Source organism: Macaca fascicularis, chromosome 18, assembly GCF_037993035.2.
Source record: "Macaca fascicularis isolate 582-1 chromosome 18, T2T-MFA8v1.1".
Taxonomy (NCBI): Eukaryota; Metazoa; Chordata; class Mammalia; order Primates; family Cercopithecidae; genus Macaca; species Macaca fascicularis.
This window is the reverse complement of record NC_088392.1, coordinates 72,000,248-72,064,110: the sequence shown is the minus strand read 5'-3', so window position 1 is coordinate 72,064,110 and position 63,863 is coordinate 72,000,248. Positions and strand designations below refer to the sequence as shown.

Sequence of the window (63,863 nt, the reverse complement as noted above, 5' to 3'; positions counted from 1 at the left end):
TTGAAAATGAGGGCGGGGCATGGTGGCTGGCCGGGCGCGGTGGCTCAAGCCTGTAATCCCAGCACTTTGGGAGGCCGAGACGGACGGATCACGAGGTCAGGAGGTCGAGACCATCCTGGCTAACACAGTGAAACCTCGTCTCTACTAAAAAATACAAAAAAAAAAAAAAAAAAAACCTAGCCGGGCGCGGTGGCGGGCGCCTGTAGTCCTAGCTACTCAGGAGGCTGAGGCAGGAGAATGGCGTGAACCCAGGAGGCGGAGCTTGCAGTGAGCCGAGATCGCGCCACTGCACTCCAGCCTGGGCGACAGAGCAAGACTCTGTCTCAAAAAAAAAAAAAAAAAAAAAAAACCTAGCCGGGCGAGGTGGTGGGTGCCTGTAGTCCCAGCTACTCTGGAGGCTGAGGAAGGAGAATGGCGTAAATCCAGGAGACGGAGCTTTCAGTGAGCTGAGATCCGGCCACTGCACTCCAGCCTGGGCAACAGAGTGAGACTCCATTTCAAAAAAAAAAAAGAAAAGAAAATGAGGACATAGGAGGAAAGGGAAAGAAGGGGCTAGCCAAAGTCCTTTCCTTTCCATCTTTTCACCCAGGCCTTTAGCAGGTGATTGGGGCCTGGCTCTTTCTTTTACTTTCCCCTTCACCCTGCCTTCATTTTAGAGATCCTCAGTGTAAAACCTAGAGAACGTAGCAGTCTGAAGTAAGATGTGTGTTGAGAAATGCTAGGTGGCTCATACCTGTAATCCCAGCACACTGGGAACCGAGGTGGGAGGATCACCTGAGCCCAGGAGTTCAAGACCAGCCTGGGCAACATAGCAAGACCCCATCTCTGCAAAAATTACAAAAAATTAGTGGGGCTTGATGGAGCATGCATATGGTCCTAGCTACTCAAGAGGCTGAGGCAGGAGGATCACTTGAGTCCAAGAGTTCAAGGCTGCAGTGAGATATGGTGGCACCACTGCACTAGGCAACAGAGCAAGACCCCATCTCATAAGAAAAGAAGTGAAGAGGCTCTGCACAATTGCTCACACCAGTAATCCTAGCACTTTGGGAGGCCGAGGTGGGCAGATACATTGAAGTCAGGAGTTCAAGACCAGCCTGGCCAGATGGCAAAACTCCATCTGTACTAAAAGTACAAAATTAGCCAGGCTTGGTGGCACACATCTGTAATCCCAGCTACTCAGGAGGTTGAGGCAGGAGAATCACTTGAACCCAGGAGACAGAGGTTGCAGTGAGCCCACATTGCACCACTGCACTCCAGCTTGGATGACAGAGCAAGACTCCATCTCAAAAAAAAAAAAAGTAAAGAAAAAAAATCTTAGTTACTTCTATGTAGTGTTTCCCCTGTTCTAGGAAAAATAAAACATGTATCTATGCATAAGCAATGAAACAGAAAGTGTGTAATTTAGGTGATTCCACATCTAAGTTAAATGTGCCTATCTTTCCACTGAAAACTGCTATTGCACAATGTAAAGCCAAGTGGTAAAAATTCATGTGAATAATCTTAAATTGTAGTTTTTCTCTAGTTAAAACAATTTTAAACACCAAACAGAAAACACCAAGACAAATTGGCAGAGAGGAAAAAGACATTTGAGTACCTTTAATGCTACTGTTTTTTGTGTTGTTGGAAGGGGCTATATATGTGTACTTTGCCCTGGGCCCTGCGAATTCCAGAGCTGGCCCAGGGCTGAGCTTAGACACTTGCATTGGAAAACCACTGCCAGAAGATTCAGGTGCACAACCAGAGCTGGGGATCTTGGGTCTATTTCAAAGGCTTCAGAGTCCTCTACTCCTACCTGCCCGCTTCACTGCACACCTGGCCCCTCTCCAACTTTGCCTAAGGCAGTCCTGAACTCAAAGTATTCTGCCTTGCATAGCTGTAGCTCTCTCTCAAATAAGACTTACCCTATGTGTTTAATTTTTATTTTTTTATTTTTATTTTTTTGAGACAGAATCGCTCTGTTGCCCAGGCTGGAATGCAGTGGCACAATCTCAGCTCATTGCAACCTCCACCTCCCAGGTTCAAGCAATTCTCCTGCCTCAGCCTCCCAAGTAGCTGGGATTACAGGCACGCATCACCACACACAGCTAATTTTTGTATTTTTAGTAGAGACGGGCTTTCACCATGTTGGCCAGCCTGGTCTCGAACTCCTAGCCTCAAGTGATCTGCCCACCTCAGCTTCCCAAAGTGCTGGGATTACAGATGTGAACCACCACGCCTGGACAAATGTACTTAATATTAAAGCCTACACTTGCCCAGCTGCTCTGAAACGACAGCTCAGTTTTAAAAGCACTACGTCCTGACGGCAGGTGTTACACGTTTTTATTCCTTGAAGTAACAGGCTCTTTTCTCTCGGTTTCCAAATGCTCCTTGACTTCTCAACTAAGTGTACATTGACACAATCACAGTCACTTTCCTAATCAACTCCTAATCACAGTGGTGCGATCTCAGCTTACTGTAACCTCCACCTCCCAAGTTCAAGCGATTCTTCTGCCTCAGCCTCCCGAGTAGCTGGGATTACAGGCATAGGCCACCAGGCATAGGCCACCATGCTCGGCTCATTTTTGTATGTTTAGTAGAGATGGGGTTTCACCATGTTGGCAAGGCTGGTCTCAAACTCCTGGCATCAAGTAATCCATCCGTCTTGGCCTCCCAAAGTGCTGGGATGGCAGGCATGAGCCAAGCCACCGTGCCTGGCTGACTGTCCTTTTCTCTGGACAGAAATGTCATCCCAAAAGTTTCAAATCACCCTATTGATGGTTTCGCCCAAAGAAACCAATCATTTCATCATTCTGAGATCCCCTCTACTGAACCTTTTTATTTGCATTTTCTTCTATGGCAAACCTTTCACCTAGGCTTAGGATGAGAGGTATCTTACAGAACTTTCACTGATTTCAAATAGCCTACACTGTTACTAGATCTGTATGTATTATTTATGTCCTTAGAAAGTTAGAGCTTTCAGAGGGCTAAGATATCATCTAATCCAACTCTATGCTTTACTGGTAAGAAAACTAGCTCAAAGAAGTTAGTTTGCTCCTAGCCACCCAGCTAGTATTATGCTGGCCTAGTGCTATACTTAGGTCTTCCGGAGCTAAGTTCAGTTCTCTTCCTTCTGTATCAGGGGGCAGCTTCGTTTACTGCATATCAAAATCACAAAAAGCTGATTGAGACTTCTTCAGAGTGTTCTACTTGCGTGAGCCCAGAGGGAGAAGGAGAAAGCAAATTGGAGGCTCTGGGTGGTCAGCCCTTTAGTAATTAAGAACTGGTGTTGGGCTGGGCATGGTGGCTCATGTCTGTAATCCCAGCACTTTGGAAGGCTGAGGCGGGCGGATCACAAGGTCAGGGGTTTGAGACCAGCCTGGCCAACATGGTGAAACCCTGTCTCTACTAAAGATACAAAAAATTAGCCAGGCGTGGTGGCACATGCCTGTAATCCCAGCTACTCGGGAGGCTGAGGCAGGAGAATCACTTGAACCCGGGAGGCGGAAGTTGCAGTGAGCTGAGATTGCGCCATTGCATTCCAGCCTGGGTGACAGGGCAAGACTCCATCTCAAAAAAAAAAAAAAAAAAAAAAAAAAAAAAAAAAGGCCTGGTGTTATTTTTAGTGTTGTAGGAATGATGCCAGTGGTGAAAAAAAAAAAGCACACTGCTTAGTTTCAGGGATGATGATGACCTCATCATCTCTATAACAGCCACCACCATCCCCAGCCTACAGCCCTCGCCTGAAGCCCTCACACTACTTCCTTGTATAACATCATAGGAGAGAAGTAAAGACAGGATTTGCTGCTGCTGTTTTAAGAAACTGGACAAATGCAGACTAGAGGTGCTGGAAATAGGCAAGGCCAGGACCCAGCAGGACCAGCTCAGAGGCGGACTTGGGGACAGTCATCTCCCAGGCAGCAGGTGGAAACCAGAGTCAGAACCTGAGCCAGGTAGATTTGCTCATCTAAGAGCCAACAATAACATGCATTTGTAGATCAATCAGCTTTGCTCTAAAACTCTAAAGTTTCTACATTGTTACTTCATTTAATCCTCAACAACCTTGAAATTTAGGTATTTGTTTTTTATACAATGAGAGATGAAGAAACCCAGGTTTAGAGATGTCGAATGACTTGAGCAGCTACAGAGGTTCAGTTCTCTTTCCCCTGTTTCCCTAGTGATGTTTTTGTTTGTTTTTTTCTTGAGACGAAGTCTCACTGTTGTGCAGGCTGGAGTGCCGTGGCACAATCTCAGCTCACTGCAACCTCCGCCTCCCAGCTACAAGTGATTCTCGTGCCTCAGCCTCCTACTCATGCGTAGCTGGGACTACAGGCATGTGCTACCATACCTGGCTAATTTTTGTATTTTTAGTAGAGACAGGGTTTCGCTATGTTGGCCAGGCTGGTCTTCAGCTCCTGACCTCAAGTAATCCACCGGCATCAACCTCCCAAAGTGCTGGGATTACAGGTGTCAGTCACCGCACCTGGCTACCCAGTGGTTCTAAAATATCTCCCAATGCAATGTAAAAAATACATCAATTTTTAAAAATTCCAAATGTGGGAGTGTGACTCTGGAGGAGAGTTAAGGGAAATGTGCCTGGAAAGGGAAATAAAGCCCAAGGGCAAATATGAACCTGTTATTGAGAGTAAAAAGGATGAGAGGCCAAGGGCAGTGGCTCATGCCTATAATCCCAGCACTTTGGGAGGCTGAGGCGGGAGGATTGATTGAGCCCAGGAGTCTGAGACTAGCCTTGGCAATATAGAGAGACCCTGTCTGTACAACATTTTTTTTTTTTGAGATGGAGTTTTGTTTTTGTCACCCAGGCTAGAGTGCCATGGTGCAATCTTGATTCACTGCAACCTCTGCCTCCCAAGTTCAAGCGATTCTCCTGCCTCAGCCTCCCGAGTAGCTGAGATTACAGGTACGCACCACCACGCCTGGCTGATTTCGTATTTTTAGTAGAGATGGGGTTTCTCCATGTTGGTCAGACTGGTCTTGAACTCCCGACCTCAGGTGATCCCCACGCCTCAGCCTCCCAAAGTGCTGAGATTACAAGGGTGAGCCATTGCACCCAGCCTGTACAATTTTATTTACTTATTTATTTATTTATTTGCCAAGCGTGGTGGTGTGCACCTGTAGTCCCAGCTACTCAGGAGGATGAGGTGGGAGGATCACTTGAACCTGGGATGGTGAGGCTGCTGTGAACTATGATTGTTCAACTTGGACAACAAGTGAAACCTTGTCTTAAAAAAAAAAAAAAAAAAAAGGATAAGAGCTCAATTTTCCAAAAAAATATCCATGCTATCTGACCTACCACCCTGGCTTAGTAAAGGGTATTGCCATTATGTTTCTAGCTCAGAGTTCGCAATCCACTGCCACAGCCCCAGTTACTATCACCCAAACCTGTCATCCAAGTGTCGTCTTCATGGACAGAATATGTTGCATTTAGCAGCCGCATTATGATAATAGAGTTCCCCGCAACGGAACTATTGTTACTTCCAGCATTAGACGCATACACATCACTGGAAACGATGTTACATATACCTGCATACACATCACTGGAAACGAGCCTGAGTCCAGATTCTCCTTTTGCAGAGAGATTTGATAGGCCCTGGATGTGGATGCGGGGCTTCACATCCTGATACCCGGCATGATCATCCATAATGCACAATGTGGAAAATGCCCTTCAAGGAAACCGGGCTGTTGTGTGTGAACCTAGTGAGCAGGCATAGAAACAGGAAGGCTGAGATTAGAGCCTGCTCTATAGCGTTTTGATGTTTCCCCAGGCGCTGCTGAGGCTCTGAGAGCTGATCAAAGGTACCTCTGCAGGCTCAAATTAACACAGAGTTGGTGAATCAGGCCAGCACCTGCCTGCAAATGGCAGCATATTTCACCAAATCAAGTTAATCTTTTCATCAAGGCAGGAGGTAGCAATCCTTTCATAAAACTTTCACAAGTTAGGTTTATTCCTGTTATACCTTAACTTTCTGAAGGAAAAGCAATGAAAGGCCTGTTGAATTTTCCTCCCTTGGAGGTACGTATTTGTTTTAAAGCTGATCTTTACCTCATGGTGTATACCATTGAAGACCTCCAGCCCTAAAGAACTTGCCTTGTTTCGAAAATGGTGGAGGTTTTGGGGTTGAAAGAGAAGAACGGGAAGGCATTGTCATAAATCTTCACTTTCCTTTTAATGCAGGTGGGATTTATAACTTCAAGTATTTGTATAAGAGCAGTGCCTCACCTCTATTTGGGGAAATATAGCTAAAAAGCCACAATTTTTGCAGAGAGAAAACAGAAAGGCACAGCACAGAGTAAACTATAGCCACTAGGATAGATCGAAAGATTCTAACGGAGTTCAAATAAAAAACAGAAACTTACTTTAAAAAAAAAAAAAAAAAAGATACTAGCCTAAGGCTGCAGGCTCAGAAAACTGATACCTACAAAGGGAAATGAAATGCATTGAATAATAGATTAAGTGTTAAGTTAATACTTACGCAGAGACGCTTCAAAACAGATTTCTTGCCTTGGAGGAGTTCATTATTTCAGGCATTGGCTAGTCATAAGACTTAGGAAACCAAGAGGATGTGTCAGATCCTGCAAGTCTCTCCAAGAAGCAGATGTGGTCACAAGGAAATGGAATGGGGGAGGGGAGGGAGGAATTTGAGAGAGCAGAAAAATAAGTTGAGATATTTGGAAAATAGAGCTTGCATATGATCATCTGACAAAAAAACCCCCAAATTTTTATTGAACAATATAATAAAAATGGAGACAGTTCCAAGTTGTTTCATTTCGGGGATAGGGTGTGGAAAGAGTGTGAGCTCACAGAATCACCCCATGAGTGTGGGCCCCATTACAGCTGGTAACCACAGACAAGCTGAACTTTGTAGAGTCTCAGTTTTCTCAGCTACACAATGGGAATAACACATCCCATTAGGGTTGTGAGGACTAAATATGTATATATGGTATTCAATAAATACAATAATAATAAATAATAATTTAATATAAGGTGTTTGATAAATATATCTTTTCCTTCTCAAATTATCCAACACTTTCTTTTTTATTATTATTATTATTATACTTTAAGTTCTAGGGTACATGTGCATAGCATGCAGGTTTGTTACATATGTATACTTGTGCCATGTTGGTGTGCTGATCTAACACTTTCTTTCACTCAATACTGGGTTTACAGATGATACTGGAAAATAACACTATAATGGAAAGGGCTATTTTTATTTATCTATTTGTTTTTGAGATGGAGTCTCATTCTTGCCCAGGCCGGAGTGCAGTGGCATGATCTCCTCTCACTGCAACCTCCACCTCCCAAGTCCAGGCGATCCTCCTGCTTCAGCCTCCCAAGTAACTGGGATTACAGGCATGCACCACCGTGCCCTGCTAATTTTTGTATTTTTAGTAGAGACGAGGTTTCACCATGTTGGCCAGGCTGGTCTCGAACTCCTGGCCTCAAGTGATCTGCCCACCTTGGCCTCTCAAAGCACTGCATGAGCCATCATGCCTGGCTGGGATATTTTTTTGTTTGAAGTTCTTTTTTTTTATTTTATTTATTTATTTATTTATTTTTTTTTGAGACGGAGTCTCGCTCTGTAGCCCGGGCTGGAGTGCAGTGGCCGGATCTCAGCTCACTGCAAGCTCCGCCTCCCAGGTTTACGCCATTCTCCTGCCTCAGCCTCCCGAGTAGCTGGGACTACAGGCGCCCACCACCTCGCCCGGCTAGTTTTTTGTATTTTTTAGTAGAGACGGGGTTTCATGGTGTTCGCCAGGATGGTCTCGATCTCCTGACCTCGTGATCCACCCGTCTCGGCCTCCCAAAGTGCTGGGATTACAGGCTTGAGCCACCGCGCCCGGCCTGAAGTTTCTTATTTTTAGTTTTTCAATTAACAAAAGTATATATTTATGGTATACAACATGATGTTTTGATATATGTATACATTGTGAAATGACTGAATCAAGCTGTCAGAGAATTTAAAATAAATGATGTTCTAGATTGTATAGATTTTTTGTACAAGCAGGCTAGGGGAAAAAATGTTTTTTGTTTTCTTTCGAGACAGGGCCTTGCTCTGTTGCCCAGGTTGGAGTGCAGTGGTGCAACCATGGCTCACTGCAGCCTCAAACTCCTGGGCTCAAGCAATGCTCCTGCCTCAGCCTCCCAAGTAGTTGGGACTAAAGGTGCACGCCACCATGCCTGGCTAACTTTTTATTTTTTTGTAGACAAGATCTTGCTATGCTGCCCAGACCAGGAAGCCCCCATGCTTAGCTGGGAAAAGATGTTGACTAATGTCATACACGTTGGCTTTTCACAGAATCATTCAAGTAAATCAAATTTCAAAATGAAAATCAGGCTAGGCACAGTGGCTCACACTTGTAATCCCAGAACTTTGGGAAGCCGAGGCAGAAGGATTGCTTGAGCTCAGGAGTTTGGGACCAGCCTGAGCAACACAGCAAGACGTCATCTCTATAAAATTTTAAAAGCTAGGCCTGGTGGAGCTCACCTGTAGTCCTAGGTACTCAGGAGGCTGAGGCAGGAGGATCATTTGAGCCCAGGAGCTCAAGATTGCAATGAGCTATGACCATGTCACTGCATTAAAGCCTGGGTGACACAGCAAGATCCTGTCTCAAAACAATAACCACCACCACCAAAAAATCCCTGAAAATCACTGGGAAGAAATTAAAAGCAACAAAACATTAATAATCAGACTTGGTAACAAGTCAACAAGTTGTTTTGACTTGTTAAACAGGATAATTTTTTAAAAGAGGCATATGTAAAAATTTAATGTGTACCTTTTGTTGTGTTTCAACCTATTTACAGTCTCTGAAAGCCCTATCCTCATATTACAATTTATATGGAGAGAACTTATGCCTTTAGAGTATTAAAATATGTTAGCAAAAATTTGAGACAAGATAGGACAATTGAATTTGTCCTAAGATCATAAGTTAAAATGATCTGATCAAATAAGAATATGTTCAAGTTTCAGTAATTTTCTTTATAAAGAAAATAGTTTGGAGGCTGGGCACAGTGGTTCACTCCTATAATCCAACACTTTGGGAAGCCAAGGTGGGTGGATCATTTGAGATCAGGAGTTCAAGACCCGCCTAGCCAACATGGTGAAACCCTGTGTCTACTAAAAATACAAAAAAACAGCAGGGCATGGTGGCACATGCCTGTAATTTCAGCTACTTGGGAGGCTGACAGAGGAGAATCGCTTGAACCTGGAAGGCAGAGGTTGCAGTGAGCCGAGATCAAGCTACTGTACTCCAGCTTGGGTGACAGAATGAGACCCTGTCTCAAGAAGAAAAAAAAAAATAGTTTGGAATATTTTTTAAAAACAAAACAAGCTGACACTTCCTAGAGTAACAGTTTATCTTCTGAAATCCCTCCATGGTATTTTCCTTACCTGTATGTTAAATGTTTGTCTATAAACATGTCCCTTCTAAACCTGAGTAAATTTCCATCATTGGATTTGGTTTCCTTTGTAAGTCACCCACAGTGTGCTTCAAAGGTTGCACATTCTATTGATGTCTATAACACATTTCATTCAAAAACCCCGTTTCCTTGATATTTAGTTAAATCCCTGTACTACTTATTATTTTTATTCATTGATTTCTCATGCTTCCCTTCTTTGCCAGCTGTGCTATTGTAACCATTAACCCTAAGTTACTGCTCTTCTTTCAGCCACAAAGCGTTTATTGAACGTCTCTCTTTTCAGCCTCTGAATCATAAAACTCAGCCCAGAACATAGCCGTTTTTAATTAGAGGTCACGATTTTTGGAGGTTAAGACTTGACACATTCTCCTGTTAATGAGCTTAATGAGACCTAAAACTGATCTCTAAACATTGGTTTTTGCTCTCTGGCCAGTTTCCAGAGATAAATTTTACTTTTTGATTTAGTACAAATGAATATTTTGTATTCCCTGCAGTGTTTTGGGGTCTATCACTCAGAGGCTTAGCTTTACATATAGTATGAGTTATGTGTATATAGTCCCAAATATCAAATTTATGCTAAACTCTAATTGAACAAGCTGACCTGGGTGACAAAATAATTCTACAGCAAATTACATTTCTGTAAGACAAATTACATTTCTGTAAGACTCTAATTTTCAGTCCTTCTGGCCAAACAAAAAGACTACAAAAACAATTTTGTTTTGTTTTTAGGTCTGGAAAAAGAATGGTCAACTCCCTTCTGGATAAGGAGAGAAACAATGGCTGATTTAAAGAATTATTTAAGGCAATGGTTCTCAATCTTGTCTATGCTTTGGAATGACTAAGAGATCTAAAAATTCCCAACTCGAGGCCACAGTATTTTTATTTTATTTTATTTTATTTTATTTTATTTTATTTTATTTTATTTTATTTTTTAGCTTTCTAGGTGATTCCATTGGTGTCCAGTTAAGTTTGAGAACCACTGATTTGGAGTTTCAAAGTAACTATAGTAAAATTCTAGTTTCTAGTAATAGTGGATTTTTTTTTTTCCTTTTTCAGACTAATTCCCTCCGGGTAACAATCATAAAGTGTGAATGAACAAAAAGTTAAACAAACAAAAAGCTAGTTGAAGGCTTGAAGAGTAACCAAAAGCAAAAACTGGAGGGTCATCTCCCCCTAAAAGAGAACTTCAAGACGTACAAGTTTGTACCTTTATGGCTGAAGGCAGTTCTCATTCTTCAGAAGGTTACGGGTGGCAGAAAGCTGCAACTTCAGTGGCTTGAGATGTCAAGGACAGAAATGGGGTGGGTAGAGCAGAGCAAAAGTTAAGAAAGTTAGGAGAATAATTCCGGAAAGAGGGGAACTGAAGAAGGAGCAAATCTCAACCTCTGAATAGAAATTTTGTTCAAATCCCTAGTTGGTTTGTGCAGCACGGGAGACGCCAGTGGCCCAACTTAAAGGCAGCAGCCGGAAGCTGAAAACTAATCAGAGACTTCAGCTGTGATTCATTACACGATAGTTTGAAGTTTCAGTTCAGGTGAACGAGCTGCTTGAGGACAAAAGTTAACGGTTCAGAGGAATGTAGCTGAATCCATAGTCTTTATTGCTGTACCATCCATATTGTCCAGCATATAATAAAAAATCACTGGACGAGTGAAAAAGAAAAAAGTGACCCCCATACAGAAGTGAAATACAGTCAATGGAAACTGATTCTGATTGGGACATGTTACAATTAGCAAACAAGTATTTAAGGCAGCTATTATAAATGCTTATAAGGATATATATTCATAATTAGTAATGAGCAATCTCAGAAGAGAATTAGGAATGCTAAAGAACCAAATGGAAATTTTTTCCATGTGGAAAAATAATAATGAAAGTCCACTGGATGAGTTCATCAGCAGACTGAAGACAGAAGAGTTAGTGAATTGCAAATAAATTATACAAATTATTCAATCTAAAACAGAAACAAGACTAAAGGAAAAAAAAAGCTTCAGAGACATGTAGGACAACCTCAAGTGATCTAATGTAAATTTGATCTAGGAGACAGGAAAGCAAGAAATAAATTGAAAAAATGGCCAAAATTTCCCCAAGTTTGATTTTAAAATAAATAAAAATAAAAACATAGATTTACAGATCCAAAAGCTCAATGAACCCCCAGCTAAATAAGTACAAACAAACTATATGTAGGCACATTTTAGTGAAACTGCTAAAATTCAAAAATAAGACAGCCAGAGAAAGACATTATACATATGAGACTAATGATACAAAACAAATGACAGCTGATGTCTCATCAGAAACAATGGAGGTCAAAAGACAATAAATGCCTTTACGTGCTGTAAGAAACAAAGGTATCAACCCAGAATTCCCCATCAGTGAAATGATCCTTCCAAAATTAAAGTGAAATAAAGCCATTTTCCATGAGCTCATTTTCAAAGCGTTTCAATGAGCCTAAATTTGTCACAAGCAGTCCTGGACTACAACTCTCAAAGAAATCATTCAAGCTAAAAAGGAAAGACCTTAGATGTCACTCAAATCTATAGGAGACAATGAAGAACATCAGAAATGGTCAATGTTTGGCAAATATAAAAGATACATACATTCTTTTTTCTCTTAATCATTTGAATGATGCTCGTTTTAAGTGAAAATGATAGCATCGTACTGTTGTGTTTATCATGTATGTAGCTGTAAATGTATGTGAAAAACGAAGGAAGAGAGGAGAGGGAGGGTGAATGGAACTATACTGTTGCAAGGTTCTGTATTTTATATGAAGCTGTATCATATTAACCCTAAGTGGATTGCAGTAGGTTAAACATGTATGTTGTAATACCCTAGAAGAACCATTTTAAAAATATGGTGTATAGTTTATAAACCAATAGAAAAAACAGAAAACTCTACTTGTACCCCCTAAATCTATAAAAATAGACCGGGCTTGGTGGCTCATGCCTGTAATCCCAGCACTTTGAGAGTCTGAGGAGGGCAATTCACTTGAGGTCAGGAGTTCAAGACCAACCTGGGCAACATGGTGAAATCCCATCTCTACTAAAAATACAAAAAAAGTAGCCGGGCATGGTGGTGCACGCCTGTAATCTCAGCTACTTGGGAGGCTGGGTCACAAGAATCCCTTGAACTCAGGAGGCGGAGGTTGCAGTGAGCGAAGATCACGCCACTGCACTCCAGCCTGGGTGATAGAGCAAGATCCTGTCTCAAAAAAAAAAAAAAAAAAAAAAAAAGAACACTTTTTTAAAAAGAAAAATTGAAACAAAATCAGAGAAAAAGACATTATATATATGAGAATTATAGATATCTTAATATGATATATAATATACAACAATAAATGATATATAATATGTGATATGATATATATGAGAATAAAAACATTCAACCTGAAAGAAGGCAGGAAAAGAGGAGCAAAGAAAAAAGCCAAATGGTAAACTCAGTCTAAACATATCAATAATTACAGTAAATGTAAATTGACAAATGTTAAGTAAAAGGCAGAGATCACTAGACTAAATAAAAAAGCCAGACCCAAACTACACGCGATGGGATGAACTTCAAAAACACAAATAGGTGAAAAGTAAACAAATTAAAAAGATATATTGCACCATGGAAATTATAAGCATAAAAATCATTCCTATTTGGCTTTGATATGAACAGCTTTTTACATGTATCTTTTCAATTAAATGTACCTGTTTTTAGATAATGGATTACATTCATTCAACATCAGCTATTATCAACCATGATCTGTAACAACCTTAATAGGGGAAAAATGAAGTAAAACATAGGGAATTTAAGGTGACTTCGTTTTTCTTTTAAATGAGTCATATGGCTCCTTTCCTTCCCCTTCCAGTATGAGTGATGAAACACCGTTTAACAGGGCAAGCCTTTTAGGACTTGCTCATTTCCCTCACCTATGCTAAAGCAAAATGTTCAGCCTTTGATCTAGCTGTTGGAGCAAGTAATGATTCTTGATCACCTTTGCGTCATTCATTTTTATTAATGTTTATTTTGTTCCTTGTATTTACTTTACTAGTACTTTTTGGGTTTTTTCTATTTCTGTGACTCTCTGAGGTGGGGCCAGACCACTCTAAGCTGATGTGCCCCACCAAAGCTGCACCCCACAGGCTAGAGCACATTCCCTCACTTCATTTTCTTATACCTCTCAGTAGTCATCAGCAGTTTTCTTCTTTCACTTACAAGAAAAGTCTTTTGAGTTTAGCTCTTTCTACAGTAGGGACTTTCTAAAATAGTTTCAAAATTAGACAAATTTGTGAGTAGGATTTTTCTACATTCTTTAAACAATACTGAAGCTCCGATGCTCCCTCACACTTAGACAATTCATAGCTGGGGCAGGGCTGGAAAGAACATGACTGTAACAACAAAGAAAGCTCGTACTAAGCATGACTACAAAGAATGGTTTTGTGGCATGTGACAAATCTGCTCAACCATACAAGTGACAGGAGCAACACCAATTCCCTTCTGGCCATCTGGGCTTTATAAGTGATTGTCTATCCCAACCAACTCCACTTGTACATAGCACCATTTTTCCACAAACTGTGACCTTGGAAAATACTCACCTAATAAACTAACAATCCCACCATAGACAGAACCCCACTGTCTATTTCATCATTTTAGACAACATTTTAAGATGTTTTAAAAGGTAGTTTCTCTGCAAATACTATGCTATATTTGAATACAAATGTCTTAACTAAATGTACCACTGAACAAAGGTTAAAGGGTAACATGGAAAAAGGGCAAGAGATTGCTTGGGTTGTTTTCTTCTGTAAGCTTAGCAATAACCGGATGCTTCAAGACTTTTCTTTACAACACGGCCATGTTTTAAACTATGCAGGACAGATCAGTAAGGGATTTAGTGGCTAAACACTGAAATGATTCATTTCAATTTGCCATGCAGTTTAAGTAAAGCTCTAAGGGCCTGCTATGCCTCCTATCAAGAGTAAATATCACACATCCTGTTTATGCAAACTGGCTTGTTGTCCACAGGTTTTCAAAGAGCTGTTGACACCCCCTAACACTGCACCCTACCCCCTCAGCTTCCTGCTCACTGGAGTGCTATATTCCTCCTCATTTTTAAGAAGCGCCTCCCTCAACAGAAATACTCTGAATTACAACAATTTTTAAAGAAAATACTTTATTGTCATGAAAAAAAGGCATCAATCAACTAGATTCATACTTGTTTGAAAAAAAATTGAAAATTTATTAATTAGACAGTATGTGGGCATCCTGTTCCACATGGGAATGAGAAGATGCTATAGGTTCTCTAAGTATTGCACAGTCTGAAAAAATAACAAAAAAGGGTAAGGGGAGGAAAAAAAAATCACATGATATTGGGAACCATCTCACATTATGAATAATCTACCAAGAAACATTTAAAAAAGAAAACCCTTTGTTTCTACAGTAGCTTTGAGTTTCTAGTTCTTGGAATGACTGCATTCCATTGAAGACATCTCAGTAACAGGAAGCTGTTTGAGCAATCCCATGTGCAAATATTAATAAAAAATATAGAAAATAATGCAATTCATCTCTTGCCTTCACCCCGGCAATCATGACATTTCTGAGAACTGTTTTGCTTGAAAATGGGTTAAGCTGTAAGTTTTGCCTGAAGCTCCATCTCTGCAGCCCGTTTGAGTGCAACATCCACTAGAAGCTGAAATCCACTAAAGTCCTGGTTGAGGTCCGGTGGAGTAGGGGGAGGAGTGTTGAAAAGGCCACTCTGTGTATTTGTACTTGGTCCAGATTTACACGTGTCCTCTGGGTACATGAGAGAGGTGTCTGTAAAGCTGTTGGCCGCTATCTGCTGTATATCTGTGTTGTGTCCCACACCAACTGGCTGGCAGAGGGAGAAAGGGCCATCTTTCAATGCAGTCACAGTGGTATGGCAGATCACCGATGGACGAGCCAAACCTGATCCCGGGGATGACGGCTTAGGAGACAGTGGCCTCCCGAGGGTTGGGTTTGGCCCAGCTGTACAGGAATGAAAAGGGGTCTCCTCTAGAGCTGGCATGAAGTTTTTGATGCCCATCACGGACTCCACAGAGCTCGTGTCAGAAATCTTGGCCCCACGGCGGGAAATTGTGAACTGATTTGGATCTTTGCCATCCTTTCTCAGCATGTCAGGGAGGAGCCTGCGGCGGGCGTTGATGAACCAGTTACAGACCTGAAATCATATCGGTACGCTTTAACACTTTACTCATTCACTCAGCCAGCGGGTTCTGAGAACGTTCTATGGGGTACCTAATTGATCTTGCTCTCTGTATTAAAGAAAGCATGAAAAGGCTTACCTGAACTTACAATGCTATTTCAAGGTATTTGAGCTCCGCCAAGAAAGCAAGCTATCTCCTGTCATAAACCTTCTAGTTTCTAATACAAATTTCCTTCTTTGTCTCTTCATACTTAAACCTTTTCAGGATGAAGAAAAAGATATAAAATCTCAAATGCTTAAAAATGATTTGAGAGAGAGGTTTACCTTTTATCTCTCCCATTTTAACCTATCACCTACTGCCCCAACATTTAAGTTAATCAACTACAGGAACACCTCTCCTTATGAAAAGGACCACTCCTCCCAGTAACTGATTTTTCCCAGTTCAAATGACTATGTCAACAGACAGAACATGAATAACCTCACTGAAGTCGTCCTTGTTTAAATATCAAACCAGTTTCCTGGGCAATAGAGTAAGGTTTAACCTCCTTTTAATGTCTGTTGCATAAAGGAAGGTTCTTTTAGGCATTAAAGGAAATGTTATCTGACAGATGACTGTCAAGTGTTTCTGTGTTCTCTAAATAGCTAGTTATTAGCTTTTAACACTATCAAGTTTACAATAAAAAGATATTCCTTCTGTCTTTGAGTGGAAAGGAGCTTAATGACTTGACACACAGGAATGCCATAAAATGACTTTGAAAATAAAAATGCATCTGTAAACCTCATGCTCTCTTTCTTTACCTGTAGTGTAGACAGGTGTGTTTGCTGGGACAGCAATGCTTTCTCTTGCTCGGAAGGATAGGCATTGTAACGATGCTCATACAGCCAATCCCGAAGAATCTGCACAGACTCCTTGGGTAGGTTGCCCCTTCTCCTTCTCTTGCCTGAGCCAGCGGATGAAGAAAGGTCCAAGGGAATGTCCATGCTGTCCTCATCCTCAGTCTCACTGCCAGATGCTGCAACAATACCTAGGAAAGGACAAAGACCAGTTGTCAATTGCTCTATAAGCACAGCAACTACTGCAAAGCTCACTTTGGCTGAGCATTCAGTGTAACCATGCTTTCCCAACAACTGAGAGCGAGGGGAAGGAGCAGTGTTTTCTGTCCTGAATTCAGGGTACAAGTAAAAGTAATTTGACTAGCACCACATGGGAGGTTCTCAACCAAACGCGAGACGCGTTTTCTCAGCCGCTTTCCTCTAGGATTCATTAACTTCTCACATTCCTTTTGAATGATGCTCAGAAAACTCTTTTGTCTAATCATTGGAGGAGACAAACTGCACCCAAATGAATAACCTGCCACATTGAAAACAGGAAGGGTGCTGTGGCAGTTGGAATGTGCCTACCAACCTTCCTTCTAAGATCAGTGCTAGCTAGGAGAAGCAACCTAACCAGTATCCTAATGTATATTTAAAATGTTACTCTTCCTCCTTTCTCTACTGAAGGTTTGAAATAAAAGGCAGCACTTGCACATTGTTTTCCACGGATACAAGGAAGGAAAATTACATACTACACTGAACCCAGTTAGTATTCTAAAGGTAAAATACATGTTAAAATTTTCTGCTAACACCATGCATGGTCATTGCTTATTCATTGCTACCTACATTTATTCAAAGTTAGACATCTACATTAAATGGGCAGTACCAGTCACCTTTTATTAAATACAACTACTGATGTTTTCAGTTTCATCACACAAAAATATTTTTCTACTACTGGTACTTTGGTAAGGTCAAAAGATGCCTAATACTACATGAATTAAAAATGTCTCCTAAATTTCAGTTACCGGTTTGATCTCAATCTACAATAGAATACTACATATCAATAAGCAGAGTTTAGTCTTAAATGATTACATGACAAAGGAAACTGAATATGCAAGCCCCAGAGGAAGCTCTTTTGGCTGTAAGTACTTTAATCCTGCCAGAAATTTTAAGAATTCACAAGCCATAGAGAATATTTAAATCACAGATGGACTGGATTCAATAAAGCTTCAGACCTGGCCTTTACAGATATTTAAACATCATTCTGAACTTAAAAAAAAAATTAAATAACAAACGCTATTAACTCCACCTTTCAAAAACTACAGCAGGCTACTCCGAATGACTAAAGAAATACATTCTTTTGCTTGTAGACAACCTAGAATCTTAAAAACAGAAATGAATTACAAACAATGGCATGCTTGAAAAAAATCAGCACTTCTATATTAGGGGAAGTAATTACAATAACAAAAAATGTAAAGGTATGCATTTTTAGCTTTGTATGCTTTCTTTCCTCTGTAGTATGTAATTTTGGTTGAAAATATGACTTGACCTTAATTGAGCCAGTTCACCTTGACAGGAAATAAAAATGGAATATTCCTCTTAAGCTAAACACCATTTTTTTTTTTAAAGGAATTTTTCCCACCCGTATAATTGACTCTGACTTGGTGACACATTTTTAGTTTTGGACTGCAGGGGGCAGAAGGTGCTGCAGGGTATTCCTACAAAAGGCAGAACTCTCCAGACAAAGTAAAGCAAGTTCTAACAAAGAGGTGGATGATCTTGCAAATTCACTTTAGCTCGCAGCTTAATAAACAGCTACAAATAAACCACACAAGAATCCTAAGTTTTAACTGCTGTGTATTTGAAATTTCCCTCCTCTGATGATTTAAGTTTTTGAAGTTTTTAAAAACTGCCCATTTAAAACTGAAACTACTTTCACTATTGACGAGCCTTTCAAACCCATATTGAAATTTGGGTGAAAAACTATTAATGAAAAAGCTTAAAGAAATTACAGCTGGGTTCCTGTCTCACACTGGCTTTGATAATTAAAGAAATCGAACTTTTAAAAAAAAACGTGTCAAGTTAATTAAATGACTAAAGCAAACCTGAATACAGCAATTTGTTTCAACTCTCCAACATCTGAAAAGCCAGACATTCTTCTCAAGGCTATTATCTCCCTCCGTTTTTTAATCTAGAAAAAGTGTGAAAATTTGCTCATTGAACAGTGAATTCCCAACTGTAAGTTGGTAATCACAGAGTTTGAAACAAAAAAAGCCCCTGAAGCCTGCCCTTTGATCTGCTTGCCTAGTTTGACAAGAAGGCTGATCTTTCAGAATAGGTTAGTGACACACAAAAGCAGGTTTCAGTTAAGCAACACCAAACTGCAGCGCGACTTTTCAGTTCATTTAAATAAATGAATGCCAGGCCTCTGGAACTCTTAACAAATATTTCCAATATGTGCACAAAAGCTGAAGTAACAGGAAGTTAAAACTTCAGTTCCTTGGCTACGCCAGCTGATATTTCACTGCAGTAAAACCACGTTTGCTGCTGTCAGGACTGTTTTCATTAAAACTCTCCCTCCTGGTTGTGGCTCAGCTTGGAAAAACAAAGACTTTTTTCCTCCTTACTCATTTCCTATTGTAACAGCGCTTTTGAAAAGTTCCCCGGTTAAGACTTGTTTCCAAACGTGTTGCTTTGCTTACACTTTAAAAAATGTGGCGGTGGGGAGGGTGGGGGCAGAATCACAAGTTTCGTTCACTCTATCCACATACAAGGAAATGTTGTGTGGAAAGCCACAACATGGCCTGAGGATCCCACTGCTCTAAGCAGCGACCAACTTGTTCCTGCACTTTCTTTTTTCTTTTCTTTTTTTTTTTTTTTTTGAGACGGACTTTCGCTCTTGTTGCCCAGACTGGAGTGCAAATGCCACAACCTTGGCCTCCCAGGTTCAAGCGATTCTCTTGCCTCAGCCTCCCGAATAGCTGGGTTACAGGAATGAACCACCACGCCGGGCTAATTTTGTGTTTTTAGTAGAGACAGGGTTTCTCCATGTTGGTTAGGCTGGTCTCGAACTCCTGACCTCAGGTGATCTGCTCGCCTAGGCCTCCCTAAGTGCTGGGATTACAGGCATGAACCACCGCGCCCGGCCCTGCACTTTCTTTTCTGAGTAGGTCGGTAACATCATGATGAGACAGGGAGGCCGGGAGACAGTGGTTGTGAAGAGACTCGAGAAGTAAGATCGATGGGAAAAGTCGAGGTGCACAGTTAGGAAAAAGCAAATTTAACCCAGCAAATTTCCTGACCAGAAGTTCTCCTTTGGGCCGGGAGCACTATCTCTTGCCTGTAATCCCAGAACTTTGGGAGGCCAAGGCGAGAGGATTTCTTTAGCCCAGGAGTTCAAGGCCAGCCTGGGCAACACAGCCGGACCCGGTCTCCAGGATAAAAAGAAAAAAAAAAAAAATCAGTATCTCCTTGGGAGAAGCAACAGGAATCGAACACCCAAGCCACCAAATCCAAGGTGTGGTTGGCGACCCCAGCCAAAGAGCAATCCCAAAGCAGGAATTCAACAGTTAAAAACTGGGAGCAAAAAGGCTTAGTGGATTTTCCTTATCGATCCTTCTGATTGTTTTTAAGCCATTTTAGGAGGTCTTTTGGCGTCACTCTCGGCTTTCTGGGAGGACACACTATTATCACAAACCAGTCTTACCAAACCACGGGCTCAAGAATGGAGCTGAAAGTGCACTTGTTTCAAGAGAACTTGAAAAGACTGCGGACTTTTTTATACGACGGACAGTAAGGCGGGCCCGACTTCTTCAGGAGTCTTTCCAGAGCCGACGGGGAAGGCTCCCCCCTCCCAGGTAGTTTTAGAGGAGGACCGCGGAGGAGCACGACGAGAGGGAGGGGCCCAAGGAGGAAAAGCAAGTAGCTTTTGTTCTTCAGAGTTCCTCAGCCTCAAGTGAAATAGGCCGGCCCGCATACTGCACGAGTTAGCACAAGCAAAGGAACTCCAGGTCCCAATAAACTAGAAATGAGGCCGTGAATCCCACGTTCTCAGGGTCCTGCCCACCCCAGACTACTAGGCAGGGAAACCTAAAAAGGGAAAGAAACCCAGGTAACCTCGGCAGCCTCGGCTCCCCCGACGAGCCCTGAACCAGTCGCAAAGTTTCCCCTTCAGCCCGTCACCTTTCATTGTTTCCATGAGTCGGCGCCGGGGAGCTGGACCCTATGCGCCCTGGGATGGGGACCGCGGAAGTTCCCCACCGATGCGGCCGGCGGGGCCCAGCCTTGGTCCCCAGCTCCGGGCAGAGGGCACGCGGCTGTGGGAGGCGCGCCGCGGGAGAGGCAGGAGGACCCCGAGAATGCAAAGGGGGTCGCCAGGGAGGATCAGGGCGTTGGGGGGAGGTAGGCGAAAGTGCCGCGGGAGAGTCAGGGGGACGCCAGGAAAGCCGTGGAAAAGGAGCATTGAGGCTTCCCGAGGTGGGGGGGCGGGCCGTGGAAAGTAATCGGAGCCGCCCCCGCCAGAGCCCGAACAATGCGGGGAGCCCACCCCGGCGGAAGCCCGGCTCTGCGCTAGAATCATCCTTGAAACAGAGCCCTCACTTATTCCGGGGAGGCCCACCACAACAGACAGCGCGTCTCCCTAGACCTGTCAGTCCCCTCAAGGGTCGGCACGGCTTTCACTGGGCGTCTCGTCTCGGACGCTCCCCGCGCGTTTTCTCCCAGAGCCAATTCCCTGTCCCGAGTCCGCCCTCCGTATCGCGGGGAGGGGGTCCTTAGGGCGTTCTACCGCCAACGACTACCAGTTGATCCGAGTTTCACGTTTAATTTCACTCTCGCTGGAAAAGCCTGGCGGCAGAGAGAAGCTCCGCGCGTTTCAGGGCCTCCCACAGAAACGCAGCCGAAGGAACCCCGCTGGCCTTGCGGCTACCCCCCAGGAACGCCCCCCAGCGGGCTGGGTCTGAAAGAATGCGGAGTTCTAAACTCCAGGCGACTCCCGGGCATGCGCAGTAGCGCCGCCCCGCCCGTCCGCTTCCCGAGCGATTAACTTCTGTTTTGAACCACTCCACATAAATCACAACAGAAACGCCACCTCCAGCCCACGGCGGAACACTCGGGGGACCTCCCAACCAGGGACTCAAAAGTTAACTTCAAAAGGGACTTCACAGTCTTTGACCTTTCGGGGTGTTGTGTGTGCTTTCTTCCCCCCGGCCTCCCCCCTCTGGTGTATTTTGTTTTTAAACCAAACTGACGGCAAGTTTTAGTTGTAAAGCTTCCAGAACGCTTCGTGGAAACAATGACAGCCTTGCTCTTTGCACTTACAACCAAGCCTGCTTGTCACATTTGGACACATTTTGACTGCATGCCGCTTGAAGCTGCTGGCCCTGGGTCCTAACTCTTCCTCCTGCCCCAAAATTCATCGTGGGAAAACTTTTAGAGACTGGGAATTTGTAAAAGTCTGGCTTTCCAGAGATGTTTACACCCGAGGGCGATGAGGGGGTCCAGAATCGCATTCCTTCTATCGTAAAAACACCACATCCCTAAAGAACACTGCTAGGGCCCGGCTGGGAGTAGGGGGGCGGCGGGGGCGGGGGGGCCTAGGAGTGGAACTTTCAGACAAAGGCGCGGCGGTCCAGCGGCCCCGTCCGGATCGGGAAAAACGAGGTGGTGGGTCCTCCCTACTCGGACCCCATATCCCCAGCACGCGAGAAAGAGCGAGGAGCCACGCGGCGGCTGGGCCGAGCGTGGGGTGTCGGCGGAGACAATGAAACTTGCAGGCGCACAAACAAGGCACTGAGCGTGTTTCTTGACAACGTGCCAACGGCGTGGAGAGGCTCGCTCCACAACAGCCCCTCGTGTTGTGTCTAGCAGGAAAACAGCCGCTGCCGTTTCAGACGCAGCCTCAACAAAGAGCACGGCCGCCGCTCCAGCATGAGAGCCCCTGGGCGGAAAAGTCCACCAAGTGACTCCGCGCGGCGCGGCGCGGCCCGGCCAGCACGTTTCCCCGGACTCGCGTCTCCCGGTGCGCGCAGCCCGCGGCCGCCTTACCTTTCTTGCCTTTCATTCTGGATCTCCCCTCCCAGCGCGAGGCAAGGCTGGGGTCTGGAGGGTCCAGGAGCGGGAACACAGGGGACAAGCGAACGTCTCCTTCACAGCCGACTCTCCCGTAACTTGTAGGACGTGCTCCAGCCGTTATTGCTAAACAGGGCGCTCTGATCCCAGGCGTCCGCTCCTTGGGTGGAATTCAAGTGACACTTGGGCTTCCTCCCGCCGGGATCTTCTGGCAGCCGGCCGGGGGCTCTCCCTCGCCCAACTCTCTCCCCTCCCCTCTCTGCTCCTTTGTTCCCTGCTCCTGCTCGGCGCACCTCGGCGCTGTCAGAGTGAGAGAGGCGAGGAGGGAAGGTACAGGAGGTCCTGCCTCCGCCCCCAGCCGCCCGCCCCGTCCCCCTCCCGCCCCGCCGCTCCTCCGCCCCTCCCCCGCACCTTCCAGCCAGGAGGACTGGACCGAGAGCAGCGGCCGCTGTCACTCGTCCCTTGGGGGCGGCGGCGCGGACGCGGGGGGTGGCCGGGTCCAGAAACGCGATCCTTTCCGCTTGCCGCGCACTGACCGCCCGCATCCCTCGCCCGCCGGTGGGGGAACCAGCCGAGCGCCCCAGGTTTTTCCCTTGGGCCTTTCTTCACGGGGCTGGCGAGGGTGCGTTTGGTTAGCAAACTGCAATAGATGGAAAAAAGGACACCTCCCTTATTCCCTCCTCCACCCCAGGGAAGAAAAGCCTCCCCGTCTCGTTTTTGACAGCTACCCCGAACTCCACTGTCCCTGCTCTAGCCGCACAGGACAGCCGCCTCTGATTCAAGGGGCGGGGCACGGGAGGAAAAGTATTCGAGACAAGAACCAACTTCTTCCAGAATGCGCGGCTGCCATTGACACGCGGGCGCGGCGCGGCGCACCCTTCTCCTCCCGGGGCTCTTCCTCCAGCAGCAACAGTGGGAGGTCGGCGGGGGTGGTGGTGGGGGAATGATGAGACACAGCCTCAGCGAACGTCTGTTCCCCCGGGCTAAAGCTGCGAGTTCCGGACTGGATTGCAAGGCAGTTTCGAAATCTGACACGTTGCGGACAGACACTTGTCATGCTCACATGCTCTTTAAACGTCTCTGCCTGGTGGGGACGGCAGGGCGCGCACCCGCCTCGCCAAGACTCCGCCTGACACCCCGAGTCGCCGGACCCCGGCAGCGGCCACTTTTATAGCTAAGGGGTGACCACGCTGTGGCTGCTCATCTGTTTCGGTCAACAGTGTCTGCTTTTAGGACTGGAACCCTCGTAGGGGATCCCTCCTCCCCTCCGGTATTTCAAACAGAAACTAGCCATTAAGTAAACACCCGTTCCTGTTGACTTATTTTGGTCCACATTAGGAGGGATCCAACGGGAGTTTCTTGATGAAATTGCCCTTTCAAAGACCAGATGCTGTTTGGCTGACTTTAAAGAAACACATGCCCCTTCCTCTGGTTCTAGTTTTCGCGTGGTTACGTCCTGTTGTTTTGAAGCAAATGAACTGTCACATGCCACACAATGAGACTTCCCCCATCACTTTAAAAAAAAGAAAGAAAAACCCCAAACAAATAAGCCCAGCAGAGGCAGCGCCCGGGTCTGCCTCCAGCCTGGGCTTTGCTGTTTTTGTTTGGTAACCTCGGTAGAGATCCCGGCAGAAGAAACTCTGTGGAATTAAGATTAAACCCGAGGAGTACTAAGACGGCCAAGGGATAACTAACTCCACTTTGGAGAGTCTGTTTTAGGATTACCCCGAAAATTAGAGCCAGCCTGCCACCCTCCCTCAAAAAAAAAAAAAAAAAAAAAAAAAGACACCCCCGCTCCGAGAGTGCGTGGAGGCCAGAGTTTAAAAAGCCTGGGTGGTTTTTCCAATTACAGGACTTAAAATGAATCAACAGGGGGAAAAAGCGTCTCTCTAAGAAGGCAGCGACCTTACGATTTTTTTCTTCTGTGGTTTGCTGACTGCTCGGCACAGAAGAGAACACACATCTAAAACGGCTCGGGGGGAACGTGGTCCTGGGGAGAAGCCACCCGCCCGGACGCTGCCCTGCAACTGCCGGGAGCACAGTTCCTTCCCGGACCTGGCTGCAGATGAATCAGCTGCTGCGCCCGGTGCGGGACAGATGTGGCGCGGGGAGGGAGCCAGCGCCCCCGCCGCCCGTTAGAGGGCCGCCTCGCTATTTCATTTGAAGGGTTGTTTGTGGCTGGGATTGGTGGCTCATATCCGCTGGGGAGCCGGGAGCGGAGGGAGGAGAGACGCAGGGAGGAGGGGCCGGGGGCCGGGCGACGCTGCGACTCCGCGGCCTGAGTGGCAGGAGCCTCGCCTGGAACCGGGCGGTTACTGGGGAGACGCTTTGTTTGCTAACTTCGAAAGCGGCTTCGGCTGCCTCGGCAGCTTTCGAAGCCACTCCACAAAACACGCCTTCGGTCGGTTTAACCCTGCCTCCCTTCCCCGCCCGCTTTGGGCAGCTCGAGAGAAAACTGTTTCCCTCTTCCCCGTGGTTCTCCTTGGCCACGCGGTGGCTCTCATTATGTACACAAAGGTAGCTTTGCTTTCGTCCAAGTGGACTTGGCTAATAATGACTGCGATTCTCAGGCAACCGAGATGAAAACCGAGAATTGCAGAGGGTTTATAGCTTGAAAACAAACTTTCCCGGGGAAGGGGGGAGGAGCGGAGACAATTAAAAGCCTCTTTCAAATTATGGGGAGGAAAAAATGGAGATGTGAACTCACCTTGGCTACAAGTCAGGCTTGATCGGGCCAATGCACACCTTCTGTCCGAGCAAATCATATCGAAACAGTTATTAAAGCTGGCGAGGCACTCCAAAGAGAAACACTGGCACAATTCTGTGATGTAGCTTTCACAATTCTGTGAAAGCTCATAGCCCACCCGCCCCCGTAGATGCACCCCCACTGCCTCCCACCCCCCAACACTGATCCCAAACTTGTTTGGAGTTTTGAATTCTTGGTGCATTCTGGGAAGAAAGTGCTTCGGGTCAGTGCAACATAACAAAGGAAACAGCCTCAAAAAAGTGGGATTCAGATACCAGCAATTGCTTAGGGTATTTGTTGACTCGTTTTTCTCGAGGTGGAAAAGCAAGTTTCAGTTCTAGCTCTGTTACTCCCTTCCAGTCTCAGGGCCTTGCTATAAAACGGATTCAATGACTTTTAAGATTCTTTCCAGTGTTTTTGTTTAAAAAAGGATATGGATTCAAATTTGCTACATATTATTTGCTGATTCATATGAATGTTAATTGAATTGGGAAATTGCTTGAGTAAAATTGAGGCGTTGCTTGGTGCTGGTGGAGGCTGCTGATAAACGTTTTTCACCATTATTTTTTTTCTCTCCAGACACACATAGTTCCTTTTGGTGTCTTATCTTCTAAAGTTGCCTCAAGGCCAAGCAAAGAAAGTTATTAAAAAGTTAAGTTACTTTTCACAGCCTGCAAACCCTTCAAAGGCAAGAACTCAACCAGAAAAGTGTACTAATAAATGCACTTAATATGATTATTTTTTGATGCCAGGTCCACCAGGTGAAGATTGGAGGATGTTTGTTTCTTCTACTCAACAACAATTGATGAAGCATGATTTCCATCAAGGACTGTGTTCTAGGTGGAGAAAGGGTGACTCACCCAGTCATTGGATGTCTTTTACTTCCAGTCTCTGGAAGGCAGGTCTCTTTATAAAATATGCAGACAGGCCGGGCGCAGTGGCTCAAGCCTGTAATCCCAGCACTTTGGGAGGCTGAGGTGGGTGGATCACCTGAGGTCAGGAGTTTGAGACCAGCCTGACCAATATGGTGAAACCCCATCTCTACTAAAAATACAAAAATTAGCTGGGCGTGGTGGTGTGTGACTGTAGTCCCAGCTACTTAGGAGGCTGAGACAGGAGGGTTCTTTGAACTTGGGAGACTGAGGTTGCAGTAAGCTGAGATCGCGCCATTGTACTCCAGCCTGGGTGACAGAGCAAGACTGTCTCAAAAACAAAAATAAAAACAAAAAACGGAAAGATAATTCCTTTAGCACAGGCTTCATTCTCCTTATTCTCAACATCTTGTGTCTACATTATTCTTTATAGTTTATGAAACACTTATTTAATCTCATTTAATGCCCAAACTAGTGATGTTATTTTTTTTAAAAGTCAGGATCACTTAACACATCCAAATACAGCAAAGTTAAAAGGCATAAAACTGGATACCAAACATAAATTATCTGATTATAAATCAAGTGGTCTCTGGGAAATCCTGTCATTTCAGAAGGTCAGATGGATGCGGAGGGCAGAAACTGACCTCAGATTATGCCAGGGACACCAGGGCCTCCTGAACACTGTGGGGAGTTGTGCTCTGAAACCTCCTGCCTCCAGTTCTACAAGAAGCTTTCTTCCAGTCTGTCTACTTTTTAAAATTGCTTTTCTTCTCATTTTTTAACTACAAGAAAAGTTCTCAAAAATTCAAGCAAGAAAGAATATACTAAGTGAGACATGGCCGACCTGGTAACTGCCCCTTCCATTCTTCATTTAGGCATTTGTATATTATGCACAGATGTAATGGGATTTCCATTGTTGTTTGTTCCCAAGTCCCTTCTGCCCGGGATGCTCCTTCACCGCTTGTTGCTCGTCTGACAGTTTCTCACCAGTCAAGGCTAGGCTTAAATGTTACTTCTTAGAGGAGTCTTCGCTGATCACTTGACCTAAATTAGGTAGCCCCACTGCCATCACGTAGCTCGGAGGTTCTCAATCATAGCCCTATTGACATTTGGGGCTGGGTCATTCTTTCTTGTGGGGCTGTCCTGCACATTGTAGGATATTTAGCAACATCCCTGGACACTAACCAGTGTGTGCCAGTAGCATCCTTCCCCCAAGTTGTGACAAACACAGATGTCTCCACATGTTGGCAGATGTTCCATGGGGACAGAAATGGCAGACAGGGATCACCCCTGGTTCAGAACCACAGACCTAGCTCCATCCTTTATTTCTTCCATAACATCACAGTTTTCAATTATTTTGCTTATTTGACTGTTGGCTTGGTTTTTTCCCTCTGACCTCTCATGCAAATGTATGTTCATTATTAAATCTTTTTTAAATTTGTTTTTTTCATTTTAAAAAAATTTTCATTATTAAATCTTTATGCACTTAAGTGAACTGAGATCACACCACTGCACTCAAGCCTGGGTGACAGAGCGAGACTCTGTCTCAAAAACAACAACAAAAAACAAAAACAAACAAAACCTTTATGCACTTAACACAGTGCCTAACACATCATAGGTACCCAATATTTATCAAATGAATAATGCATGAAAGTGAGACTATATGGGAGCTAAATGATAAGAACTTATGAACACAAAAAAGGAAACAGCAGACACTGGGGTTTACTTGAGTGGGGAGGGTGGGAGGAGGGAGAGGAGGAGAAATTTTGGGTACTGGACTTAATATCTGGATGATGAAATAATATGTACAACAAATCCTGTGACATGTTTTCTTATGTAACAAACCTTCACATGTACCACCAAATGTAAATTCTAAGTTAAAAAACATTTTTTTAAAGACACTTTAAAAACAAATTTAAAAAAATTAAAAAAAGGGGCTGGGCGCAGTGGCTCACACCTGTAATCCCAGCACTTTGGGAGGCCGAGGCGGGCGGATCACAAGGTCAGGAGATCGAGACCATCCTGGCTAACATGGTGAAACCCTGTCTACATTAAAAATACAAAAAATTGGCCGGGCGCGGTGGCTCACGCCTGTAATCCCAGCACTTTGGGAGGCCGAGGCGGGCGGATCACAAGGTCAGGAGATCGAGACCACGGTGAAACCCCGTCTCTACTAAAAATACAAAAAATTAGCCGGGCGCGGTTGTGGGCGCCTGTAGTCTCAGCTACTCGGGAGGCTGAGGCAGGAGAATGGCGTGAACCCGGGAGGCGGAGCTTGCAGTGAGCCGAGATCGCGCCACTGCACTCCAGCCTGGGGCACAGAGCAAGACTCCGTCTCAAAAAAAAAAAAAAAAAATACAAAAAATTAGCCAGGCGCGGTGGTGGGCGCCTGTAGTCCCAGCTACTGGGGAGGCTGAGGCAGGAGAATGGCGTGAACCCAGGAAGCGGAGCTTGCAGTGAGCCAAGATCACGCCACTGCACTCCAGCCTGGGCGACAGAGCAAGACTCTGTCTCAAAAAAAAAAAAAAAAAAAGTACTTATTATTATTATTTTCATATTATATTGGCTGGGCTTGGTAGTATACACCTGTAGTGCATAGAGTTAGAGCCTGCAAAGCCTGGAAGTTCAAGGCTGCAGTGAGCTATATTGCACCAATGTTCTCCAGTCTGGGAGACAGAGCGAAACACCATCTGAAAAACAAACAAACAAACAAAAACCGCATTATTATCCCCATCTTTCAGATGAAGAAGTTGAAGTCTGTGGGACTTAATTTATCCTGCCAGTATAACCCGTGGACCAATAATCTAAACAATACTAATATTCTGCCATTTGCTTTTTCATTTATTTTCTTAGTAATGAGCATTTAATTGTTTCCAATGTGTAACTCAGCACAAAGAGATAGTGCAATTACATTTGAAATATTTAACAATTGATAGAATATGCGCATCAACCAATTAGAAGAGCCCCTTCTGATTGTGTACTGGGGCATACTGATAATGAACCAGCTGGGCCCGGCAGAATGTTAGTTTGTAGGCAGATCTTTTGGGGCTTCTGTAAGCGTATCTGTATGAGTTTCTGGGAGGTGGAATAGTTGCATCAAAATGTGTTTCATTCAGAATTTTGGTGGGTATTGCCAAATTGCCTCCAAATGATCTTACCTATTTAAAATCTCACCAGAGTTATGAGAGATCTCTTTCTCTGTGCCCTCACTAACACTGAATATTATTAATCAATTTCCTATTTGTCTATCTCCCAGGTAAGTAAATGGAACCTAATGTTTTTATTGTTCACATTTCTTTGAGAGGGTGAGCCCATTTTTGTGTAGGTATTAGTCATTTTTATTTCTTCTGCTTGCTTATTCATAACATTAGTTTTTAAAGACTTTGTATTTATTTAATAAAAGTAGAGATACGGTCTCACTATATTGCCCAGGCTGGTCTTGAACTCCTTGGCTTCAAGGAATCCTCCCGCCTCAGTCTCCCAAAGTGCTTGGATTACAAGTTGAGCCACTGCACAATCCTGTTCGTAACTTTTGCCAAATTTTCTATTGTATTGGTTTTATTTTGTGTCTGTTCTTTTTTCTTTTCTTTTTAAAATGATAAGAGACAGCCTGTTTTTGTACTAGCTTAAAAGCTCATCTGACAAAGAGCAAAAAGCAGTGAACTAATATTATAAATGCAAGAAGGCAATGTGTCCCCATTTGTTTTAAAAAATCATTGTTTGGACTAAGTACTATATTTATAAATACAAATATATAATAAAAGACCTTCAGAATACTGCACCCGTTTTTAACTTTTTCCTTTTCTTTCCATTAAAGGATTAATTCATCCATGTTTCCATTTATCACAGTTACTTCTTCCCAAAGCTCTGGCGTAGCCATTTATAATAGCAATAAAATGATGAAATATCTAGGAATAAAATTGACAAGAAATTTGCGCAAGTTTTATGAAGAAAACTTGAAAACCACACTGAAAGACATAAAGGAAGACAAGTAAAACAAAAGACAACTTATTCTTTCTAGCAAGATCCAATAGTGAAAGTTATGTGAAGATGTTTATTCTCCCCAAATCAGTCTTTAAATTCAAAGTAATTTTCATTAAAAGACCAACAGGGCTTTCTTTTTCTTTTTAATGGATGAAACAATGCCACAGTTCATTGAAATGAAAACCTCACAGCAGCTGGGGAAATTCTGAAAGAGAAGAGCTCCTGTAGGGGAAGAGCTGGCCGGGGAAGCCTTCCAAAATTTAAAGCATATTTTGAAGTTTATAATTTAAATGTAAAAGTTTTATGCTGGAGAAATAATAAAGAGGAAACAATAAGGAGACAGATTAGAATATCATGGGGATTTAGATTTTGGCAAAGGTGGCTTTTCATATCAGGGATAAATTGAATTGGGATAATTGACTACCTTTGGTTAAAAAAAATAAAACGAACTCTTCATTTCTTTTTTTTTTTTTTTTTTTTTTTTTTTGAGATGAAGTCTCGTTCTACCGCCCAGGCTGGAGTGCAGTGGCCGGATCTCAGCTCACTGCAAGCTCCACCTCCCCGGTTCACGCCATTCTCCTGCCTCAGCCTCCCAGGCGCCCGCCACCTCGCCTGGCTAGTTCTTTGTATCTTTTTTTTTAGTAGAGACGGGGGTTTCCGTGTTAGCCAGGATGGTCTCGATCTCCTGACCTCGTGATCCGCCCGTCTCGGCCTCCCAAAGTGCTGGAATTACAGGCTTGAGCCACCGTGCCCGGCCGGCCCTAACTCTTCATTTCACGCCCTTAACGTAAGTACAATTCATCTGAATGAAAGATTGAAATGTAAAAGTAATTTAAAACGCACCTATGTATATTCTAGAATAGTAGTTCTCAAAGCAGGGTGTGTGTGTGGCAATTTTCCCTTCCAGCAAACATTTGACAATGTCTGGAGACGGTGACTGCAACTGGAGAGGAGGTGTTGCTACTGGCATCTAGTGGATAGAGGCCAGGGATGCTGCTCAACATTCTACCACACACACCACAGCCCCTACAACAAGAATTCTCCTGTTCAAAATGTCAGTAGCGCCAAGGGTGAAACACATGCTTCTAGAAGAAAGCATGAGTAAATATATGATCTTGGAGTGGGGAAGGCCTTTCTAATCAGAGCACAAAATCAAGAAATGATAAGAGATTAAAATGTTTATAAGTATTTTGTTTCTTAGAAAGAATTTATGTTTAAGGAAAAATTGTATAAAATTTTCAAAGGCTAAGAAACTTGGAAAAATAGTTGTAGCACACGTCAGGCACAAGCCCAACTGACTTAATTCATGAAGGGTTTATACAAACCACAGGAAAGAAAAACTCTGTGTTTAGAAAGTTGGACAGCCTGTAGATTCGTATTTCACCTAAAAACGAATCCAGATAACCAAAAAACATGGTGCAGGGGTCGGAGGCGGGGACATGAAAACTTTGTTTTGCTGTCATTGCAACAATAAGGTAAATCAGATTGAATTGATATGGAAAGATCATTAATAGATGTTAAGTTGTTTTATTTAAAAGCAAGGTATAGAGCTCTACAATATTATCCCTTTCGCAAAAAACTTTTGTATGCCTGTATTTTTCTGGAATTATAAGTGTAGAAAGATTAACAGTTACTACCTTTGGGTGATATAAGGTTGGAGAGGAAGACACCAGCCCATTCTTAGACTGACTCGGGGAGCCTACATGGTCATTTTTAATGACTAAATAGCAGTCTGTTGAAACTATGGATATAATTTATGTACTAGTGCCCAATTATTGGACATTTAGGTTTGGTTCTCATTTGTGTTAAAGGAGATTTTCACAAATCTTGTATAAAAAACTGAGCAGGGATCTGAAATGGGACACAGTTGTGTTTAGAGTGGGGAAGGCCTTTCTAATCGGGGTAAAAAGGGGTAAGTTGAAGTCTGTCTCTGGAGTCCCAGAGCCATTGGTGGTTAATCATTAGCAAATGTGAATAACCCCTAATGACACTCTGGGAGCCAATTATTCATTGTCTTTTACAAGAAATAAGAACAAATACTGTCAAACCATTTACCAATCCAAATGGCTTTGGATTTGGATGACCAAATCTGCAAAATTGGAAATGTTAATCCTGATGCAGGTAATCTTTTTTTTTTTTTTTTGAGAAAGAGTCTTGCTCTGTCACCCAGGCTGGAGTGCAGTCATGTGATATCGGCTCACTTGCAACCTCTGCCTCCCGGGTTCAAACAATTCTCCTGCCTCAGCCTCCCAAGTAGCTAGGAATACAGGCATGCACCACCATGACTGGCTAATTTTTGTATTTTTAGTAGAGACCGGGTTTTGCCATGTTGACCAGGCTGGTCTCGAACTTCTGACCTCAAGTGATCTGTTCTCCTCGGCCTCCCAAAGTGCGGGACTACAGACCTGAGCCACCACGCCTGGCCGCAGGTAATTCTTATAGATTTGGCCTACCATTACAACATGGTAAAATAGGGCAAGATGCTTTTGTTCCCAAATGAACTTTATGCTGTCAATGTATGGATGATGTCAACACATCCCTTGAAAGACAGGAAACATTTAAGTAAAAGCTTTCCAATCTAGTGGCGTATTTATAAATGGGGGCAATCTACTATCTCCCAAAGTGTTTATCATGTTGCCAGAGAATGTCAGGCAAAAGCCAATACAATTGTTCCATATGGCCGGGCGCGGTGGCTCACGCCTATAATCCCAGCACTTTGGGAGGCCAAGGCGGGTGTATCACGAGGTCAGGAGATCAAGACCATCCTGGCTAACACGGTGAAACCCCGTCTCTACTAAAAATACAAAAATTAGCCGGATATGGTGGTGGCGAGGACCTGTAGTCCCAGCTACTCCGGAGGCTGAGGCAGGAGAATGGCGTGAACCTGGGAGGCGGAGCTTGCAGTGGGCCAAGATCGCGTCACTGCACTCCAACCTGGGCGACAAAGCAAGACTCTGTCTCAAAAAAAAAAAAAAAAAAAAAGTTCTTCCCTACTACCTTAAAAGGGAGGAAAACTTACTCGTTTCCAAGTGATTTGCATAAACTTTATGTTTAAAACTTAGGGCTGGGTACAGTGGCTTATGCCTGTAATCCCAGTACTTTGGGATGCCAGAGGTCAAGAGCTTGAGACCAGCCTGGGCAACATAGCAAGACTCCAATCTCTACAGAAACTAAAAATTAGCTGGGCATAGTGGCACACGCCTCTAGTTCCTGCAACTTGGGAGGCTGAGGCAGGAGGATTGCTTCACCCCAAGTGTTCGAGGCTACAGTGAGCAGAGATCACACCACTGCACTCCAGCCTGGGTAACAGAGCAAGACTCTGTATCAAAAAAAATAAAAATAAAAATAAATAAATAAATGAAATATTTTTTAAAGCCTTAGATATTTTTTATTTTATTTTCCCAACCCTATTTGGAAGCTTTCCTTAGCAACATGTGTTTTACAGAGTAGTTTAGTAGAGCTCCTCTTCAAGGGTGAAATACATGTCTAAATCAGTACTCTTTTTTTTTTTTTTTTGAGACAGGGTCTTCCTCTGTTGCCCAGGCTGGAGTGCAGTGGTTTGATCTTGGCTCACTGCAACCTCTGCCTTCCGGGCTCAGGTGATTCTCTCACCTCAGCTTCCCTAATAGCTGGGACCAAAGGTGCCTACCACAATGCCTGGCTGATTTTTGTTATTTTTTTTAAAGACCAGGTTTCACTACGTTGCCCAGTCTGGTCTTGAACTCCTGGGCTCAATCGATCCGCCCACCTCAGCTTCCCCAAGTGCTGGGATTACAGGCATGAGGTGCCACGCCCAGCCCAGTTCATATTTTTCTTTCTCCTTTCCCTGAGACAGGCAACAATTCACACACGTCTACTAGTCCTGAATAAATTTTATTAAAAAAAAATTTTTAGGGCTGGGCGCCATGGCTCATGCCTGTAATCCTGGCACTTCGGGAGGCTGAGGTGGGCGGATCACCTGAGGTTGGGAGTTCAAGACCAGTCTTACCAAAATGGAGAAATCCTGTCGCTACTAAAAATACAAAATTAGCCAGGCATGGTGGTGCATGCCTGTAATCCCAGCTACTCGGGTGCTGAGGCAGGAGAATCGCTTGAACCCGGGAGGTGGAGGTTGCAGAGAGCCGAGATCTGCCACTGCACTCCAGCCTGGGCAATAGACCAAGACTCTGTCTCAAAAAAAAAAAAAAATTAAAATAGCGAGGTGACTTCAGAAACAAGGACTCTGTTGTGTCCACAGTGTTTTTGTTTGTTTTGCTTTTTAAACTTTTGATTATGGAAAATTTTAAATATATCCAACAGTGATGAGATCCTAGTGTAATAAATCCCGACAGAACCATCACTCAGCTTCGACAATGATCAATTCATGACCCCTCTGGTGTTGCCTTCTCCCTTACACACTTCCTCTTCACCTATATTACTTTAAAGCAAATTCCAGACATCATACGTCTTCTGGATAAGCTCTCATAGTGAATGATCTGGCTTGCCTGATCAGTAACTCCTTATTCTTCAGTCTAAATGATTTGTTTACTAATGTGGCCAAGTAGTCCCAGAATTATGCTCTATTGTCTTTTTCTTTCTAGCTATGTATATTCCTATGTTTATACAATTTCTTCTTGCCAGAAAGAACAATTCCATTTTATCTTCAGATGGAACTTTAATGCTTTTAGTTCTACTAGCTTATTTCAGACCAATGACAGAGGGAAAACTTGTCTTTTGGACAGTTCTACTCTCAAATATTTATTTCCACTTCTGTTTGCACTGGTCAGACTACATGTCTTGATTTTTTTGGTTCAGGAAACATGTTCACCAAATCAGTACCTCACTTTGAGATCTCCAGGAAGATTGTTTTACTTTATTGACTAGACAAAATTAATTTTTAGAAAAAATAATGGCTAATGATTTCCTTCGTGTGTGTGTGTGTGTGTGTGTGTGTGTGTGTGTGTGTGTGTGTGTGTGTGTATGAAATGATGGGAATGGAAGATGGGGGAATGAAGTCTAGAAGGATTTGATACATCCAACATGGGGCTGTTTTTAGCCAGCACAGCCAGATGGTGACGTAGAAACACAAACAGCCACATGACAAAGTTTTAAAAACGTAACATTCTGACCTTCAGGTTTGAAAAAAGTAGGACAATTTCAGGTAACTTATCTGAATGCTTGTCCTCCCTCCCTCCCCTCCTCTCTCTTCTCCCATCTCTCATAACTCTCGCACACATGACCCCTCACTGGAAGTCACACATCTGTAATTTATGACTAAATATTTTTTGCTTCACAAGAATCCCATTTGGTTTTAAAAACTAAACCAACTTTTTCAAAAGCAGGGTCTAGATGGCTTGACTTAGGTTCACTTTGCTTTCAACTAATAAAATGATATATTGATTCTATCAGCTTCTTTATGGAAAAAAAATACAACCACCACCTACACTAACTTCTATTTAATTAGTCACTTGTCACTTTTTTTTTTTTTTTGAGATGGAGTTTCGCTCCTGTCACCGGGGCTGGAGTGCAATGTCGTGATCTTGGCTCACTGCAACCTCCGCCTCCCGGGTTCAAGTGGTTCTCCTGCCTCAGTCTCCCAGGTGGCTGGGATTACAAGTGTGCACCACTACACCTGGCTAATTTTTGTATTTTTAGTAGAGATGGGGTTTCACAATGTTGGCCAGGCTGGTCTCGAACTCCTGGCCTCAAGTGATCTGCCCACCTTGGCCTGGGATTACAGGCATGAGCCACCGTGCCCGGCCACTTGTCACTTCTTGTCTGATCACAAAGTGCATTTTCCAAAGGGATTAGTGATTCTATAACCATATGCGCTTTGCCTTCTGTCATCATTTTGCTGAGTTTCCAAGAAACATTTCTTGGAACCACCACTCCCAGCCAGAAATACAAGCCCTTCCGTGTAGCTTTGAAATACAATTAACAAATAACCTGTTTTTCACACTAAAATTACTATTTAGAAAAAAGCTCTCTCTCTAATATAGCTTCAATATACACTTTCTGTTCCCATTTCTCCCTCAGCCACTCCCAAAATACATCACTTATTATTTTGCAAATGGTAATCATTGAAAATGCAAAATAAATTTTAGTCCAGGAAAAAAATAACATAAATTATGTATTGTTGGACTTCAAGATAGGTAAAGATTTAATTAATTTACTGCTAGGAAAAAATCCTTATCTAGTAACAGGTGGCTTAAGCTAGAAACAAGAAAACATATACTGGAATGGGACGTTTATACTCATTCCTCATTGATCATTTTTAGGATAAGAATGCAGATCCCCCATGCTCGCACACCTCCACACACAGAGAAGTCATGCCAACTGTTGACTGTTCTTGAGAAATAAATTGAGAAGGTTTGGAGGATGTGCAAAAAGAGTTGACACTCTTTTTCCTGGGTAAATAAAATTAAGGGTTTATTTTATTTTATTATTATTATTATTTTGAGATGGAGTCTCGCGCTGTCACCTAGGCTAGAGTGCAGTGGCACGATCTCAGCTCACCAAAACGTTCACCTCCCAGGTTGAAGCGATTCTCCTGCCTCAGCCTCCCGAGTAGCTGGGATTACAGGCATGAGCCACCAGGCCTGGCTAATTTTTGTATTTTTAGTAGAGATGGAGTTTCACCATGTTGGCCAGGCTGGTCTTTAACTCCTGACCTGGAGTTATCTACCCACCTTGGCCTCCCAGAGTGCTGGAATTACAGGTGTGAACCACCACACCCAGCCTGCCTTTTTTGAGCCTCCCTTTCTCTCCCAGGCTGGCGTGCAGTAGCACAATCTTGGCTCACTGGAACCTCCACTTCCCGGGTTCAAGAGATTCTCCTGCCTCAGCCTCCTGAGTAGCTGGGACTACAGAAGTGCGACACCACGCCCGGCTAATTTTTGTATTTTTAGTAGAGATGGGCTTTCACCACATTGGCCAGGCTGGTCTCGAACTCCTGACCTCAGGTGATCCACCTGCCTCGGCCTCCCAAAGTGCTGGAATTACAGGCATGAGCCACCATGCCAGGCTGCATTCAGGGCTTCTTTTATTTAATCTGGTGGCCTCTGGATTTACACTCTAACCTACATCCACTTCAGACATTATTTGAATGTTCATAGAAACAAAGCAAAACACAAATTAAAATTGTGTGCCTCTCTTCTGGGATTCAGCTTCATCTGTTGTATAAAGTTTGACTATGTGTCACCCAAAATGTAAATAATGCTTATGCCCAAGTTGTGGGGTTATAACTCCTCACTCTTTTCAGTCTTTTGTAAGTTTTCTGCAATTAGCTGGTACTGTCTTACTTTTATCATCATAAAAAGCAATAGGCATTTTTTTTTAAATTAATAAAAAAAAGTTGCTGAAATAGTGATATTCTCACTTGACAAATATTGACAAATATTCCTGAGGGCTCACTATGTGTGAAATATATATGTATATATTTTTTGAGACAGAGTCTCGCTCTGTCGCCCAGGCTGGAGTGCAATGGTCGGATCTCAGCTCACTGCAAGCTCCGCCTCCCGGGTTTAGGCCATTCTCCTGCCTCAGCCTCCTCAGTAGCTGGGACTACAGGCGCCGCCACCTCGCCTGGCTAGTTTTTTGTATTTTTTAGTAGAGATGGGGTTTCACCCTGTTAGCCAGGATGGTCTCGATCTCCTGACCTCGTGATCCGCCCGTCTCGGCCTCCCAAAGTGCTGGGATTACAGGCTTGAGCCACCGCGCCCGGCCAAATATGTGAAATATTAACCTGGCTGGTGTGAAAATAAGTAAACAAAGAATAATAGAGGAATGCGCTCAGGCATTCAGAGGAAGAGAACAAATGAGTAGCTCGGGAACTTCGAAAACTGAAGGCAGGCCAGGCGCACTGGCTCAGCTTGTAATCCCAGAAACTCAGGAGGTGGAGACCGGAGACAGGAAGATTGCTTGAGCCCAGGAGTTCGAGGCTGCTGTGAACTATGATCATGCCACTGCACTCCAGCCTGGGTGACAGAGTGAGACCTTGTCCCTAAATATATATACATATATATTGAGTCCTCCTTTATCCCAACCTTACCAACTAGTTTGGGGAAAAGGAGGCCTTTTATTCACAGGTAGTGAGAGAGCAACTCATCAACGCATATGCAAAGTTTTGAAAATGAGTACAGCCGGGAGCGGTGGCTCAAGCCTGTAATCCCAGCACTTTGGGAGGCCGAGACGGGCGGATCACGAGGTCATGAGGTCGAGACAATCCTGGCTAACCAGGCGAAACCCCGTCTCTACTAAAAAATACAAAAATCAGCCCAGCATAGTGGCATGTGCCTGTAATCCTAGGTTCTTGGGATGTTGAAGCAAAAGGAATGCTTAAGCCCACGAGGCGGAGGCTGCAGTGAGCTGAGACTGACCCACTGCACTCAAGCCTGGGCGACAGAGTGAGAATCAGAATCAGTCTCCAAAAAAAAAAAAGAAGGCCGGGCGCGGTGGCTCACGCCAGTAATGCCAGCACTTTGGGAGGCCAAGCCAGGCGGATCACCTGAGGTTGGGGGTTCGAGACCAGCCTGACCAGCATGGAGAAACCCCATCTCTACGAAAAATACAAAATTAGCCGAGCTTGGTGGTGCATGCCTGTAATCCCAGCTACTCGGGAGGCTGAGGCAGGAGAACCCGGGAGGCAGAGGTTGTGGTGAGCCAAGATCGCACCATTGCACTCCAGCCTGGGGAACAAGAACGAAACTCCATCTCAAAAAAAAAAAAAAAAAAAGTCTTAAGAATGGTATAAAGAAATCTCATATACTCTTCACCATCCAGATTCCCTAAATTTGATCCATTATCTTCCATATAGACAAACACAGGCACACACACTACATATAATCATTTCCCATATATGTCTTTTATTCCTGAATCATTTGAGAGTAAATTGCAGATATGTTGCCCTTTGTGCCCTAAATACTTCAGTGTGTACTTCCTGAGAACAAGGACATTCTCTTATGCATAAGAGAACGTATTACAATTATCAAAATTAGGAAATTAACATTGATATAATGCTATTACCTAGTATACTGACCATATTCATATTTTTTGTTGTCAAATAATGTCCTTCATAAGAAAGCAAAAATTTTCAGACTAAGATCCAATCTAGGATCATGCATTGTATTGAGTAAGCATATCCTTTTAGTCTCCTTTAATGTGGAATGGTCTGTATTTGTCATTCACGACCTTGGCATTTTTGAGAGTAAAGGCCTGTTATTTTATAGCACATCCCTCACTTTAGCAGTCCTATGTTTCCTCATGATAAGATTGAGGCTGTGCATTTTTGACAGATATATCACAAAATTGATATTATGCCCTCCTTAGCCTTCTTAGTGCTTTTTTTTTTTTTTTTTTTTTTTTTTTAAAGACACAGTTTTGTTCTGTCACCAAGTTTGGAGTGCAATGGCGCGATCTCGGCTCATTGCAGCCTCCACCTCCTGGGTTCAGGCGATTCTCCTGCCTCAGCTTCCCCAGTAGCTAGGACTACAGGTGCGCAACACCATGTCCAGCTAATTTTTGTATTTTTAGTAGATATGGGGTTTCGCTATGTTGGCTAGGATAGTCTTGATCTCTTGACCTCATGATCTGCCTGCCTTGGCCTCCCAAAGTGCTGGGATTACAGGTGTGAGTCACAGCGCCCGGACCTTAGTACATTTTATTAGGTGGCATGTGATTTTAACGTGTGATTGTCCCCTTACTAGTAATGTTAACTTTGATGACTTGGTAAAGGTGGTGTCTGCCGGGCCTCTCCACCTGAAATAATAATAAAGTTATTATAGCTCCCTATTTTGAAACAAGGTAGATGTCCTGTTCCTCAAACTTTTACCCTTAGTTTTATCATCCATCGTTTCTTCTGCATTTGTTGGTTTTCTACTCTATGGAAAAGCTTTTCCTTCTCCATTTGTTTGTTTGCTTATTTGTATCAGTATGGATTTGTGGAGCCCTATTTTATTCATGAGGTTAAAAATCCATTACTATTATTAATTAATTTTTTTTTTTTTTGGAGACAGAGTCTCACTCCTGTCGCCCAGGCTGGAGTGCAATGGCGCGATCTCGGCTCACTCCTGGGTTCAAGCCTCAGCCTCATGAATAGCTGGGATTACTGGCATCCACCACTACACCCGACTAATTCTTGTATTTTTACTAGAGATGGAGTTTCACTATGTTGGCAAGGCTGGTCTCGAACTCCTGATCTCAGGTTATCCGCCTGCCTCAGCCTCCCAAAGTGCTGGGATTAAAAGTGCGAGCCACCACGCCTGGCCTTCTATTATTAATTTATTTCAATGCTCAGATTATCTTGGATTTGGCCAGTGGGAGCTCTCAAATTGGGCATCTTATCCTTTCGACTTGCCTTCATCACTCCTTGAGGGTTTTCTTATTTTCTGGCATAGCAAAATGTTCCAGGTTCATATCATATTCTCCCTGCCCCAGCCCTGGAATCGGTCATTTCAGATCATACAGACATGTATATATTTGTTATTATACAATAAGTAGTAAGACTCAGATTGTTTTAGGCTCAGGACCTCTTCACCCTATTAAAAGCTACTGAAGAGCCAAAAAGCTTTTGTTTATGTGAACTATATCTATTATATTTACCGCATTAGACACTAAAACTAGCCGGGTGCAGTGGCTCACGCCTGTAATCCCAGCACTTTGGGAGGCTGAGGCAGGAGGATAAGTTGAGCTCAGAAGTTTGACAACAGCCTGGGCAACATGGCAAGACCTTATCTCTACCAAAAAAAAAAAAAAAAAAAAATTAACCGGGTGTGGTGGCATGGGCCTGTAGTCCCAGCTACTCGGGAGGCTGAGGTGGGAGGTTTGCTTGAGCCTATGTCAGGTGGAGGCTGCAGTGAACTAAGATCGCACCACTGCACTCCAGCCTGGGTGACAGAGCAAGACTTCATCTCAAAAAAAGAAAAAACAAAACAAAACTAAAACTGAGAAATTGTAAAAATACCTATTTATTAAATACATGTAAAATAATAATATAAATTCATGACATGTAAATATAAGTAACATTTCACATTTTTATGAATAAAAACTCCATTTTATCAAATAAAAATATAGAAAGAAGGATAACATTATTTTATATTTCTGCAAATCTCTTTAGTGCTTGGTTTAATAGAAGACAGTTGGATTCTCATACCTAATTCCTCAAGTAATCTCTTAAAATACGGTGTTTTGGTAAAAGCATCTAAAGAAAACCTGGCATCAAACAGATATGCAGTTGGAAAAAGGAGGAGTATTTTAAGTCTTTTCTCTTTTGTTGAGACAGAGTGTTACTCTGTCACCCAGCTGGAGTGCAATGGCATGATCTCAGCTCACTGCAACCTCCGCCTCCCAAGTTCAAGCAATTATCCTGCCTCAGCCTCCCGAGTATCTGGGATTGCAGGTGCCCACCACCACGCCTGGTTAATTTTTTGTATTTTTAGTAGAGATGGGGTTTTGCCATGTTGGCCAGACTGGTCTCGAACTCCTGACCTCAGGTGATCCACCCACCTTGGCCTCCCGAAGTGTTGCGATTACAAGCGTGAGCCACTGTGCCCAGTCTCAGTCTTTTAAGGTAATTGTGTTTGTTCCTCTTTGAAAACAATAAAACACAATAGTGATTGTTTCTCAGAAGTTAGTTGCAATGTGGATTCTGAAATCACATTCACAAACTTTTTTGTGCTGTTACATTAAAATGCATTGCCCTATCTTGTACTTTGATTGTGTTTTTTAACCACGCATGATTTTGTAACATCATGCTTTGGTCACTTGGAAAATAATGGTTCACTGAAGTATACACATCTTCCAAATGTTGACACATTTCATTGTACATAAAAGAAGTTGTTTCATTTACTATCTTCTCTGACTCTGTTGATATCAGGATTCTGTAAAGCCCATGGCAGTGGATGAGAGATTTTCCAAGTTAAATTTAAATTTAACTTCCGAATTTTTCCATTAACAACATTTACTATCCATTTTTTTTTTTTTTTTTTTGCTTGAAATGTTAGACTTACTTCACTCATAGTTGAGAAAATAACTGTGAAATCCCACGTCCAACTAGCAGTAGTTTGCCTTTCTGGTTTCACATTGAAATGGTGTTCCACAGGCTAGGCATGGTGGCTCATGCCTGAAATGCCTTTAGGAGAATTGTTTGAGCCAGAAGTTCAAGACCGGCCTGGGCAAACAAAGCGAGACCCCACTCTCTACAAAAAAAATTACAAAATTAATTGGGCATGGTAGCACGTGCCTGTAGTCTCAAATACTCAGGAGGCTGAGGGGGGAGAATTGATTGAGCCCAGGAGTTTGACGCTGCAATGAGCTATGATCCTACCACTACACTCTGCACTGGGCAACAGAGCAAGGCCCATCTCTATAAAATGAATTTTTTTTTTTTTTTGAGACGGAGTCTTGCTCTGTCACCCAGGCTGGAGTGCAGTGGTGCGATCTTGGCTCACTCTAATCTCTGCCTCCTGGGTTCAAGCAATTCTCCTGCCTCAGCCTCCTGAGTAGCTTGGGACTACAGGGGCACGCTGCCACGCCCAGCTGATTTTTTTTTTTTTGTATTTTAGTAGGCACAGGGTTTCACCGTGTTGCCCAGGCTGGTCTTGAACTCCTGAGCTCAGGCAATCTGCCCACCTCGGACTCCCAAAGTGCTAGGATCACAAGTGTGAGCCACCGTGCATGGCCTATAAAATATATATATATATTTTTTGAGACGAAATCTTGCTCTGTCACCCAAGCTGGAGTACAGTGGTGTGATTTTGGCTCTCCCGGGTTCAAGTGATTCCCCTGCCTCAGCCTCCTGAATAGTTGGGACTACAGGCGTGTGCCACCATGCCCGGCTAATTTTTTTGTATTTTAGTGGAGACGGGGTTTTGCCATGTTGGCCAGGATGGTCTCAATCTCCTGACCTCATGATCTGCCCACCTCGGCCTCCTAAAGTGCTCGGATTACAGGCATGAGCTGCCACCACACCAGGCCAAAATAATTTTTAAAAAATTTTAATTAAAAAATTAAAAATGATGTTCATGAAAAAATGGCTACCTCATCTTGCAACTCAAACAACTGCAGAAACACTGTTCCACAAGATCACCATCATACTCCATGCACATGAGAAGTGCTCTTCGGAACCTCCCATTTGGTCACACAGAATAGTAAAAAGATGTGAACTCAGGGTCAAGTTTTGATAAAATTGCCGATTTTTACTGCTTCATCAAGGACATTCTTAAGTAAAACTGTCTCTCCCTCCCCCCAGGCCCCAGAGTGTGGCAGTGGAGAGCGAGCGCTCACCATGGCTTTGATTTGTGAAGGGCTAGCAGTTTTATGTGCACCTGTTCCACATCAACAATGCAAATGTCAGCACGGTGAAAAAGGCAAACAATGCATTATTTGGAAAATAGTTCTGACCTCATGGGCCACCCGAAAGTGCCTCAGGTACCTCCAGGGGTATGGGCACTACATTTTGAGAATGGCAGCCATAGATTGTTTTTGGCATTTTCCTTCTTTCACTTAAGAATATATTCTGAGGCCGGGTGTGGTAGTTCACACCTATAATCCCAGCACTTTGGGAGGCCCAGGCAGGCGCATCACCTGAGGTCAGGAGTTCGAGACCATCCTGGCCAACATGTCGAAAACCTGTCTCTACTAAAAATATAAAAATTAGCCAGGTGTGGTAGCAGGTGCCTGTAATCCCAGTTACTCGGGTGACTGAGACAGGAGAATTGCTTGAACCCAGGAGGCGGAGGTTGCAGTAAGCTGAGAGCCTGCCACTGCACTCCAGCCTGGGTGACAGAGGGAAACTCTGTCTCAAAAAAAAAAAAAAAAAAAAAGAATATATTCTGGGTCCGGTGCGGTGGCTCACACCTGTAATCCTAGAGCTCTGGGAGGCTGAGGCAGGCGGATCACTTGAGGTCAAGAGTTGGAGACCAGCCTGGCCAACCTGGGAAACCCCATCTCTATTAAAAATACAAAAATTAGCCAGGTGTGGTGGTGCACATCTGTAGTCCCAGCTACTCGGGAGGTTAAGGCAGGAGAATCGCTTGAACCTGGTGGGGCGGAGGTTGCAGTGTCCAAAATTGTGCCACTGCACTGAGCAAGGCTTGATCTCAAGGAAAAAAAAAGAGAGAATATATTCTGGAAATCACTCCATATCAGTTTATAGAGATCATCCTCATCAATTTTTTTTTTTTTTTTTTGAGACGGTGTCTCGCTCTGTCGCCCAGGCTGGAATGCAGTGGCGTGATCTCCGCTCACTGCAAGCTCCGCCTCCCAGGTTCATGCCATTCTCCTGCCTCAGCCCCCAAGTAGCTGGGACTACAGTTGCCTGCCCGGCTAATTTTTTGTATTTTTAGTAGAGATGGGGTTTCACCGTGTTAGCCAGGATGGTCTCGATCTCCTGACCTCATGATCTGCCCGCCTCGGGCTCCCAAAGTGCTGGGATTACAGGCGTGAGCCACTGCGCCGGCCATCCTTATTAATTTTTTTATTGTTGCATAGGACCCCATTGTTTGGATGTACCATGGTTTAATTACTTTCTCTGGCATTTGGACTGAAATTCTAAACAGTGCTACAAAGAACAATCTTGTTCACATGTATTTTCATATTATTGAAGCTGTATCCTCAGAATGACTTCCTAAAAGTGTGATTCTCATGTCAAATAAATAAACGTGTGGCTTTGTTAGATATTGCCAAATTCCACTTCACAAGGGTTGTACCAACTTGCATTTCTACTAGCAATGAATGGGAATTCCTGCTTCTTTCTCCAGTCTTAGTGAACAAAATAGAATATGGAAGACAGACATATATTAGGCCCATAGGTTATCTGAACAGCTAACACCAGTCTTTTCTGAGAACCTTCTCCATTATGAGTCTATGGGTTGATTGAATAAGTGGACCCTAGCTGGGTGAGGGGCAGTGGCTCATGCCTGTAATCCCAGCACTTTGGGAGGCAGAGGCAGGCGGATCACTGGAGGTCAGGAGTTTGAGAGCAGCCTAGGCAACATGGTGAAACTCCATCTCTATACAAAATACAAAAATCAGCCAGGTGTGGTAGTGTGCATCTGTAGTCCCAGCAACTTGGGAGGCTGAGGTGTGAGAATTGTTTGAGCCCAGGAAGAGGGCGTTGCAGTGAGCCAAGACTGTGTCACTGCATTCCAGCCTAGGCGATAGAGCAAGACTCTGTCTCAAAAAAAAAAAAAAAAAAAAAGACCCAAGCCAGAACTGGGCCTGAGATTAGGGCTAAGATCTTAGTGTGTCTCAGGAAATTCAAAGTTGGGGCCTGCTCACTTATACATGGCCATATACCAAACAAAATAGATAAAAGGATATATGTAAAAACACTTTCTCCTACTATACTCTCACAACATAGGCTGATGCTGTGACCAAATGTGGGGCGGGGGCAGGGCAGGGCAGGGGGAGGGTGCGGGTTTCCTCACACACCAAGCAAGCAATCAACTGCAACAGATTCTCCAGCATACCCCAGTTGGATGTCCTTGTAACTGCCTGATGGGTTCTTCCTGCACAGACTCAATCCACTGAGCCCATGGCATTGCAGTCAAGAAAGAGTTTAGTTGACACGAGGCTGGCACTAAGCAGGAGACAGTCATCACCCAAATCAATATCCCAGAATGCTTGGAGGGTAGGGGTTTGTCAAGGATAGTTTGGTAGGCAGGAGGCTAGGGAAGGGGCCACACTGATTGTCTGGGGATGCAATCCTAAGGGTGTGGAAAACTGTCCTTGTATGCTAAGTTGGCTTCTGGGTGGGACCCACCAGAGGAGTCACTGGTCTGGGTGGGGCCATCCAGTACTTAGAAATGCAAAAGCCTGAAAAGACATCCCAAAAGGTCAATCCTAGGCTCTACAATAGTGATGTTATTTACAGGATTAATTGGGGAAGTTGCAAACCTTGTGACTTTTGGAATAACGGCTGGTAATTATTTAACTACGCCCACATCTTAGTAGAATTCAGGCCCCTCTCATCCTCCTAACTTCATGCTGTTCATCAGTTTTACAAGGGTAGTTTAGTTTTTGGAAAGGGCTATCATCACGTAAACTATAAACTAAATTTCTCCCATGGTTAGCTTGGCCTATGCCCAGGTATGAGCAAGGACAGCCAGTCTGTGAGGGTAGAAGCAAGATGGAGTTAGCCATGTCAGATTTCTCTTGCTGTCATAATTTTGCAAAGGCAGTTTCATCCTCTAGAATTCAGTTCAGTTCTGACACCATCTACCTGAAGGTAACATCAAATCTCATGGGTTGAGAGTTCAGTCCCACAAGACAGCTCCACTTCAGACGTCACAAATAGCAGGTTGACACCAATACTTCTGACCAACTGGCTATACATCAGGGTTCCCATACCCCTTCCACAGGTTTGATTAATTTGCTAGAGCAGCTCACAGACCTTTGGGAAACACTTACTTAAGTTTACCTGTTTATTATAAAGGATTTTAGAAAGGATACAGATGAACAGCCAGATGGAAGAGATGCAAAGGGCAAGGTATGGGGAAGGGGTGCAGAGCTTCCCTGCCGGCTCCAGGCACATCACCCTCCCAACACCTCCAAGTGTTAAGCAATTCAGAAGCTCTCCAACCTCCGTCCTTTGGGGGCTTTATGGAGGGGTCATTAAGTAGGCATGATTGATTACATCACTGGCCATCGGTGAACAACTCAAACTTCAGCTACTCTCTCCTCCCCGAGGCTGGGGGTGCGGCTGAAAGTCCCTACCCTCTAATCATAGGACAACCACTATCCTGGGGCTATCCAGGAGCTCCCACCCACCCACCCAAAGGTCAACTCATTAGCATACAAGGAGATTCCAAGGATTTTAGAAGTTGCTTGCCAGGAAATGGGTAGAAGACCAAGTTGTATTTCACAATGTCACAGGGGGGAAATCTGGTTTGCAGAAGCTGATATGAGAATGACCTCAGTTACTGATGGCTTCTCTATTTGTTGTTCCAGATCCTGCAAGGCGTGGCTGAACTTCCCACCCTTGGATTACAGTAAAAACTTAACTGCATGTGATTCTTTGTAGTTTATAAACATGATGATTGGGTTTTCACACAGATATGCCTCCCTCAAACCTTGGCACATTACTCATCTGACATCAAAACAAAAAAAAACGTACTTTGCTGATATTATTAATGATGATTACTTAAAAAATAATCATAATTAGAGAAATAGCTACAATACAATGAGATATGTGCTTGATCATAAACCTACATTAATTAGGTCACAGCTTGAGTTGCTCTCACATAGACCCAAATAAACATGAAAGAATGTGACTTGTGTCTGTGTCACAGTGTGAACATAAGCACTCCAGGGCTACAGCAGTTCCACGATGTTGGTGATGCAGACCCCTTCTGTATTGTCACTCCGTTGTGGCTGCCCTCTTTAGTTTAAGACAGCTGCTTTAGCTCTCTCTACCTCTCAACCTTTAGGCCACTGGAAAGAGAGGAAGAAAGTAGGGCAGGTGTATTTTTTTTGTTTTGTTTTGTTTTGTTGTTTTTGAGACAGAGCACTGCTCTCTCTGTCACCCAGGCTGGAGTGCGGTGGCATGATGATAGCTCACTACAGCCTTGACCTCCTGGGCTTTATTGATCCTCCTGCCTCAGTCTCCCGAGTAGCTGGGACTGCAAGTGTGCACAACCACACCCGGCTAATTTTTAAAACTTTTTTCTTTTTTTTGAGATGGGAGTCTCGCTCTGTCACCCAGGCTGGAGTGCAGTGGCACGATCTTGGCTCACTGCAAGTTCCACCTCCCACGTTCATGCCATTCTCCTGCCTCAGCCTCCTGAGTAACTGGGACCACAGGCACCTGCCACCAGGACCAGCTAATTTTTTCTATTTTTGTTAGTAGAGACGGAGTTTCACTGTGTTATCCAGCATGGTCTCGATCTCCTGATCTTGTGATCTGCCTGCCTTGGCCTCCCAAAGTGCTGGGATTACAAGCATGAGCCACTGCGCCCGGCCTTAAAACTTTTTTTGTAGAGACAGGGTCTCACTATGTTGCTCAGGCTGGTGGAGAATCTGGGCTCAAGGTACCCTCCTGCCACGGCTTCCCAAAGTGCTGGGATTAGAGGCCTGAGTCACTGCATCCAGCCATGCCTATTTTTTCAATAGTACAATATGTGATATACAGTCATGCAACAACGAGGGGGAGACATTCTGAGAAATGTGTCTTCAGGTGTTAGGCGTGTACTTAGACAAACTTAGATGGTAGAGCCGACTACACGCCTAGGCATATGGTATGGCCTATTGCTCCTGTGCTACTAGGAGTGATGTAACCGTATGAGTACTGTAGGTGATTGCAACACACTAGTAAGCATTGGTCCATCTAAACCTAGAAAATGTATAGTAAAAATATGGCATAAAAGACAAAAAAAAGGCCGGGCACGGTGGCTTACTCCTGTAGTCTTAGTTCTTTTTTTTTTTTTTTTTTGAGGCGGAGTCTCGCTCTGTCGCCCAGGCTGGAGTGCAGTGGCGCGATCTCGGCTCACTGCAAGCTCCACCTCCCGGGTTCCCGCCATTCTCCTGCCTCAGCCTCCCGAGTAGCTGGGACTACAGGTGCCGCCACCACGCCCGGCTAATTTTTTTGTATTTTTAGTGGAGACGGGGTTTCATTGTGTTAGCCAGGATGGTCTCGATCTCCTGACCTCGTGATCCGCCCGTCTCGGCCTCCCAAAGTGCTGGGATTACAGGCTTGAGCCACTGCGCCCAGGGGGCCCAGGCGGGAGGATCATGAGGTCAGGAGAGCGAGACCATCCTTGCTAACACGGTGAAACCCTGTCTCTACTAAAAATACAAAAAAGTTAGCTGGGTGAGGTGGCGGGCGCCTGTAGTCCCAGCTACTCGGGAGGCTGAGGCAGGAGAATGGCGTAAACCCGGGAGGCGAAGCTTGCAGTGAGCCGAGATTGTGCCACTGCACTCCAGCCTGGGCGACAGAGCCAGACTTTGTCTCAAAAAAAAAAAAAAAAAAAGACTAAAAAAGGCACACCTATATTGAGCACTTAACATGACTGGAGCCTGCAGGACTGAATGTTGCTTTCTGTGAGTCAGTGAGTGAGTGGTGAGTGAATGGGAAGGCCTACAAAATACTACTGTACACTACTGTAGACTTTATAAACAACACACACTTTGGCTACACTTTATTTTTTAAAAATTTCTTTCTTCAACAATAAATTAACTTTCCTTACTATAACTTTTTTACTTTATAAAGTTTTAAAATTTTAAGAACTTTTTGACTTTTGTCACAACACTAAGCCTAAAAACAAGCACACTGTACAGCTCTACGAAAATACATTCTTTCTTCATGTCCATATTCTATAAGCTTTTTCTGTCCATTTTTTTTGTACTTTTTAAACTTTTTGTTAAAAACTGAAACACAAACACACACATTAGCCTAGGCCTACACAGGGTCAGGATCCTCAACATAGCTGTCTTTTTTTTTTTTTTGAGACGGTACCTCGCTCTGTCGCCCAGACTGGAGTGCAGTGGCGCCATCTCTGCTCACTGCAATCTCCGCCTCTCAGGTTCAAGCAATTCTCCTGCTTCAGCCTCCTGAGTAGCTGGGATTACAGATGACCACCTCCATGCCCAGTTACTTTTTATATTTCTAATAGAGACGGGGTTTCACCATGTTGGCCAGGCTAGTCTCGAACTCCTGACCCCAAGTGATTTGCTCACCTCTGCCTCCCAAAGTGCTGGGATTTCAGACGTGAGCCACTGTGCCCGGCCAATATCACTGTTTTTCACTTTTATATCTTTCCCACTGGGAGGTCTTCGGGGCGATAACACTTATGGAGTGTTCAACTTCTATGGTAACAATGCCGTCTGTTGCAATACCTCCTGAAGGACCTGCCTGAGGTTGCTTTACACTTAATTTTTTTTTTAAATAAACAGAAAGAGTACACTCTAAAATAACAATTAAAAATATAGTATAGATGGGTGCGGTGGCTCACACCTGTAATCTCAACACTTTAGGAGGCTGAGACGGGCGGATCACCTGAGGTCGGGAGTTTGAGACCAGAATGGCCAACATGGAGAAACCCCATCTCAATTAAAAATACAAAATTACCTAGGTGTGGTGGTGCATGCCTGTAATCCCAGCTACTCGGGAGGCTGAGGCAGGAGAATCACTTGCACCTGGGAGGTGGAGGTTGCAGTGAGCCAAGATCACGCCATTATACTCCAGCCTGGGGCAACAAGAGCCAAACTCCGTCTCAAAAAAAATAATAATTTTATATATATGTATACATGTATATATATAGTATAGTAAACTCATAAAACAGGTAACTTAGTCATTTATTATCAAGTGCTAGGACATCAAGTACAGTAGGTTTGTTCACACCAGCATCAGCATCACCACAAACATGTGAATAATCTGTTGCACCACAAAGTTAGGACAGCTTTGACGTCACAAGACAACAGGAATTTTTCAGCTCCCTTATAATCTTATGGGACCTCCATCATATACATAGTCTGTCATTGACCAAAATGTTATGACGTACATGACTGTATATAATTTCTCCTCACATCCCATTGACTAGAACCAAGTCACACTGTCAAACTCACCTGCTAAGGAGTGTAAGAAATACAGCCTTTGGGCTGGGCGCGGTGACTCATGCCTGTAATCCCAGCACTTTAGGAGGCTGAGGCGGGCAGATCATTTGAGGTCAGGAGTTTGAGACTAGCCTGGCCAACATGGTGAAACCCTGTCTCTACTAAAAATACAAAAATTAGCTGAGTGTGGTGGCAGGCGCCTGTAATCCCAGCTACTTGGGAGGCTGACGCAGGAGAATTTCTTGAACCTGAAATTCTCAATAAAGAGAATTTGGGAGGTGGAGGTTGCAGTGAGCCAAGATTGCGCCATTGCACTCCAGTCTGGGCGACAAGAGCGAGACTCCATCTCAATAATAATAATAATAATAATACCAAAAGAAATATAGCCTTCGGTTGAATAGCCATGTGCTAGAGAAAGAGAGAGCACATGTGAGACAACTAGCAGTCTCTGTTATAGTCCACTCCTGGTTACCCAAATATTCATGCTCCCCCTTCTTTTTTCTATATATAAAACATACTTTTCTCCCTTCCAAGTAAAATAATGCAGTGTTCCATCCAGCTACTGCATTCAGTTCAAAATCTAGGATCTCAGTGATATTAAGTCCTCTTCACCAGGACAACCGATGACTCAGGTGAGCATCTTCTAAAAGACAAGTTATCTGTCTTCCCACCTCCACCCACCAAAAAGATAGTGGTGAATAAGGAATTGCTTAATAAAAGTCCTCTTTCAGAAAAGAAAAGAAATGGAGGGAAAGAACAATCACTGGACTACTATAATGATAAAATTCCTACTGAGCTTAAATTGCAGATTTACCAACGTACTATTGCCAAGTACATTTGATCCTGATTCTGTCAAGAAAACTCCTTGCTCATTGTCCTTTCTGGCTCTTGGCTTTGCCTCTAGAAGGTTCTTCCATTAGTTATCCTCCATAGCCACATCTGAAGTGACATTGAAGACTATGCTCTCGTGTAGGTTCTGTTTGAGTGGCTCCAGGGGATGCTTTAGAAGTTGAAGAGCTACAGATTATTAAAGGCCAGTCTTGTGAATTATCAATCTACTTCTGATGTATTTTCTTCCATTCAGTTCTTTGGGCAAGTAACCACAGCCATAGATCTTTTCTGGAAAGAGTTCTTTTTTTTTTTTTTTTTGGAGACAGAGTCTTGCTCTGTCACCCAGGCTGGAGTGCCGTGGTGCAATCTCTGTCATTGCAACCTCTGCCTCCCAGATTCAAGCGATTCTCCTGCCTCAGCCTCCTGAGTAGCTGGGATTACAGGCGTGCACCACCACACCAAGCTAATTTTTGTATTTTTAGTAGACGTGAGCTTTCACCATGTTGGTCAGGCTGGTCTCAAACTCGTGAGCTTGTGATCCACCCACCTCGGCCTTGAAAAGTGCTGGGATTACAGGTGTGAGCCACCATGCCCAGCCTTGGAAAAAGTTCTTAAGACTGAAGACTCTCCTCTTTTACTCACTAGCTGGTATATGGCATGAACTCCACACTTGCAATATTATGATGGATACTCTGAGGCTGTATAAAGCAATATCCTTGGACTGGAAGGCAGCTTTATCATTCTGGCTGGCTCTCATTGTCTGGTTTTGTAAAAAACACCTGAGAAGCCTTTACAAATCCTCCTGTGAGGAAATGTATTCCATTCCAGTCTGCTTTCCAACTGACTAATTCTTGCCTTGGTTCATCAATCTCACAGAACTTGGCTAAAAGCAGCAAAAAGCAGTCAAAATACATAAACATTGATATTTCTCAAAAACCCTTTCTAGAACTAAGGGCTAAGGGCCTGACTGACATGTGAACTGTCTTCCAAGATATTGCAGGAGATAATTTGTCTGAAATTAATATAGCTACCATAGCTTTCTTTTGATTAGTGTTAGTGTGGCATACCTTTATTCATCCTTTTACTTTTCGTCTGTGTCTGCATATTTAAAGTGAGTTTCTTGTAAACAACATATAGTTGGGTGGTGTTATTTTATCCACTCTGATAGTCTCTGTCTTTTAATTAATGTATTTAGATCATTCACATTTACAGTGATCATTGATATAGTTGGATTAACATGTACCTTAATTGTAGTTTATTTTATTTAATTGCTCTTATTCTTTGTTTCCTTTTTGTTTTCCACACTTTTTCTTTCTTTCTTTTTTTTTTTTTTTTGAGACAGAGTCTTGCTCTGTCATCCAGGCTGGAGTGCAGTGGTGTGATCTTGGCTTACCACAACCTCTGCCTCCTGGGTTCAAGCAATTCTCCTGCCTCAGTCTCCCGAGTAGCTGGGATTACAGGTGTGTGCCTCCACACCTGGCTAATTTTTTTTTGTATTTTTAGTACTCTACTAAACGGGTTTCACCATGTTGGTCAGGCTGGTCTCGAACTTCTGACCTCGTGATTTGCCCACCTTGGCTTCCCAAAGTGCTGGGATTACAGGTGTGAGCCACCGTACCCAGCCTGTCTTGTTTGGTTTTATTAATATTATTATTATTAATATTATTTTTTGAGACAGAGTCTCACTCTGTCGCCCAGGCTGGAATGCAGTGGCACGATCTTGGCTCACTACAAACTCCACCTCCCAGGTTCATGCCTTTCTCCTGTCTCAGCCTCCCGAGTAGCTGGGACTACAGGTGCCTGCCACCACGCCTGGCTAATTTTTATGTATTTTTTGTAGAGACGGTGTCTCACCGCGTTAGCCAAGATGGTCTTGATCTCCTGACCTCGTGATCTGCCCGCCTCAGCCTCCCAGAGTGCTGGGATTACAGGCTTGAGTCACCACACCCGGCAATATTATTTTTTTGAGAGGGGGTCTCACTCTGTCACCCAGGCTGGATCCTGTACAGTGGCGCAATCTTGGCTCACTGCAACCTCCACCTCCTGGGTTTAAGCAATTCTCTTGCCTCAGCCTCCTGAGTAGCTGCGATTACAGGCACCCACCATCACACAGGGCTAATTTTTGTATTTTTAGTAGAAATGGGGTTTCACCATGTTGGCCAGGATGGTCTCAAACTCTGCCTGACCTCAAGTGATCCACCCACCTTGTCCTCCTGAAATGCTGGGATTACAGACTTGAGCCACTGTGCCTTACCACTTGTTTGGTTTTAATTGAGCATTTACATGATTCCATTTTTTCTTCTTTCTTTGTGTATCAATTACACTTTAAAAATGTTTTCAGTCATTGTCCTAGAGTTTGCAATATATATTTACAAATAATATATGTCCACTTTCAAATAACATTCTACAAATTCATGGGTGGTACACATACCTTATAACATAGTATTTCCAATTCTTCCCTCCCATCCCTTATAACGTTGTTGTCATATATTTCACTAATCCATAAGCTGTAATCATCCAATATATTGTTGCTATTATTTTGAACAAACTGTTTTTTGTTAGATCAGTTAAGAATAACAAAACTAAAACATGTAATTTTAACCTTTATTTCTCAGTGCTTTATTTCTCAAATACTTTTTTTTTTTTTTTGAGACAGAGTCTCACTCAGTCACACAGACTGGAGTACAACAGCATGATCTCAGCTCACTGTAACCTCCACCTCCTGGGTTCCAGCAATTCTCCTCCCTCAGCCTCCCCAGTAACTGGGATTACAGGCTCCTGCCACCACGCCCTGCTAACTTTTTGTATTTTTGGTAGAGACGGGGTTTCACTATGTTGGCCAGGCAGGTCTTGAACTCCTGACTTCAGGTGATCCACCCGCCTCAGCCTCCCAAAGTGCTGGGATTACAGGCATGAGCAACTGCACCCAGCCCTCAAACACTTCTTTTTACACAGATGCAAGTTTCTGACCTATAACACTTTCCTTCTCTCTGAAGAACTTCTTTTAGCATTTCTTGCAAGGCAAGTCTATGGGAGATACATTCTGAAAGATAATTTTACTGGATACAGAATTCTAGGTTGCTGTTTTTTTCTTTCAATGTTTTAAATATTTTATTCCACTCTCTTCTTGCTTGCATGATTTCTGAAGAGAAGGCCAATGCAATTCTTATTCTTTTTTTGCTCTTGTGGCCTAGGCTGAAGTGCAATGGCTCACTGCAACCTCTGTGTCCCTGGTTCCAGCAATTCTCCTGCCTCGGCCTCCTGAGTAGCTGGGATTACAGATGCATACCACCACACCTGGCTAATTTTTGTATTTTTAGTAGAGATGGGATTTCACCATGTTGGCCAGGCTAGTCTCAAACTCCTGACCTCAAATGATTTGCCCACTTCAGCCTCCCAAAATGCTGGGGTTACAGGCGTAAGCCACCATGCCGGCCTCAATTCTTTTTTTTTTTTTTTTTTTTTTGAGACGGAGTCTCATGCTGTTGCCCAGGCTGGAGTGCAGTGGCGCGATCTCGGCTCACTGCAAGCTCCGCCTCCTGGGTTCACGCCATTCTCCTGCCTCAGCCTCCTGAGTAGCTAGGACTACAGGCGCCCGCCACCGTGCCCGGCTAATTTTTTTTTTTGTATTTTTAGTAGAGACGGGGTTTCACTGTGGTCTCGATCTCCTGACCTTGTGATCCGCCTGCCTCGGCCTCCCAAAGTGCTGGGATTATACAGGCTTGAGCCACCGCGCCCGGCCTCAATTCTTTTTCTTATTCCTCTATACATAAAGTGGTTTTCCTCACCCTCTGGCTTCTTTCTAGGTTTTCTTCTTGTCTTTGACTTTATGTAGTTTGAATATAATACACCCAGGTGCAGAATTTTTGTTATTTATCCTGCATGGTATTATCTTAACTTCTTGGATCTGTGATTTAGTGTCTTTTGTTAATTTTGGAAAATTTTAGCTATTATTACTGAAAAAATTTCCTTTGTTTCTCCTTCAGGAACTCTATGCGTATGTTACACCTTTTGTAATTATCCCACAGTTCTTGGATATCCTGCAGTGGTGTGATCATAGCTCATCGTAGCCTCAAACTCCCAGGCTCAAGTGATCCTCCCACCTCAGCCTCCCAAGTAGCTGGGACTACAGATGAACGCCACCTTGCCCAGGTAATTAAAAAAAAAATGTAGAGATGAGGTCTCACTTTGTTGCCCAGCCTTCTCAAACTTTTAAAAAAACTGTAGTAAAGGCAGGGCGCGGTGGATCATGCTTGCAATCCCAGCACTTTGGGAGGCTGAGGTGGGTGGACCATGAGGTCAGGAGATCGAGACCACCCTGGCTAACACTGTGAAACTCCATCTCTACTAAAAATACAAAAAATTAGCTGGGCATGGTGGTGGGTACCTGTAGTCCCAGTTACTTGGGAGGCTGAGGCAGGAGAATGGCGTGAACCTGGGAGACAAAATTTGCAGTAAGCCGAGATTGCACAACTGCACTCCAGCCTGGGTGACAGAGCGAGACTCTGTCTCAAAAAAAAAAAAAAAAAAAAAAAAAAAAATTGTAGTAAAAAACACATACAAAATTTACCATCTTAACTATTTTTAAGTGTATAGTTCTGTAGCATTAATTACATTCAGGGATCTCTGCCATTTTTAATCTTGCAAAATTGAAACTTTATACCCATTAAACAACAATTCCTATTTCTACCTCTCCCAAGCCCCTGGTAACTACTATTTTACTTTCTGTCTCTATAAATTTGACTATTTTAAACACGTTATATGAGTTAAATCATATAGGACTTGTCTTTTTGTGACTGGCTTATTTCAGTTAGCATAATATCCTCAAGATTTATCCATGTTATAGCATGTGACAGGATTTCCTTCTTTTCAAGACTGAGTAAGATTCCATTATATATTTACATCACATTTTGTTTATCCATTAATTCATTGATGAACATTTGGGTTGCTTCCACACCTTGGCTATGGTGAATAATGCTGCTATGAGCATGGGTGTGCAAACATCTCTTCGAGGCCCTGCTTTCATTCTTTTAGAAACATACCTAGAAGTGGAATTGCTAGATTATATGGTAATTCTATATTTATTAATTTTTTGAGGAACCACCATATTGCTTTCTATAGTGGCTGCACCATTTTAGATTCCCACCACCAATGCACAGGGCTTTCAATTTCTTTACATCCTCATCAACACTTATTTTATGTATGTATGTATGTATGTATGTTTTTTGTGTTTTTTTTTTTGAGACAGAGTCTCACTCTGTTGCCCAGGCTGGAGTGCAGTGGCATGATCTTGGCTCGCTGCAGCCTCGGTCTGCCAGGTTCAAGCAATTCTCTCACCTCAGCCTCCTGAGTTGCTGGGATTATAGAGGCGTGCCACCACACCCGGCTATTTTTTGCATTTTTAGTATTTTAGTAGAGATGGAGTTTCACCATGTTGACCAAGCTGGTCTCAAAACTTCCTGACCTCAGGCAATCCTCCCACCTCAGCCTCCCAGAGCTGGGATTACAGGCATGAGCCACCGTGCCAGGGCTTATTTATATATTTATTTATTTTGATAGTAGTTATTCTAATGGGTGTGAGGTGGTATCTTATTGTGGTTTTGATTTGCATTTCTCTAATGATTATTGATATTGAACATCTTTTTATGTTTGTTGGTCATTTGTATTTTATCTTTGGAGAAATGTCAAGTCCTTTACCCATGCTTAAATCAGGTTACTTTCTTTTTTCTTTTTCTTTTTTTTTTGTTTTTTTGAGATGGAGTCTTGCTCTGTTGCCCAGTTTGGAGTACAATGGCACGATCTCGGTTCACTGCAACCTCTGCCTCCCAGGTTCAAGTGATTCTCCTGCCTCAGTCTCCTGAGTAGCTGGGATTACAGGCAGGCGCCACTATGCCCTGCTAATTTTCGTATTTTTAGTAGAGGAGGGTTTTCACCATGTTGGCCAGGCTGGTCTTGAATGCCTGACCTCAGGTGATCCACCCGCCTCGGCCTCCCACAGTGCTGGGATTACAGGCGTGAGCTACCATGCCCAGCTTGCTCTTTTCTTGTTGAGTGGGAGACTAATGTTTATATGGAGCATACAGAATCAGATACGCATCTAGGGTAGTCCCTTGATGGGAATTAGAAGTCACTATGTGGATTATGAGTTTTGTGCATTTTATCTATCAATAAAGAAGATCAACAATAAGAAGATCAACACAAAAAAGACGCTTCATAAGAAAGTAAAGAAAAAACCAACTAACCAACAAACACAAAAAAAATATAAAGCATTCTCCTGACCTAATACAAGCATGATGTCTTCTATATGTGGTGTATGGTTTGCAGTTCTGGTTGCCGAAGGTCAAGGAAAAGATAATTATTCTCAATAAGGTCCAGAAATTTGTGGCATGGGGAACCAACTAAAGCAGAGGTCATAATCTGGTTGCCATTTTCATCTATATTTCCCTACAGAAAGTTAAGTCTTTATGTGGAATGAATTTTGTCATTTAATCTAACTTTGTTTTTTCCAAATGGTTTTTCAATTCTCTTAACATTATTGAGTTTATTTTCCTCCATCTTAATTTATATGCTTTAATCTTATATGAGTTCCAGTGTATTTATGGTTGTCCTTTTTTATTTATTCGTGTGCCAAAATCACAGTATTATAACTATTGTACATTTTAATTTATTTTTAAATTTTTTTTGAGATGGAGTTTTGCTCTTGTTACCTAAGCTGGAGTATAATGGCACGATCTCAGCTCACTGCAACCTTGGCCTCCCAGGTTCAAGTGATTCTCCTGCCTCAGTCTCCTGAGTAGATGAGATTACAGGCACCTTCCATCATGCCCATCTAATTGTTGAATTTTTAGTAGAGATGGGTTTTCACCATGTTGGCCAGGCTAGTCTCAAACTCCTGACCTCAGGTGATTCGCTCACCTTGGCCTCCCAAAGTACTGGGATTACAGGCGTGAGCCCAGCCTAAATTTTTAATATCTAAGTAAGAGTCCAATGAGTCCATCTCTCACTATTCCTAATCATCTTTAGTAATAATCCCTTCCCCCTAAATTTTAGCTGAATACACACACACACACACACACACACACACACACACACACACACACAGTTGGCCCTGAGTTTCCATGGGTTCTGTATGTGCAGATTCAACCAACTGTGGACAGAAAATGTAGTTAGGCCTACTATAGTTGCATCTGTACTGAATAATATGGTATAACAACTATTTGTATAGCATTCACATTATATTAGATACTATAAGTAATCTAAAGATGGTTACAAGTATGCAGGCGGATATGCACAGGTTATATGCAACTACTATGTCATTTTATATAATGAACTTGAGCATTTGCACATTTTAGTTTCTGAGGTAGCATCCTGGAATCAATTCCCCGTGGATACCAAGGGACAACTGCATATGGCTGACAGCTGGAGACTGTAGATCCCAGCCTGCCTTCTTGACTGATGTGGTCACGTGACTAGGTTCAAGCCAATGGTGCGTGAAAACAAAGTGTGTACCTTCTAGGTCATCCCCTTAAAGAAATATCTACCGACCTTGGACTTTTCCTTGGGCTGGAATGTGGAAGTGGAGGTTAGCCAGCTTCTACCACGTGGAAAAGACACCAACCTAGATAACAGCAGCACAAAATCAGGACCCCTGAGTAACTTTGTGGAGTACAGCTTCACTGTAACACTGGGCCCTTGCACCGACAGATAATTTGGGGAGAGGAAAAAAGAAACAACTTCTATCATATGTAAGCCCTATATGTTTTGTCTCTCTGCCTTTAGCTTAACTAACAGAAAGCTGTTAAGAATAACTCCCCACTTTTTTTGTAGAGATGGAGTCTTCCTTTGTTGCCCAGGCTGCTCTTGAACTCCTGGGCTCCAGGGACCTTCCTACTTTGGCCTCCCAAAGTGCTGGGATTACAGGCGTGAACCACTGCACCCGGCCAGAATAACGGTTTTACTATTCCAAAAGTGATACATGCTAATTGTAGAACATTCAGAAAACAGTGAACAAAAAGAAGAAATATAGCATATTTCTTAATAATTCCATTAGTGAGAAATGAATAATTGGAATTATCTATTTTTGTTTTATGTGATCTCAATAACGATAGATATATACATGAATAGGTAGCTAGATAAATTTAAAATAGCAGTTATATAGACGATAATAGATATATAAACACAAATGGGATTATACTTTACATGTTGAGTTGTGATATACTTTTTTAATCTAACAGCGTATCATAAACGTTTCCATGTAGTGAAATATTTCTCCGGATGTAGTAGAATTTAGTTAACAAACAGGCCGGGAGCGGTGGTCCATGCCTGTAATCCCAGCACTTTGGGAGACTGAGGCGGGTGGATCACCTGAGGTCAGGAGTTTGAAATCAGTCTGGCCAACATGGCGAAACCCCTCCTCTACTAAAAATACAAAAATTAGCTGGATGTGGTGGTGCACACCTGCAATCCCAGCTGCTCAGGAAGCTGAGGCTGGAGAATAGCTTGAACCCGGGAAGCAGAGGTTGCAGTGAGCTGAGATCGCGCCACTGCACTCCAGACCAGGCCACAGACCGAGACTCCATCTCAAAACAAACAAATGAACAACAACAACAACAACAAAAAAAACAAACAAAACCATGCTGCACATCTAGAGTGCTACAAAATTTTAACCTCTATAAGTAGTATCAAAATAAACATCTTTGTAAAAATATATTTGTGCTTATCTATAATGATTTACTTAGGATAAATTCTGAGTGAGATTTTTTTAAAAAGACTATCAAATTTTATTTGATTTCATTATAAATCTTTTTGGTGGTGGTGTTGTTTTGAGACAAAATCTTGCTCTGTCGCACAGGCTGGAGTGCAACGGGACGAACTCAGCTCACTGTAGCCTCCGCCTCCCAAGTTCAAGCGATTCTCCTGCCTCAGCCTCCTGAGTAGTTGGATTACAGGGGTTTGCCACCATGCCCCGCTAATTTTTGTATTTTTAGTAGAGACGGGTTTTCACCATGTTGGCCAAGCTGGTCTCGAGCTCCTGACCTCAGGTTATCCGCCCCCCTTGGCTTCCCAAAGTGCTGGGATTATAGGCATGAGCCACCCAGCCCACCCTTATTATAAATCTTAAGCCATTTATTTACCACTCACTTTTCTTAAAAAACACAAGCATGAGAATAAACTAAACACACCCCAGACTTACTAGCCTTTGCAGGACAGGAAGAGGCACTAGACAGAGAGCCTGCAAATGCTTTTCTTTTGTCTTTTTGAGACAGAATCTTGCTCTGTCGCCCAGGCTAGAGTGCAGTGGTGTGATCTCGGCTCACTGCAACCTCTGCCTCCTGAGTTCAAGCGATTCTCCTGCCTCAGCCTCTGAGCAGCTGGGATTTCAGGCGCCCGCCACAACACCCTGCTAATTTTTGTATTTTTAGTTAAGACAGAGTTTCATCATGTTGTCCAGCTGGTCTCAAACTCCTGACCTCAGGCAATCCACCTACCTCAGCCTCCGAAAGTGCTGGGATCACAGGCCTGAGCCACCGTGCCCAGCCACAAATGTTTTTTTTTATACCTAACGTCCAAGCTTCCTCACACATTCTAGGGTTCCATGTTTTGTCACCTCTTACACGGGAAAGGAAGCTGGCTAGAAGATTCATGAACAAGAAGGTCATAACAACTTTCTAGGTATCTGATGCTGGTGGTTTCTACATTCCAGTTTGCAACTCTGAGAAACAATATCAAATAAGCACTGTCAAACACCTACTCCCAACTACCCTTTATATTGTTACTGTTCTTTGAAATTGTCTTTGGGACTGGTTACGTTCTCTCAGTGTAGCTTTGGTGTATTCCAGAGCACAAACGCTGAATCCACATAGAGTCTCCTTGTTCAAGTATAAAAGTCTGTTTTAGGACAATCCCAGGTTACTACAGTGTTTCTTTTTCTCTCTGTAGTGTCTACTGGGTGTCGTATCCTTGGACAGGCTGGCCAAATGGCGGCACGATACAGGGGACAACTGGGTCAACATCCCCACTGCCAAACTTGCTCCCCATTCCAACTGGACACTGCCCATAGCCAAGGCTGAAATATAGAAATCAGTGAGACCTTGGCCTATCTTCATTCTGAAGTTGCACTCTTATGTAACCAGTCACTTCTTCACCAGCAATTAAATAGAGCTTTCAAAAGAGATTGGACACGTTCCCGGGAAGCACCCTGGGCTGGAGCTGGAGGGTCCTGGTCTGCAGGCTCTAAAGGCGGCGCTGGCAACATCGCTGTCTTCTGGGCACCCAGGATCTCACGAATTTTTCGTTCCATTGGCGGCCTGAGGTTGTGATTTGATTGTGGATCCTCTGCCTGAGAAATAACCCTGTCTACTCCAGCTTCCAGTGTCCCTGACTGAACCTCACTCTGTCCCTGATCATTTCGCAATAAGCTTTTGTGCATCATAAGATTCCAGTCCTGCTCATCCAGGTGTGTGGACATCCAATGCTCGGCTTTCCGCCTCGGGTTTTGGTAAGCTGGATTGGTGTCCACAGTGGCCAGGCAGCATCAACAGAAGTTGCCACATGGGCCTGGCTGTTAGGCACTCCAGGATGAGAGCAATGAGCTGCGGGTTGCTGGAAGGCAGAGCCGGGATCATGGTGCCCGCGTTGCCTCTGTCTTGCCCATTGAGGGAGACCAAATATGGCTTCTTCTCCAGGACAGAGGTGGTGACAGGGCTGGAGGAGAAGGAGGCCAATAAGTGAGATTTCTGAGTCAAGGAATATGCAAAATTTGTTACATGCGTTGTCAAATTGCCCTTTAAAAAGAATTTAAAAGTGTAGTGTAGAAGAGTATCACTTTCTCCTTGATCTTTCTGACACTGGACATTGGGGCTTTCAATATTTTTATTTTTTAGAGACGTGGGGAGAAGAGGTCTCTTTACTTTGCCCAGGCTGGCCTTGAACTCCCGGGTTCAAGTGATCCTCTGGTCTCAGCCTTAGAGTAGCTTGAACTACAGCTGTGCACCACCATGCTGGCATAGCTATTATGGGGTTTTGATGAATAAAAACTCTCGAAATTCCTTATTTTCTGTTTTCAAAGATATTTGAAAGGAATGTTGAAAGAGACTTCATCAGGATCTGTTGGTAAAAGGAAACTGGACTTACATAGGATGGGGTTCTGAGGTCTAGAGAGGACACAGATGGGTTTATTTAAGTTCACTGAGTAGAGCCAAGGGACCATTACTGAAAACAGGTCATAAGAAAGTACCAGATTAGATTCATGGTAAACAGGATCACCAACCCAACAGGGGCTAGACTTAGAGACAAACTTTGGCTACAAAGCCAGAAAACTGAAGGGAGGTGGTGGAGAAGGTTTGAAACATGTGGATCATGCTAGAGTGGCCTGAAACATGCTATAACAAGGTGCGGTAACTCTTGAATTAGTTGTGTAATTGAGAACATCAATTCCAGACTTAGACTGCCTGGATTCACAGTAAGTGTTAGGGATTATTGTGATCATTATTTCTATTGACTACAGCATCATATACGCATATCCACTGAATGGAAAAGGGTTTAGAAGTATTTAAGTGAGAATAATTACTTAACATTTTAATATAATTATGACCAGTTCAGTAAAGTGTAGAACAAAAATTGAACACATAGCCCTTGGGAAGAGGAGACAAAATTTTCATTTTGTATAAATGATATGATTGTGTATCTAGAAAACCTAAGAGAATTAATTCGTGTTTAGTAATGAACTGTGTGACCTTAGGCAGATTATGTCATCTCACTGGGCTTGTGTTTTCATCTACACATTAGGATAATAACTATTATTAATTTATAGGATTATTGTGAAAATTTGCTGAGAAAATACATTTAAAACCTATGACATAGTGCCTGCCATTTGGCAACTGCTAAATACTATAAGATACAGGTGTACTTTTAAGAATCACTCTTGGTATTTTTATTATGGCAGCTATAGGATGAATTTGCAAAAATCATTCCCTTAACTATATATCTTCTATAAATAGTTAAACCATGAAGGAGAGAAAAGTCTCATTTGTAATCAGAAAAAAAACATTTTTTTTTAAAATTTATTTATTATTATTATACTTTAAGTTGTAGGGTACATGTGCATAACGTGCAGGTTTGTTACATATGTATACTTGTGCCATGTTGCTGTGCTGCACCCATCAACTCGTCATTTACATCAGGTATAACTCCCAATGCAATCCCTCCCCCCTCCCCCCAAAAAACATTTTTTTAATTGAAAAAATTATAGAGACGAGGTCTCCCTGTGTTGCCCACGCTGGTCTTGAACTCCTGAGTTCAAGTGATCCTCCCGCCTTGGCCTCCCAAAGTGCTAGGATTACAGGTGTGAGCCACTGTCCAGGCCAAAAAGAAATTTATAAAATTATCAAGAAAATCTTTATAAAGTATACTAGACTGTATGAAGAGAACTCCAAAATCTACTCAGAGAAA

At 43.4% G+C, this 63,863-nt stretch overlaps 1 protein-coding gene and 1 pseudogene across 14 annotated transcripts; one reads left to right on the top strand and one right to left on the bottom strand.

Annotated features, from left to right (window-relative positions):
- Positions 1-14,544: 14,544 nt before the first annotated feature.
- TGIF1 (TGFB induced factor homeobox 1) lies at positions 14,545-25,405 on the bottom strand. 14 transcript variants are annotated; one of them, XM_045378184.3, is made up of 5 exons: positions 23,280-24,624; positions 22,866-23,067; positions 22,431-22,614; positions 16,371-16,597; positions 14,545-15,587 (listed from the first exon to the last, which is right to left on the bottom strand). In XM_045378184.3, the coding sequence occupies exons 3-5, from the start codon at positions 22,444-22,446 to the stop codon at positions 15,012-15,014; spliced, it is 819 nt and encodes a 272-aa protein (XP_045234119.2). In that variant the 5' UTR covers positions 22,447-22,614; positions 22,866-23,067; positions 23,280-24,624; the 3' UTR covers positions 14,545-15,011. The 14 variants fall into 14 exon arrangements, with proteins under 14 accessions (XP_045234119.2, XP_065390152.1, XP_045234116.2 ...); XM_065534080.1 differs by lacking the exons at positions 22,431-22,614; positions 22,866-23,067; positions 23,280-24,624 and adding exons at positions 17,695-17,767; positions 18,491-18,576; positions 21,031-21,278; XM_045378181.2 differs by lacking the exons at positions 22,431-22,614; positions 22,866-23,067; positions 23,280-24,624 and adding exons at positions 17,695-17,767; positions 18,491-18,576; positions 21,185-21,278.
- A 21,639-nt stretch (positions 25,406-47,044) lies between these two features.
- Positions 47,045-47,127, top strand: LOC123570128 (small nucleolar RNA U13; annotated as a pseudogene).
- The last annotated feature ends 16,736 nt before the right edge of the window (positions 47,128-63,863 follow it).

Coding starts and splice junctions, on each gene's coding strand:
- TGIF1 (XM_005587105.5), bottom strand. CDS start 25,402: ATGCACCAAGAATTCAAAACTCCAAACAAGTTTGGGATCAGTGTTGGG. Junction 16,598..25,161: donor AAGCCTGACTTGTAGCCAAG/GTGAGTTCACAT, acceptor GTCCTTTCCTAG/GTATTGTTGCAGCATCTGGC. Junction 15,588..16,370: donor CACACCTGTCTACACTACAG/GTAAAGAAAGAG, acceptor ATATGATTTCAG/GTCTGTAACTGGTTCATCAA.